Consider the following 65,298-nt stretch of genomic DNA (forward strand, 5'->3'; position numbering starts at 1 on the left):
ATCATGTTCCTCGTTTTCTGGTGCGTTCCTCCCTCATCAGTAGAAGACCCTCATCAGTAGAAGACCCTCCGATCAGATCCGCTGCGCGTCGGGTCTGCCTATAATATTACATTAATTATAATATCACATTAATTATAATACCACATTCATTATAATATCACATTCATTATAATATTACATTAATTATAATATCACATTCATTATAATATCACAATCATTATAATATTACATTCATTATAATAATCACATTAATTATAATATTACATTCATTATAATATCACATTCATAATAATATTCATGATATATTAGATTAGCAGTTGATTGGATAATTCTTACCTGTTAATCCATTCCAAGGCCCAGGTGCAATACCCCGTCAGCCCACCAGAGGGCTCCATTCCCCCCCCAACACCGGGAGCTATCGGACTGAAAGGGTTTACTTTTATGCATACATACTGTATAATTTACTGTATCATAGGACATACTGTATCATTTACTGTATCATAGGACATACTGTATGGACATACTGTATCATAGGACATGCATACTGTATCAAAGACATACTGTATCATGTAGATTAGTCATGCACTACGCACTTTGTTTTTTAACCCATTCTGACCGGGCACCCATTTTGGTGTTAGCATCATGTTATGCTTTAGCTATTGAAAAATAGCAGATCTACAAGCTCATATCGCGCCACCGAGTGGCGCGATACGAGCTTGTAGGTCTGCTATTTTTGAAAAATCGAAGAGCGACTGACATTTTTTAGAATCTGATCTCAGGTCAGAATGGGTTCATCAGACCAGTGTGTGTCCGGCGGAAACCTCGTATGAATCTGATCTCAGGTCAGAATGGGTTAACTGCAAAGACGATGAGTCTGCCTGTCCTGCACAAGAAATAATTCAAAACACAAAACACAAAAAAATATGCCAATATAAAAAAAACACGAGGAAACTGAAGCATATTCTTTACAAAAGTTTATTGGCTTTTAAAACCACTTTTAAAAATCTCACCAGTGAGTACTTTCCATTGAAAAAAGAAATAAACGTGTTTGTTTGTTTTTCTTTCGTTTTTTTTTCTTTCTCGTTTTTCTTTTTTTTTGCGATATTAACAAGCTGTAACTGTAACTCTAACTATAGCTGTAACTGTACAAAGCAGGAGAATTCACCAGCAGAACAATGACCACAACCTGGTAGAAACCTGGCAACACAGACCACAACCTGGGAGAAACCTGGCAACACAGACCACAACCTGGTAGAAACCTGGCAACACAGACCACAACCTGGTAGAAACCTGGCAACACAGACCACAACCTGGTAGAAACCTGGCAACACAGACCACAACCTGGTAGAAACCTGGCAACACAGACCACAACCTGGTGGAAACCTGGCAACACAGACCACAACCTGGTAGAAACCTGGCAACACAGACCACAACCTGGTAGAAACCTGGCAACACAGACCACAACCTGGTCGAAACCTGGCAACACAGACCACAACCTGGTAGAAACCTGGCAACACAGACCACAACCTGGTAGAAACCTGGCAACACAGACCACAACCTGGTAGAAACCTGGCAACACAGACCACAACCTGGTAGAAACCTGGCAACACAGACCACAACCTGGTAGAAACCTGGCAACACAGACCACAACCTGGTAGAAACCTGGCAACACAGACCACAACCTGGTAGAAACCTGGCAACACAGACCACAACCTGGTAGAAACCTGGCAACACAGACCACAACCTGGTAGAAACCTGGCAACACAGACCACAACCTGGTAGAAACCTGGCAACACAGACCACAACCTGGTCGAAACCTGGCAACACAGACCACAACCTGGTAGAAACCTGGCAACACAGACCACAACCTGGTAGAAACCTGGCAACACAGACCACAACCTGGTAGAAACCTGGCAACACAGACCACAACCTGGTAGAAACCTGGCAACACAGACCACAACCTGGTAGAAACCTGGCAACACAGACCACAACCTGGTAGAAACCTGGCAACACAGACCACAACCTGGTCGAAACCTGGCAACACAGACCACAACCTGGTCGAAACCTGGCAACACAGACCACAACCTGGTAGAAACCTGGCAACACAGACCACAACCTGGTAGAAACCTGGCAACACAGACCACAACCTGGTGGAAACCTGGCAACACAGACCACAACCTGGTAGAAACCTGGCAACACAGACCACAACCTGGTAGAAACCTGGCAACACAGACCACAACCTGGTAGAAACCTGGCAACACAGACCACAACCTGGTAGAAACCTGGCAACACAGACCACAACCTGGTAGAAACCTGGCAACACAGACCACAACCTGGTCGAAACCTGGCAACACAGACCACAACCTGGTAGAAACCTGGCAACACAGACCACAACCTGGTAGAAACCTGGCAACACAGACCACAACCTGGTAGAAACCTGGCAACACAGACCACAACCTGGTAGAAACCTGGCAACACAGACCACAACCTGGTGGAAACCTGGCAACACAGACCACAACCTGGTAGAAACCTGGCAACACAGACCACAACCTGGTGGAAACCTGGCAACACAGACCACAACCTGGTAGAAACCTGGCAACACAGACCACAACCTGGTAGAAACCTGGCAACACAGACCACAACCTGGTGGAAACCTGGCAACACAGACCACAACCTGGTAGAAATGGACACAAAGAAAAGAGAGGAACACAGCTGTGGTCAGTCAGGACAGAACACTGTGCTGTGGTCAGTCCACACCACACAGAACACTGTGCTGTGGTCAGTCAGGACAGAACACTGTGCTGTGGTCAGTCAGGACAGAACACTGTGCTGTGGTCAGTCCACACCACACAGAACACTGTGCTGTGGTCAGTCAGGACAGAACACTGTGCTGTGGTCCAGACCACACAGAACACTGTGCTGTGGTCACTGGTCAGTCCACACCACACAGAGTCATCTAGCTCTGCTCTGGTCAATACAGAACCACCGGTCCATCGCGTTAGACTTCTCCTCAACGCTCTGTTACTCTGAAGGAGAAGTCCTTCTAACGCTATGGACCAGAGCTATAGTAACATAGTGTTAACCAAATGGACCAGAGCTATAGTAACATAGTGTTAACCAAATGGACCAGAGCTATAGTAACATAGTGTTAACCAAATGGACCAGAGCTACTTATCACGTCATTTCCTTCATTCAAATTCAAACATCAGTGCCTTAAAACAATAATAACAATAAAAAAAAACAATTACATCTGAAAATGTCAACTTTCACAAACAGATTTTTTTTTCTCCAGCTAAATAAGCATTATGTAAATTAGTAAAATAAAAATAAAAAAGTAAGGAACAGTCATCGGAACAATATTAACTTAAACAGTAAACAGACAACAACCATTCATAATGGAACTCGCCCTGTGTGTGTGTGTGTGTGTGGGGGGGGGGATGTCCCAGGGGGTCCCCGGATGTCCCCAGACCCCCCAGATGTCCCCAGACCCCCAGGGGTTCCCCGGGACCTCCGGATGTCCCCAGGGGGTCCCCGGATGTCCCCAGACCCCCCGGATGTGGCCAGACCCCAAGGGGGTCCCCAGATGTCCCCAGACCCCCAGGGGTTCCCCGGGACCTCCGGATGTCCCAGGGGGTCCCCGGATGTCCCCAGACCCCCCGGATGTGGCCAGACCCCCAGGGGGTCCCCGGGACCTCCGGATGTCCCCAGGGGGTCCCCGGATGTCCCCAGACCCCCCAGATGTCCCCAGACCCCCAGGGGGTCCCCAGACCCAACCCCACGTTGAACCAGAAAACACCAACAGGGATTTTATATTTTCTTTTCTTTTCTTTATCCAACCAGTGGTTCCGTGACAACAGTGGTCAACGTGGACAAACAGAAGCCGTCCCACATGCGTGAATACAATCATTTATATCAACAGAATTAATTAATGAGCATGTTGGGTTTTTATGTTTTTCATATTCTCCTGTATGAGAATGAGTACAGAGTTTATCTCACTGAGATTAAAGCTACAACACAATTAATAAGAAGTCATTTTCTGACAATTCACTTTTTTTTCTTTTCTTTTGTTTTTTTACTCGTCGTAAAAAATATGTTTGTTTTTTTTGTTGCTTTTTTTTTTTTTTTTTGGGCGTCCGTCGTCGTTCATGTTTTTTGTCCATAAAGTTTGGGCGAAGCCGTTCGTGGTGTTTGTTGTCGGTAGAAATCTTAGTGCAATAAAACATGAAAACTCCACAAGTTTTTTTCCAGTGTGTGCTGTAAGTCAGAGAGGGTCTGATAGAACCCGGGTTACTGTCAAGGACCTCCAGAGAGAGGGTCTGATAGAACCCGGGTTACTGTCAAGGACCCCCTGCTGTAAGTCAGAGAGAGGGTCTGATAGAACCCGGGTTATTGTCAAGGACCCCCAAAATGCCACCCATTAGCCCTGCGGACCCCCATTGGAAAAGATACGCCAGGGACCCCCAATAAGAGAAGATCTTTATGGCTCTAGCAGTGATTCATTTCAAGGACCCCCAGTTTGACCTGAATGAGGCTACGGTTCCTTAAATGTAATGGACCCCCAATTTATATTGTAAAATCAATGTTAATTCAACTCTGAGAGGGTTCCATTTGTACACTCTCAGAGTTACAGACCCAAAAGGGTCCACTTGGTTCCTATTATAACTACCATTTGGCTGGGGACCCCCTGGAACTCCCTCAAGGACCTCTGGGGGTCCCCGGACCCCCTGGAACTCCCTCAAGGACCTCTGGGGGTCCCCGGGCCTCACTTTGGGAACCCCTGTGCCGTCACTCAGAGTCGCTCCTAAACCGCCGTGGTTCTCAAACGGTGTGATTTCAGCGACCCGTTCGATGCCAAATCCGTCCCGTATCTTATATCGAACACTGAGCGAGTTTAGTACTTCTGACCCCGTGAGGGTCCATTCCTGACCTCTGACCCCGTGAGGGTCCATTCCTGACCCACCGACAGGAAACCACCGACAGGAAACCATGCTAATTGTTTCTCGCTCAAAAGCACAACGTCCCTTCATCATCATCATCATCATCATCATCAAAAAGAAACAGATTACCTCAGCAAGCGAGAGCACAAACGGACAACATTACTTATCTTTTCTTAGGAAACATGGAGAGCCAGTAATGTTTTTTAAAACACACAACATATACAGTATTCTGTTTAAACGTCTTTTCTTTTAAATGACACACACTTAGCTAGATTTATGGCCATAATATTATAGTGTCAGGATACATGACCTTTCTATGGATCTATTCCTATTTACACGTTTTCTTTTGAAACATGACTTAATACAACATTGACAATAGCCAAAAAACTCAAGCAAGCATCCTACTGTACACCACATGCTAGCCTAGCTGCTAGCAGGGTATTCACCACATGCTAGCCTAGCTGCTAGCAGGGTATTCAACACATGCTAGCCTAGCTGCTAGCAGGGTATTCAACACATGCTAGCCTAGCTGCTAGCAGGGTATTCAACACATGCTAGCCTAGCTGCTAGCCTAGCAGTGGTGAAATCAACAAATGGTAGCCTAGCTGGCTAGCAGTAAATTCAACGCATGATAGCCTAGCTGCTAGCCTAGCAGTGAATTCAACACATGGTAGCCTAGCTGGCTAGCAGTGAATTCAACACATGGTAGCCTAGCTGGCTAGCAGTGAATTCAACTCATGGTAGCCTAGCTGGCTAGCAGTGAATTCAACACATGGTAGGTAGCCTAGCTGCTAGCAGTGCATTCAACACATGGTAGCCTAGCTGGCTAGCAGTGAATTCAACACATGGTAGCCTAGCTGGCTAGCAGTGAATTCAACACATGGTAGCCTAGCTGGCTAGCAGTGGATTCAACTCATGGTAGCCTAACTGGCTAGCAGTGAATTCAACACATGGTAGCCTAACTGGCTAGCAGTGAATTCAACACATGGTAGGTAGCCTAGCTGCTAGCAGTGCATTCAACACATGGTAGCCTAGCTGGCTAGCAGTGAATTCAACACATGGTAGCCTAGCTGGCTAGCAGTGGTGTATTCAACATGCTTTTCAAAAGGTCCAATCTTTGCCTAGAAAACAGTACTATAGGACAGCGTCGACCCTTTCACTAATTTACATACACTGTACAGAAGAGATCTTGGTTTTCCTCAAATGGAATAAAACTCTCTAGGTTTAACTTCTCCCTCGGTGGTTAGAATGGATATAATCTCTTAATGTTTCAACAGATCATCTTTAGCATGGAAAGACTCCAGAAATAGAATATAGAACAGAGTTGTTCTACAGAAAATGAACAGAAGGCTTCAGGCTAGAGGACTGCAGTGTCTCCATAGCATGCATGTCCTTCCAATCCAACCAGAGAATCATAGAATATCAAAGTATTATTATTATTATTATCCTCAATCTACAAACTGATAAAACGTTCAGGTATACAGTGCCGACCCGTTGCCTACAACAATCCATCTAGAACACTGCAGAAAATAAACTAAATAAAAAAAACACGATAAGAAATAGTAGAGAAAGAAAGAACAGCTGCCTTTGATAGGGTCAAGCTCTACTATTATACACAGTCTGTCTAAAGACGGCAGAAAGCCAAAGACTTTGGGGGGTTTAAGGCAGGCGGATGTTGGTTCCTTAACACTGCGACCGCTGTCTTTATGTTGAACAGTACAAGTAGTATTTTTAGGCTTTTAAAAAAGAAGAAGAAGAAAAAAAACTGAAACAACACTGTCGGACTGACGGGGTGTGATGATTATGTAGAATGATTACGTCATGAATTCAGCACCTGGTATAGCCTCAGCCGCCACCCTTTAATGTTCCAATATGGCAGGGAAATGTAGTCCAAATCTATGCATATGTAGTCCAACTATATGTAAATGTAGTCCAAATACATCTATGTATATGAAGTCCAAATCTATGTATATGTAGTCCAACTCTATGTAAATGAAGTCCAACTCTATGTAAATGTAGTCCAAATCTATGTAAATGTAGTCCAAATCTATGTATATGTAGTCCAACTCTATGTATATGTAGTCCAAATATATGTATATGTAGTCCAACTCTATGTGACTGTAGTCCAACTCTATGTAAATGTAGTCCAAATATATGTATATGTAGTCCAACTGTGTAAATGTAGTCCACATCTATGTATATGTAGTCCAAATATATGTATATGTAGTCCAACTCTATGTAAATGTAGTCCAACTCTATGTATTTGTAGTCCAAATATATGTATATGTAGTCCAAATATATGTATATGTAGTCCAACTCTATGTAAATGTAGTCCAACTATATGTAAATGTAGTCCAAATATAGGTATATGTAGTCCAACTCTATGTAAATGTAGTCCAAGTCTATGCAAATTTAGTCCAAATCTATGTATATGTAGTCAAACTCTATGTAAATGTAGTCCGACGCTATGTATATGTAGTCCAACTCTATGCAAATGTAGTCCAACTCTATGAACATGCTATTGTTTTCAATAATAGCAACGTCAGATCTCCAAGCTCACAAGGCATCACATGGTGACATGGTGAGAGTTTGCAGATTGGCTGAAGTTGCGAGACACTGCCGTACGATGAAGCATTAAATGAGTTAATTTAGTCCATTATAAAAATCCATTTGATTTTCTTCCAGTGGATTTGTTGATATACGCAAAACTGCTTGACGGTTAACCCATTCTGACCTGAGATCAGATTCTAAAAATGTCTATTACATCCTGACAGTTTCATTATTAACCCATTCTGACCTGAGATCAGATTCTAAAAGTGTCTTCGATTTTTCAAAAATAGCAGACCTACAAGCTCGTATCGCGCCACCGAGTGGCGCGATACGAGCTTGTAGATCTGCTATTTTTCAATAGCTAAAGCATAACATGATGCCAACACCAAAATGGGTGCCCGGTCAGAATGGGTTAATTGGAGATGTAATTGATAGAATAACTCCTATAATATTATCAATTATAATAAATGATGCCTAATCCTTCCATCCAATCCAGAAACACAGAAATATTACTTTGTTGTTCAAATATAATTATGGAAGATAAATCTCTCTTTTCTTCTCTCGGGTTGTTATTTAGATAATATTAGATAGATTTAGATGCTGTCAAATACTGTTCTCACTCCAGACGAGGTGAAAAGAGAAATGAACTAGTTGAGTTTGTAAAAATGATGAACAATAATAATAATAAAAATAAATGTTTAAAAAATATTTTAAATAAAAGTCAGTAGAATTTCTGGTTTTACGCCTGGAACTTCAAACAGTCCAGAACCAAGGAAGTACGCACACACACGCGCACATGTGCACGCGCACACACACACACACACACACACACACACACACACACACACACACACACACACAAGAAAACAAACAAACAAACAGAAACAAAAACCATGAAGAGAGAGTGGAAAATAAAATAAAAAAGAACGTCAAGTTATCTTTAACATGGTAGATATTTAAAAAAAACAGATGCCTCAATGGAGCGACCTCATTGGCTGCTGCAGTTCAATGGAGCGACCCCATTGGCCGCTGCAGTTCAACGGAGCGACCCCATTGGCCGGCTGCAGTTCAACGGAGCGACCCCATTGGCCGGCTGCAGTTCAACGGAGCGACCCCATTGGCCGGCTGCAGTTCAACGGAGCCATGCGTCTCCGACAAGTCAAAGCAGAAGGCACGCTGTGTCGCTGCCACTCAAGTGACTACTGGCCAATCACAGCGCGTCTTTTTCCGGGGACTCATCAATTCAATCCGAGGGAGCTTTATTGGCAGGAAACATTCACATTGCCTCTGATTGGCCTATACCGAACGTCCCCTTCCATTCTGATTGGCCTACCGAACGGCCCCTTCCGTTACCAACACGGAAGGTTGCTTGCTTCCCGCTGCTCTTCGCAAGGAATCTCGGGAAAGCTTGTCTCCATGTTGCCTTCAAGAGATACAGCCGAAGGAGAAGTCTACCTCTGTGTGTCTGTGGAGATACAGACGCCACAGAGCCTCTGTGTGTCTGTGGAGATACAGACGCCACAGAGCCTCTGTGTGTCTGTGGAGATACAGACGCCACAGAGCCTCTGTGTGTCTGTGGAGATACAGACGCCACAGAGCCTCTGTGTGTCTGTGGAGATACAGACGCCCCAGAGCCTCTGTGTGTCTGTGGAGATACAGACGCCCCAGAGCCGAAGGAGGAGTCTACCTCTCTGTGTCTGTGTTTTCTCCCAGCATCTCCAGTGGTGGTGGGCTGGTCATTCTCATCGCCCCAGACGGAGGTCTCCGTCCTATTAAATAATTACGCCCGACGGAACATTACTTGTTTCAAAACAGAGCACACCGCTCCACAGCCTGGGCGCGTCTGTTGGGCAAACATTCGATGTCATTTCCGGCTAGTGCGTCATCCAAAGTGGTCCAGCTTCATTTTAATGGATAGGATTAAAAATCTTAAAACGTGAATAACTCTTAATCTAAATCAATGATTCTAAATCTAACCAAAGATCGTGTTTTTGACGGCCCATCGCGGTCCCGTCGCTTGTCGCGTAATCATACCTCCGGTTGGTTGTCGATTCTCTCGGGGTGGTCTTTTGGCTACATGCTATGCTAACTAGCACAAACCAAGATGGAGTCTGTGTCACCTTGAAATGGGCTCTGAAGCTGCAAATCGCTGGGCATACTGATTTAATGGTTCCACATGACGCGATAGGAGTGTTAATTAACCCAGCATCTCCACGGTGGTGATTGGCCCGTCTGTAATTAACCCAGCATCTCCACGGTGGTGGGCTGGTCTTTGCTCTCCAGCCAATCGAAGCCGGAGGACCCGGTGTCGCTGCAGATCTGCTGGAACAGCGGGTCGTTCTTCAGCTCCTCCAGCGTGGCGTCCTCCTCGCAGTAGGTCTCCTGCGTCGCCGCCGGGTCGAACAGCAGGTTGGCGTCCAGCGTGTTGAGGTCCGTGATGCTGTTGGACAGGTCGGAGGTCAGCCTGAAGTCCGAGGCCACGGCGGCGTGGAGCTCCGAGGCCACCTGGCCCACCAGCTGGGAGGAGGGGTTCAGCCCGTCCTCTCCCAGGAGGTCCTTCACCGTGTTGTTGAAGTCCTCCGCCGCCTCCTCCTCCGCCGTGCTCTGGAGGAGGAGCTCCTGCTGCCGCTCCGCTTGGCCGTCCCCCCCGGACGAGAAGGTCCCCTGGAGCACAGAGGGGGGCGGGGCTTAAGCAACGTACCAAGTTTGGGGCCTAATAAAGCGTGCTGGGAACTGGAGTTGTGGCTGTTCATAGCCCAGCCAATAGGAACACACACTTTTAGACCGACATGTTTGTGCCAGCGTGGATGATTACATTTATTTCTGGAACGCCTCTTGTCTTGATTGTTTAAACATGATGTCATGGGCCGCTATGCTCCATAACAGGCTTGATAAGCCCAAAGCTTATTGATACCTGGTACTGGATAAGCCCAAAGCTTATTGATACTGCGTACTCAATAAGCCCAAAGCTTATTGATACTGCGTACTGGATAAGCCCAAAGCTTATTGATACTGCGTACTGGATAAGCCCAAAGCTTATTGATACTGCGTACTGGATAAGCCCAAAGCTTATTGATACTGCGTACTGGATAAGCCCAAAGCTTATTGATACTGCGTACTCAATAAGCCCAAAGCTTATCGATACCTGGTACTGGATAAGCCCAAAGCTTATTGATACTGCGTACTCAATAAGCCCAAAGCTTATCGATACCTGGTACTGGATAAGCCCAAAGCTTATTGATACTGCGTACTCAATAACAATTTACAATTTACAATTTAGGCATTTAGCAGACGCTCTTAATCCAGAGCGACTTACATTTAAGCAAGAACAAAAGCATGGGAATACATCACAAAAAAGCATTTATCATGAAACATGCGTGGGCCATGATGGAGTCTGAAAAGGTGGGTTTTCAGGCTACGGCGGAAGATTGGGAGTGATGCTGCAGTTCTGACTGCAATGGGAAGTGCATTCCACAGTTTTGGAGCCAGAAGGGAGAAGAGTTTGGGACGTGTGGAGCGCCCAAAGCTTATCGATACCTGGTACTGGATAAGCCCAAAGCTTATTGATACCGGGTACTGGATAAGCCCAAAGCTTATTGATACCGGGTACTGGATAAGCCCAAAGCTTATTGATATCGGGTACTGGATAAGCCCAAAGCTTATTGATTTGATACCGGGTACTGGATAAGCCCAAAGCTTATTGATACCGGGTACTGGATAAGCCCGAAGCTTATTGATACCGGGTATTGGATAAGCCCAAAGCTTATTGATACCGGGTACTGGATAAGCCCAAAGCTTATTGATACCGGGTACTCGATAGGCCCAAATCTTATTGATACCGGGTACTGGATAAGCCCAAAGCTTATTGATACCGGGTACTGGATAAGCCCAAAGCTTATTGATACCGGGTACTGGATAAGCCCGAAGCTTATTGATACCGGGTACTGGATAAGCCCAAAGCTTATTGATATCGGGTACTGGATAAGCCCAAAGCTTATTGATACCGGGTACTCGATAGGCCCAAATCTTATTGATACCGGGTACTCGATAAGCCCAAAGCTTATCGATAACGGGTACTCACCCAAAGCTTATTGATACCGGGTACTGGATAAGCCCAAAGCTTATTGATACCGGGTACTGGATAAGCCCAAAGCTTATCAATACCGGGTACTCGATAGGCCCAAAGCTTATCGATATCGGGTACTCGATAAGCCCAAAGCTTATCGATGTCGGGTACTCGATAAGCCCAAAGCTTATCGATGTCGGGTACTCGATAAGCCCAAAGCTTATCGATACCGGGTACTCGATAAGCTTGTTAACGGATTTCTTCGGGTATCGGTATATGTGCTCAATAAATGTAGTTAATAGTTGAGTTGAGTTCAGGTTCCTCCTCCAGGTGTGTTCTGTAGAAACACCTGCTCCAGGTGTGTTCTGTAGAAACACCTGCTCCAGGTGTGTTCTGTAGAAACACCTGCTCCAGGTGTGTTCTGTAGAAACACCTGCTCCAGGTGTGTTCTGTAGAAACACCGGTGGTAAGGTAGAAGCTCACCTGCTCTGTGCTGGCGTCGCTGCCCAGGTATCCATGCTGTTGGAGCTCATAGGTGTTCACAGGACTGGAGGTCTGCATCTGGCCCTGATGGGGGGTCCCTGGGGCCTGGTGGGGGGTCCCTGGGGCCTGCTGGGGGGTCCCCGGGCCCTTCGGGGGGGTCCCCGGGGTGTGTCCGCTGGTCTCCAGGATGTGCGTGAGGTTCATGCGTGCGGTGTAGTTGGAGGGCAGGTTGTTGACGCCCAGGCCGCGCACCGCCCCGTCCCCTTCCCCCCCCTCCATCTTGCTCAGCAGAACGTTGGTGATCTTGGTGGTGTTGTGGATCTGCTGCCCCCCCGCCGCCCCTCCCCCCGGGGGGAGGAGGGGCATCTCGCTCTGCATCATCACGTTGAGAGGCACCGATTGGCTGCGCTGGGCCATGCTGCTGCTGCTCAAAGCAGGGCCCGCCCCCTGCCCCATGGCTCCTCCTCCTCCTCCTCCTCCTCCTCCCGACAGGATGCTGAGCACCTCGGACGACAGCGTGGCGGGCGAGTTGAAGGGCGACGCCCCCCTGTGGAGGTGGAGGTAGTTTATAAAAGGTCAAGTTCACTTTGTTACAGCAGATAATACAAGCTCTTGAAGACAGACTTACACAGTGGGTGAAAAAAAACACACCCCTTAAGACTAAACCACACCCATTCCAGAGGTACCTTTCACATGAAAGGCTTTGATAGGTACCTCTAGGTTTTAGCCTGGTACGGACGAAGGGGACACCACTGTACAAACAGTAGAACATACATAAACAACAACAACAGACATAGGTATGTATATATTATCACAAGGTACAGATTGTTACATTAAATATGAAGTGCAACTAGAGCTAAAGTACATCTACCTCCTCCTGCTTCCCTTGTTGATGGATCGGATGGAGGTAGGTATGTGCAGTGGGTCTGGTGTCTGGGGGGGTCTTTACCTCATTACGGTGCAGTGGGTCTGGTGTCTGGGGGGTCTTTACCTCATTACGGTGCAGTGGGTCTGGTGTCTGGGGGGTCTTTACCTCATTACGGTGCAGTGGGTCTGGTGTCTGGGGGGTCTTTACCTCATTACGGTGCAGTGGGTCTGGTGTCTGGGGGGTCTTTACCTCATTACGGTGCAGTGGGTCTGGTGTCTGGGGGGTCTTTACCTCATTACGGTGCAGTGGGTCTGGTGTCTGGGGGGTCTTTACCTCATTACGGTGCAGTGGGTCTGGTGTCTGGGGGGTCTTTACCTCATTACGGTGCAGTGGGTCTGGTGTCTGGGGGGTCTTTACCTCATTACGGTGCAGTGGGTCTGGTGTCTGGGGGGTCTTTACCTCATTACGGTGCAGTGGGTCTGGTGTCTGGGGGGTCTTTACCTCATTACGGTGCAGTGGGTCTGGTGTCTGGGGGGTCTTTACCTCATTACGGTGCAGTGGGTCTGGTGTCTGGGGGGTCTTTACCTCATTACGGTGCAGTGGGTCTGGTGTCTGGGGGGGTCTTTACCTCATTACGGTGCAGTGGGTCTGGTGTCTGGGGGGTCTTTACCTCATTACGGTGCAGTGGGTCTGGTGTCTGGGGGGTCTTTACCTCATTACGGTGCAGTGGGTCTGGTGTCTGGGGGGTCTTTACCTCATTACGGTGCAGTGGTTCTGGTGTCTGGGGGGTCTTTACCTCATTACGGTGCAGTGGGTCTGGTGTCTGGGGGGGTCTTTACCTCATTACGGTGCAGTGGGTCTGGTGTCTGGGGGGTCTTTACCTCATTACGGTGCAGTGGGTCTGGTGTCTGGGGGGTCTTTACCTCATTACGGTGCAGTGGGTCTGGTGTCTGGGGGGTCTTTACCTCATTACGGTGCAGTGGGTCTGGTGTCTGGGGGGGTCTTTACCTCATTACGGTGCAGTGGGTCTGGTGTCTGGGGGGTCTTTACCTCATTACTGTGCAGTGGGTCTGGTGTCTGGGGGGTCTTTACCTCATTACGGTGCAGTGGTTCTGGTGTCTGGGGGGGTCTTTACCTCATTACGGTGCAGTGGGTCTGGTGTCTGGGGGGTCTTTACCTCATTAGGGTGCAGTGGGTCTGGTGTCTGGGGGGTCTTTACCTCATTACGGTGCAGTGGGTCTGGTGTCTGGGGGGGTCTTTACCTCATTACGGTGCAGTGGGTCTGGTGTCTGGGGGGTCTTTACCTCATTACGGTGCAGTGGGTCTGGTGTCTGGGGGGTCTTTACCTCATTACGGTGCAGTGGGTCTGGTGTCTGGGGGGTCTTTACCTCATTACGGTGCAGTGGGTCTGGTGTCTGGGGGGTCTTTACCTCATTACGGTGCAGTGGGTCTGGTGTCTGGGGGGTCTTTACCTCATTACGGTGCAGTGGGTCTGGTGTCTGGGGGGTCTTTACCTCATTACGGTGCAGTGGGTCTGGTGTCTGGGGGGTCTTTACCTCATTACGGTGCAGTGGGTCTGGTGTCTGGGGGGTCTTTACCTCATTACGGTGCAGTGGGTCTGGTGTCTGGGGGGGTCTTTACCTCATTACGGTGCAGTGGGTCTGGTGTCTGGGGGGTCTTTACCTCATTACGGTGCAGTGGGTCTGGTGTCTGGGGGGTCTTTACCTCATTACGGTGCAGTGGGTCTGGTGTCTGGGGGGTCTTTACCTCATTACGGTGCAGTGGGTCTGGTGTCTGGGGGGGTCTTTACCTCATTACGGTGCAGTGGGTCTGGGGGCTGGAGGTCCTCTGGCGCGCCACGGCAGGGCTCACGCTGCGACATCGGAAGGTGACCGAGGAGGGGGAGGGGCCAGAGGGGGAGGGGCCGGCCTTGTTGTCCAGCGGCGCCGGCACGGCGAAGCTCTCCTGTTTGGTGGGCGTGCCCTGTTGCTGTTGTTGGTTCACCGGAGAGATGGGCGTCAGGAGGCCGAAGTGAACGTCCTGTCTGGACTGACCCTGAGAACCACATCACAGGTTACATCAGTAACCCTGAGAACCACATCACAGGTTACATCAGTAACCCTGAGAACCACATCACAGGTTACATCAGTAACCCTGAGAACCACATCACAGGTTACATCAGTAACCCTGAGAACCACATCACAGGTTACATCAGTAACCCTGAGAACCACATCACAGGTTACATCAGTAACGCTGAGAACCACATCACAGGTTACATCAGTAACCCTGAGAACCACATCACAGGTTACATCAGTACCCCTGAGAACCACATCACAGGTTACATTAGTAAGAAAGGAAAGGTACTATGTTTACCCAGGGTAACTGGACTAAGGAAAGGAAAGGTACTATGTTTACCCAGGGTAACTGGACTAAGGAAAGGAAAGGTACTATGTTTACCCAGGGTAACTGGACTAAGGAAAGGAAAGGTACTATGTTTACCCAGGGTAACTGGACTAAGGAAAGGAAAGGTACTATGTTTACCCAGGGTAACTGGACTAAGGAAAGGAAAGGTACTATGTTTACCCAGGGTAACTGGACTAAGCTCAATAACTTGTTTACAGCCAGGCCCTGCTCATAGAACATTTCATGGTAGGGGTTCAATGCCTTGTCCAAGGGCACTTCAGCTGTGGTAATTTTAACGTGCCGGTCCGGGGATACGAACTAGCGACCTTCCGATATCAAGACCGCTCCGCAAACCGTTCGGCCACCGCTGCCTCAAAGACAACAGGTCTTAATTAGAAAGACGCGATATTGCAGCTTCGGCAGTAAAAGTGTCCGTGGGACGGGAAGGTTAAAGGTCGTTAAATCTCAGTGGGTTAATCTCCGTCCGGCGCTGAGCAGAACTATTTGATAGGACGTACCTGTCCGGGGATGGGAAGGTTAACGTTCAAAGGTCGTACCTGTCCGGGGATGGCGAAGGCGTGCGGCTTGCGGAACTGGTCGTCCACCAGGTCCTGGTAGCTGGGCAGGATGCCCATGCTGTGATTGGACAGCACCGGAGCCCCGCCTCCCAGCGGAGCCCCGCCTCCCCCGCTGCTGTTGTAGCGGTTTGTTATCCACTCCATCTTGGCCTGAAGCGTTGATACAATGTTACCGTTTATACACAATGTTACCGTTTATACACAATGTTACCGTTTATACACAATGATACCGTTTATACACAATGATACCGTTTATACACAATGATACTGTTTATACACAATGATACTGTTTATACACAATGATACCGTTTAAACACAATGATACCGTTTATACACAATGTTACCGTTTATACACAATGATACTGTTTATACACAATGATACCGTTTATACACAATGATACCGTTTATACACAATGATACTGTTTATACACAATGATACCGTTTATACACAATGATACCGTTTATACACAATGATACTGTTTATACACAATGATTCTGTTTATACACAATGATACCGTTTATACACAATGATACTGTTTATACACAATGATACTGTTTATACACAATGATACTGTTTATACACAATGATACTGTTTATACACAATGATACTGTTTATACACAATGATACCGTTTATACACAATGATACCGTTTATACACAATGATTCTGTTTATACACAATGATTCTGTTTATACACAATGATACCGTTTATACACAATGATACCGTTTATACACAATGATACTGTTTATACACAATGATACTGTTTATACACAATGATTCTGTTTATACACAATGATTCTGTTTATACACAATGATACTGTTTATACACAATGATACTGTTTATACACAATGATACTGTTTATACACAATGATACTGTTTATACACAATGATACTGTTTATACACAATGATACTGTTTATACACAATGATACTGTTTATACACAATGTTACCGTTTATACACAATGATACCGTTTATACACAATGATACTGTTTATACACAATGATACTGTTTATACACAATGATACTGTTTATACACAATGATACTGTTTATACACAATGATACCGTTTATACACAATGTTACCGTTTATACACAATGATACCGTTTATACACAATGATACCGTTTATACACAATGATTCTGTTTATACACAATGATACTGTTTATACACAATGATTCTGTTTATACACAATGATACCGTTTATACACAATGATTCTGTTTATACACAATGATTCTGTTTATACACAATGATACCGTTTATACACAATGATACTGTTTATACACAATGATACCGTTTATACACAATGATACCGTTTATACACAATGATACTGTTTATACACAATGATACCGTTTATACACAATGATACTGTTTATACACAATGATACCGTTTATACACAATGTTACCGTTTATACACAATGTTACCGTTTATACACAATGATACCGTTTATACACAATGATACTGTTTATACACAATGATACTGTTTATACACAATGATACTGTTTATACACAATGATACTGTTTATACACAATGATTCTGTTTATACACAATGATACCGTTTATACACAATGATACCGTTTATACACAATGTTACCGTTTATACACAATGATACCGTTTATACACAATGATACTGTTTATACACAATGATACTGTTTATACACAATGATTCTGTTTATACACAATGATACCGTTTATACACAATGATACTGTTTATACACAATGATTCTGTTTATACACAATGTTACCGTTTATACACAATGATACCGTTTATACACAATGATACCGTTTATACACAATGATACTGTTTATACACAATGATACCGTTTATACACAATGATACCGTTTATACACAATGATACTGTTTATACACAATGATACCGTTTATACACAATGATACCGTTTATACACAATGATACTGTTTATACACAATGATACTGTTTATACACAATGATACCGTTTATACACAATGTTACCGTTTATACACAATGTTACCGTTTATACACAATGATACCGTTTATACACAATGATACTGTTTATACACAATGATACCGTTTATACACAATGATACTGTTTATACACAATGTTACCGTTTATACACAATGTTACCGTTTATACACAATGATACCGTTTATACACAATGATACTGTTTATACACAATGATTCTGTTTATACACAATGATACCGTTTATACACAATGATACTGTTTATACACAATGATTCTGTTTATACACAATGTTACCGTTTATACACAATGATACCGTTTATACACAATGATACCGTTTATACACAATGATACCGTTTATACACAATGATTCTGTTTATACACAATGATACTGTTTATACACAATGATACTGTTTATACACAATGATTCTGTTTATACACAATGTTACCGTTTATACACAATGATACCGTTTATACACAATGATACCGTTTATACACAATGATACTGTTTATACACAATGATTCTGTTTATACACAATGATACTGTTTATACACAATGATTCTGTTTATACACAATGATTCTGTTTATACACAATGATACTGTTTATACACAATGATTCTGTTTATACACAATGATACTGTTTATACACAATGATTCCGTTTATACACAATGATTCTGTTTATACACAATGATTCTGTTTATACACAATGATTCTGTTTATACACAATGATACTGTTTATACACAATGATTCTGTTTATACACAATGATTCCGTTTATACACAATGATTCTGTTTATACACAATGATTCTGTTTATACACAATGATACTGTTTATACACAATGATACCGTTTATACACAATGATTCTGTTTATACACAATGATTCTGTTTATACACAATGATTCTGTTTATACACAATGATTCTGTTTATACACAATGATACTGTTTATACACAATGATTCTGTTTATACACAATGATTCTGTTTATACACAATGATTCTGTTTATACACAATGATTCTGTTTATACACAATGATTCTGTTTATACACAATGATTCTGTTTATACACAATGATACTGTTTATACACAATGATTCTGTTTATACACAATGATACTGTTTATACACAATGATTCTGTTTATACACAATGATTCTGTTTATACACAATGATTCTGTTTATACACAATGATACCGTTTATACACAATGTTACCGTTTATACACAATGATTCTGTTTATACACAATGATTCTGTTTATACACAATGATTCTGTTTATACACAATGATACTGTTTATACACAATGATACTGTTTATACACAATGATACCGTTTATACACAATGTTACTGTTTATACACAATGATACTGTTTATACACAATGATTCTGTTTATACACAATGATACTGTTTATACACAATGATTCTGTTTATACACAATGATACTGTTTATACACAATGATACTGTTTATACACAATGATACTGTTTATACACAATGATTCTGTTTATACACAATGATACCGTTTATACACAATGATACTGTTTATACACAATGATACTGTTTATACACAATGATACTGTTTATACACAATGTTACTGTTTATACACAATGATACTGTTTATACACAATGATACCGTTTATACACAATGTTACCGTTTATACACAATGTTACCGTTTATACACAATGATACCGTTTATACACAATGATACTGTTTATACACAATGATACCGTTTATACACAATGATTCTGTTTATACGTTTATACACAATGATTCTGTTTATACACAATGATTCCGTTTATACACAATGATTCTGTTTATACACAATGATTCTGTTTATACACAATGTTACCGTTTATACACAATGTTACCGTTTATACACAATGATACTGTTTATACACAATGATTCTGTTTATACGTTTATACACAATGATTCTGTTTATACACAATGATTCCGTTTATACACAATGATTCTGTTTATACACAATGATACTGTTTATACACAATGATTCTGTTTATACGTTTATACACAATGATTCTGTTTATACACAATGATTCCGTTTATACACAATGATTCTGTTTATACACAATGATTCCGTTTATACACAATGATTCTGTTTATACACAATGATACCGTTTATACACAATGATTCTGTTTATACACAATGATTCCGTTTATACACAATGATTCTGTTTAAACACAATGATACTGTTTATACACAATGATACTGTTTATACACAATGTTACCGTTTATACACAATGTTACCGTTTATACACAATGTTACCGTTTATACACAATGTTACCGTTTATACACAATGATACTGTTTATACACAATGATTCTGTTTATACGTTTATACACAATGATTCTGTTTATACACAATGATACTGTTTATACACAATGATTCCGTTTATACACAATGATACTGTTTATACACAATGATACCGTTTATACACAATGATTCTGTTTATACACAATGATTCTGTTTATACACAATGATACTGTTTATACACAATGATACTGTTTATACACAATGATTCTGTTTATACACAATGATTCTGTTTATACACAATGATTCCGTTTATACACAATGATACTGTTTATACACAATGATTCTGTTTATACACAATGATACTGTTTATACACAATGATACTGTTTATACACAATGATACTGTTTATACACAATGATTCTGTTTATACACAATGATACTGTTTATACACAATGATTCTGTTTATACACAATGATTCCGTTTATACACAATGATTCTGTTTATACACAATGATTCTGTTTATACACAATGATTCTGTTTATACACAATGATTCTGTTTATACACAATGATACTGTTTATACACAATGATTCTGTTTATACACAATGATTCCGTTTATACACAATGATTCTGTTTATACACAATGATTCTGTTTATACACAATGATTCTGTTTATACACAATGATTCTGTTTATACACAATGATACTGTTTATACACAATGATTCTGTTTATACACAATGATTCTGTTTATACACAATGATACTGTTTATACACAATGATTCTGTTTATACACAATGATACTGTTTATACACAATGATTCCGTTTATACACAATGATTCTGTTTATACACAATGATTCTGTTTATACACAATGATTCTGTTTATACACAATGATACTGTTTATACACAATGATTCTGTTTATACACAATGATTCCGTTTATACACAATGATTCTGTTTATACACAATGATTCTGTTTATACACAATGATACTGTTTATACACAATGATACCGTTTATACACAATGATTCTGTTTATACACAATGATTCTGTTTATACACAATGATTCTGTTTATACACAATGATTCTGTTTATACACAATGATACTGTTTATACACAATGATTCTGTTTATACACAATGATTCTGTTTATACACAATGATTCTGTTTATACACAATGATTCTGTTTATACACAATGATTCTGTTTATACACAATGATTCTGTTTATACACAATGATACTGTTTATACACAATGATTCTGTTTATACACAATGATACTGTTTATACACAATGATTCTGTTTATACACAATGATTCTGTTTATACACAATGATTCTGTTTATACACAATGATACCGTTTATACACAATGTTACCGTTTATACACAATGATTCTGTTTATACACAATGATTCTGTTTATACACAATGATTCTGTTTATACACAATGATACTGTTTATACACAATGATACTGTTTATACACAATGATACCGTTTATACACAATGTTACTGTTTATACACAATGATACTGTTTATACACAATGATTCTGTTTATACACAATGATACTGTTTATACACAATGATTCTGTTTATACACAATGATACCGTTTATACACAATGATACTGTTTATACACAATGATACTGTTTATACACAATGATACTGTTTATACACAATGATTCTGTTTATACACAATGTTACTGTTTATACACAATGATTCTGTTTATACACAATGTTACTGTTTATACACAATGATACCGTTTATACACAATGTTACCGTTTATACACAATGTTACCGTTTATACACAATGATACTGTTTATACACAATGATTCTGTTTATACGTTTATACACAATGATTCTGTTTATACACAATGATTCCGTTTATACACAATGATTCTGTTTATACACAATGATTCTGTTTATACACAATGTTACCGTTTATACACAATGTTACCGTTTATACACAATGTTACCGTTTATACACAATGTTACCGTTTATACACAATGTTACCGTTTATACACAATGATTCTGTTTATACGTTTATACACAATGATTCTGTTTATACACAATGATTCTGTTTATACGTTTATACACAATGATTCTGTTTATACACAATGATTCTGTTTATACGTTTATACACAATGATTCTGTTTATACACAATGATTCCGTTTATACACAATGATTCTGTTTATACACAATGATACTGTTTATACACAATGATTCTGTTTATACGTTTATACACAATGATTCTGTTTATACACAATGATTCTGTTTATACACAATGATTCTGTTTATACACAATGATTCCGTTTATACACAATGATTCTGTTTATACACAATGATTCCGTTTATACACAATGATTCTGTTTATACACAATGATACCGTTTATACACAATGATTCTGTTTATACACAATGATTCCGTTTATACACAATGATTCTGTTTAAACACAATGATACTGTTTATACACAATGATACTGTTTATACACAATGTTACCGTTTATACACAATGTTACCGTTTATACACAATGTTACCGTTTATACACAATGTTACCGTTTATACACAATGATACTGTTTATACACAATGATACTGTTTATACACAATGATACCGTTTATACACAATGATTCTGTTTATACACAATGATTCCGTTTATACACAATGATTCTGTTTATACACAATGATACCGTTTATACACAATGATTCTGTTTATACACAATGATACTGTTTATACACAATGATACCGTTTATACACAATGATTCTGTTTATACACAATGATACCGTTTATACACAATGATTCTGTTTATACACAATGATACTGTTTATACACAATGATTCCGTTTATACACAATGATACTGTTTATACACAATGATACCGTTTATACACAATGATTCTGTTTATACACAATGATTCTGTTTATACACAATGATACTGTTTATACACAATGATTCTGTTTATACACAATGATTCTGTTTATACACAATGATTCTGTTTATACACAATGATTCTGTTTATACACAATGATACTGTTTATACACAATGATTCTGTTTATACACAATGATTCTGTTTATACACAATGATTCTGTTTATACACAATGATTCTGTTTATACACAATGATTCTGTTTATACACAATGATTCCGTTTATACACAATGATTCTGTTTATACACAATGATTCCGTTTATACACAATGATTCTGTTTATACACAATGATACCGTTTATACACAATGATTCTGTTTATACACAATGATTCCGTTTATACACAATGATTCTGTTTAAACACAATGATACTGTTTATACACAATGATACTGTTTATACACAATGTTACCGTTTATACACAATGTTACCGTTTATACACAATGTTACCGTTTATACACAATGATTCCGTTTATACACAATGATTCTGTTTATACACAATGATACCGTTTATACACAATGATTCTGTTTATACACAATGATACTGTTTATACACAATGATACCGTTTATACACAATGATTCTGTTTATACACAATGATACCGTTTATACACAATGATTCTGTTTATACACAATGATACTGTTTATACACAATGATTCCGTTTATACACAATGATACTGTTTATACACAATGATACCGTTTATACACAATGATTCTGTTTATACACAATGATTCTGTTTATACACAATGATACTGTTTATACACAATGATTCTGTTTATACACAATGATTCTGTTTATACACAATTATTCTGTTTATACACAATGATTCTGTTTATACACAATGATTCTGTTTATACACAATGATTCTGTTTATACACAATGATTCTGTTTATACACAATGATACTGTTTATACACAATGATACTGTTTATACACAATGATTCTGTTTATACACAATGATTCTGTTTATACACAATGATTCCGTTTATACACAATGATACTGTTTATACACAATGATTCTGTTTATACACAATGATACTGTTTATACACAATGATACTGTTTATACACAATGATTCTGTTTATACACAATGATTCTGTTTATACACAATGATTCTGTTTATACACAATGATACTGTTTATACACAATGATTCTGTTTATACACAATGATACTGTTTATACACAATGATTCTGTTTATACACAATGATTCTGTTTATACACAATGATTCTGTTTATACACAATGATTCCGTTTATACACAATGATACTGTTTATACACAATGATTCTGTTTATACACAATGATTCTGTTTATACACAATGATTCTGTTTATACACAATGATTCTGTTTATACACAATGATACCGTTTATACACAATGATACCGTTTATACACAATGATTCTGTTTATACACAATGATACTGTTTATACACAATGATACCGTTTATACACAATGATACCGTTTATACACAATGATTCTGTTTATACACAATGATTCTGTTTATACACAATGATACCGTTTATACACAATGATTCTGTTTATACACAATGATTCTGTTTATACACAATGTTACCGTTTATACACAATGATACCGTTTATACACAATGTTACCGTTTATACACAATGATACCGTTTATACACAATGATTCTGTTTATACACAATGATTCTGTTTATACACAATGATACTGTTTATACACAATGATTCTGTTTATACACAATGTTACCGTTTATACACAATGTTACCGTTTATACACAATGATACCGTTTATACACAATGATACCGTTTATACACAATGATACCGTTTATACACAATGTTACCGTTTATACACAATGTTACCGTTTATACACAATGATTCTGTTTATACACAATGATACCGTTTATACACAATGATTCTGTTTATACACAATGATTCTGTTTATACACAATGATACCGTTTATACACAATGATTCTGTTTATACACAATGATTCTGTTTATACACAATGATACCGTTTATACACAATGATTCTGTTTATACACAATGATTCTGTTTATACACAATGTTACCGTTTATACACAATGTTACCGTTTATACACAATGATTCTGTTTATACACAATGTTACCGTTTATACACAATGATTCTGTTTATACACAATGATTCTGTTTATACACAATGATTCTGTTTATACACAATGATTCTGTTTATACACAATGATTCTGTTTATACACAATGATACCGTTTATACACAATGATTCTGTTTATACACAATGATTCTGTTTATACACAATGATTCTGTTTATACACAATGATACCGTTTATACACAATGATTCTGTTTATACACAATGATTCTGTTTATACACAATGATTCTGTTTATAGTACAACATGTAAAAACAAAACATGGGTCTCTGCATGCTAACGTAGGAATGCTAATGTGCTAACGTAGGAATGCTAACGTACCTTATCGATCTCTGCATGGTAACATATAGTAAATGATAAGGTGCTAACGTACGTATGGGCCTCTGCATGGTAACATAAACATGCTAACGTGCTAACGTACCTTATCGGGGTGCGTGGCCATGGGCCTCTGCATGGTAACATATACATGCTAACGTGCTAACGTACCTTATCGGGGTGCGTGGCCATGGGCCTCTGCATGGTAACATATACATGCTAACGTGCTAACGTGCTAACGTACCTTATCGGGGTGCGTGGCCATGGGCCTCTGCATGGTAACATATACATGCTAACGTGCTAACGTACCTTATCGGGGTGCGTGGCCATGGGCCTCTGCATGGTAACATAAACATGCTAACGTGCTAACGTACCTTATCGGGGTGCGTGGCCATGGGCCTCTGCATGGTAACATATACATGCTAACGTGCTAACGTACCTTATCGGGGTGCGTGGCCATGGGCCTCTGCATGGTAACATATACATGCTAACATGCTAACGTGCTAACGTGCTAACGTACCTTATCGGGGTGCGTGGCCATGGGCCTCTGCATGGGCTTCACGGGGCTGCTGGACACCACGCTGGCGTCGTGGTATCCCGCCATGCTGGAGTTGATGGGCGTGAAGGCGAAGGGGTTGCGACACTCCACCGGGCTGGGGGGCACGCTGCCCCCGCAGCTCGACAGGGGCGTGCCCATGGGCGTGTGGCGGTCCACGGGCGTCAGGGGGGCGAACCCGCCGTGGCCCGGCCCCAGCCCCGTCATCTCCGAGGTGGGGGTCGGGGTCGGGGTGGGGGTGGGAGTGGGGGTGGGGGTCTGCACCGGGGTGGTGCTGCTGTGGGCCGATGGGTAGAAGGACGACGGGCCCCCCCCGACCCCCTGGTGGTGGTGGTGGGCGCCCAGCATGGAGACGCCCGATTGGCCGCCCGCCGTGCCACCCCCCCCTGCACCCCCGAGAGACATGCTGTCCACACAGCTGCTGAACAGAGGCTGCAGACCCTGGTGGAGAACAGAGGGATTACACCTGATGTCTACAGAGTAAGACCAGGGGGTTCTCAACCCGTGCAAACTGAATGGCTGGACAAATGGAAATTAAACTTTCCTTAAAGGACCTATAACATAAAATTCAACTTTTTCAATTTCTTTTGTGTTTTTAGGGCTCCCATGTGTGTTTTCTATCCCCACAAATAACCAATTTTGAACAATCAGGCTTTTTTTTTTTTTATTGGTGTTTTAATGGAAATTGCTCTCAGAAACAGGTCGACTGATTTTGGTCTCATCGTGATGTCATCAATGTCACCCTACTTTGTATAATTCCTCCTTTTCTTCAGTCTTCAGTTGCAAATTTACATTTCCACTTTGTTTACAATGTCCACCATTGTTGATTTCCCAAGCTGGCATGGAATGGAAACAAGCCTGGTTTTATCTAGCATGAGTATTATAATGACTCAAATATTAAATAATCTGCATATCAGCAACCCCACCACATCAGGACATTGTGGTACTGCAGCTAAAACTGCTTTCAAAGTCCAGAAAGAAATGCCAAGGCCTGGTTATATCAGAGTGGTGATTGAGGCTCAAACAATTAGAAATAACTTTGAGGGACATAGACAATATGATTATTAAATATTAAAAGCAGTTTTAAAATGCATGTTATTTGCGCTTTAACTCGCCCAGGGTTATTTAATCCATTCAATCAGAGCGCCTGGCGATTTATAGTAGCGGAGCACTTTTACCGACGGACCGGATGTTATCCCAAATGTGGATGTTGTAGCCAAAACACTGGAACAACATATTTTCAGATGAGGGGGGGGGGGGGGGGGGGGGGGGGCTCGGAGGCCAATTACAGATAATGTTTGGGGTCCTTGACATGAAATATTGAGTGATATAGGCCTAGGAAACATAAGTATTTCAGAGAACTGTCAGGATTTAGAAGACATTTTTTTAGAATCTGATCTCAGGTCAGAATGGAAAACTGTCAGGATGTAGAAGACATTTTTAGAATCTGATCTCAGGTCAGAATGGAAAACTGTCAGGATGTAGAAGACATTTTTAGAATCTGATCTCAGGTCAGAATGGAAAACTGTCAGGATGTAGAAGACATTTTTTAGAATCTGATCTCAGGTCAGAATGGAAAACTGTCAGGATGTAGAAGACATTTTTAGAATCTGATCTCAGGTCAGAAAGAATGGTTTTAAAAACGCTTGCCTTGAGCTTCATCTGCTCCTCCATCTGCACCAGCTCCTCCACGATGCTGTCCTGGGTCATATCGTCATCGTTGAAGGGGAAGTAGTCCATGCTGGGCTGAGAGCCGGCCGAGAAGTCCACCATGTCCTGGTGGCTGAGGCCCAGCTGGACCGACCCCGAGGCAGAGTCCTGGTGGCTGAGGCCCAGCTGGACCGACCCCGATGAGGCAGAGTCCTGGTGGCTGAGGCCGAGCTGGACCGATCCCCCCGAGGCAGAGTCTGAGTCCTGGTGAGCCAGACCCAGCTGGACCGACCCCGATGAGGCAGAGTCTGCTGAGGCCACGGCCTGCTTCTGTTCTGCTGGACTCTGCTGGCTGAACGCCTGGCTCTGCTCCCATATTGTGCTCTTTATGACGGAAACAACAGACCCATAGATCTATTAGATCTGACCCACAGTGTGCTCTTTATGACAGAAACAACACATCCATATATCTATTAGATCTGACCCACAGTGTGCTCTTTATGACGGAAACAACAGATCCATAGATCTATTAGATCTGACCCACAGTGTGCTCTTTATGACGGAAACAACAGATCCATAGATCTTTAAGACAGATATTGTTTTTTTTTTATATATATTTTTTTTATCCTATGATTTTGTAACCCATTTTTCACCCCTGTGTCAATCATCTAATGTGATCCTGGGCTCTACACACCCTCCACCAACCTAGTCCCCATATATGGGGGACAAGGGGAGACCAACCTAGTCCCCATATATGGGGGACAAGGGGAGACCAACCTAGTCCCCATATATGGGGGACAAGGGGAGACCAACCTAGTCCCCATATATGGGGGACAAGGGGAGAGCAACCTAGTCCCCATATATGGGGGACAAGGGGAGACCAACCTAGTCCCCATATATGGGGGACAAGGGGAGACCAACCTAGTCCCCATATATGGGGGACAAGGGGAGAGCCTAAGACAGGTATTGTTTAAATATTATGGACTCAAAGGGCAGCTACGGATGGCTGCAATTCCAAACTGGCCCTCGTAAAATCTGAATGAATCTGATCTCAGGTCAGAATGGGTTAATGAATATTTCAATCAATCAATCAAAAGACTAGTATGAAAATTCCCTCCCCTGATCCGCTGGCATACCTTCAGGTCGGCCATGACGGAGGCCTCGTGTGCTCCTGAGTTGGGTGGTAAGGTGGCGCGAGGGGCCCCGCTGAGGAGGGGGGCCCCGCTGAGGAGGGGGGCCCCGCTGAGGAGGGGGGCCCCCCCGCTGACGGGGGGTGCGCTCAGCGGGGCCCCCCTCAGAGAGGGAACACTCAGGGGGGCTCCACTCATCTGCTGTTGCAGCCCGCCGCCGCCGCCGCCGCTGCTGCTGCTGCTGCCGGCGGCCGCTGCAGTGCCGGGGGGGTCCGCGGCGCCGACAGCGGGGGGTCCGACTCCCCGCCGCTCCTCGGGGGAGGAGGAGGAGGCGGCTTTGACCTCGGCGTGGTGCGTGAGCGGCGAGTCGGACAGCGCCAGGATGTGCGTGGTGGGGGGGAAGGCCAGGTGTTTCACCGTCACCTTGCAGGGAGCGCTGTCCGGACGCTGGCCGCCGCCGCCGGGGGTCCCCGGGCGGGGGGACCTCTTCGCCATCGTCGTCATGGCGGCGAGCGAGGCCCCTCCCCCTCCCCCCAGCCCTCCCAGAGGCTGCTGGGAGATGAAGACGCGCTTCACGGGGATGACGTGAGGCTCCGCCGCCGAGCCCGTGCTGCCGCCGCGCTTCCTGGGGCTCCGCGCGTCCGAACAGAGGTCTCTGCTGGGCGTGGCCGAGGAGGAGGAGGGCGTGGCCCGGCCGTTGTTGCCGTGGTGATTGTCGACCGTCAGGTACAACGTGCCGCCGTCGTGACAGTTACCGTTACCGCCGTCCAGCGCGGAGGAGGCGGAGTCACCTTTCACCTTCCCCCCCACGGGGAACTTCACCAGGAAGGTGGGCTCGCTGGCCGCCCGGAACTTTGTCACCCTGTCAATCATCATCATAATAATGATGATTAAATATCATGAAAGGGATTGTGACATTTAAAACACATTTTTGTAGATTTTTTGGCTTTTTTGGCTTTTCTTGACATCAATTTCACCAAAAAAAAACGAAGTTTGAACATTCAGTGTATTGTCTGCTGTCTGGACTTTTGTGAATAATTATGCAAAAATGTCTCATCTGGTTGGACGGCAGTAATATACGTAGATCTCCGCTAAACCTCCGCCCCCTCCCCTCTGCTCCCTGCATACCCTCTCTTCTCCGCCCCTCTCCTCTCCTCCCCCTAGTGCCTCTCCTCCCTACTTCCTCATTGTGACTGCGACTTTGTTTCTTTGTAATACTTACTAATAATGGCTTCTAGAGAAAAATCTATCTGCTCTGTTGTTGGCTGTGTCAATCAACACAAGTCCTTACACTGGATACCAACTGGCCTAGATGACTCTTTTATTTTTGACGGTGACGTTCCTACCACGTTGTCAAAGAAGCGCATCTTGGGTTGACAGGAAAGGGGGAATTACCGTCATCTACAGGCTAAAATAATGTGTTTTTCCATGGCTTCTCAGGATGCAGATTAGACATACACAAAAACTCCTGGCAAGAAATACTGGAGTGGAGTTGAGTGTTCAAACTTTTTAGACACGTTTGAAGGACCATGGCCAAGACTTTTAATGTTGTTAAAATTATGTTATAAATAATGTCATAATACCTTTAAGACATGTTTAACACTGTTGTTGTGCGATCCTAGTGAAGATGAATATTATGCGACTACTTAAAGGGACATTTCATCTGCTATTTTCGCTATTTCTGAAATCGTTTTGATTTTGATTCATAACATTTAATTCATACAGACGAATGGAAAAGATTATGACGATTGTACAGAATATAATCCACCAATAAGATGATCTGAAATCAGGTGAGTCTCAGCTGTCTGCTTTGGCCCCTCCCCCCTTCTCGTTAGTCTCACCTGTCCTCTTTGGCCCCTCCCCCTTCTAGTTAGTCTCACCTGTCCTCTTTGGCCCCCTCCCCCTTCTCATTAGTCTCACCTGTCCTCTTTGGCCCCTCCCCCCTTCTCATTAGTCTCACCTGTCCTCTTTGGGCCCCTCCCCCCTTCTCGTTAGTCTCACCTGTCCACTTTGGCCCCTCCCCCCTTCTCGTTAGTCTCACCTGTCCACTTTGGCCCCTCCCCCCTTCTCGTTAGTCTCACCTGTCCTCTTTGGCCCCTCCCCCTTCTAGTTAGTCTCACCTGTCCTCTTTGGCCCCTCCCCCTTCTCATTAATCTCACCTGTCCTCTTTGGCCCCTCCCCCATCTCGTTAGTCTCACCTGTCCTCTTTGGCCCCTCCCCCCTTCTCGTTAGTCTCACCTGTCCTCTTTGGCCCCTCCCCCCTTCACGTTAGTCTCACCTGTCCTCTTTGGCCCCTCCCCCCTTCACGTTAGTCTCACCTGTCCTCTTTGGCCCCTCCCCCCTTCTCGTTAGTCTCACCTGTCCTCTTTGGCCCCCTCCCCCTTCTAGTTAGTCTCACCTGTCCTCTTTGGCCCCTCCCCCCTTCTCGTTAGTCTCACCTGTCCTCTTTGGCCCTCCCCCTTCTCGTTAGTCTCACCTGTCCTCTTTGGCCCCTCCCCCTTCTCGTTAGTCTCACCTGTCATCTTTGGCCCCTCCCCCTTCTCGTTAGTCTCACCTGTCCTCTTTGGCCCTCTCGTTAGCGTCGCCGGCGTCGTGCTGGTGGTGGGCGTGGCTCCTAGGGGGCGTGGCCTCGTCCGAGCTGGAGGCGTGCCTCAGCTGCGAGGCTCCGCCCCCAGAGGGCGCCAAAGAGATGGCGGTCATCTTCACCACGTTGACCGACGTCTTGATGGGGCTGTCAATCAAATCAAATCACAGTTAATGGGGCTGTCAATCAATCAAATCAGCAGTTGATGGGTCTGTCAATCAAATCAAATCAACAGTTGATGGGGCTGTCAATCAAATCAAATCAACAGTTGATGCGTCTGTCAATCAAATCAAATCAACAGTTAATGGGGCTGTCAATCAAATCAACAGTTGATGCGTCTGTCAATCAAATCAAATCAACAGTTAATGGGGCTGTCAATCAAATCTAATCAACAGTTAATGGGGCTGTCAATCAAATCAAATCAACAGTTGATGGGGCTGTCAATCAAATCAAATCACAGTTGATGGGGCTGTCAATCAAATCAAATCAACAGTTGATGGGGCTGTCAATCAAATCAAATCAACAGTTAATGGGGCTGTCAATCAAATCAACAGTTGATTGGGTCTGTCAATCAATCAAATCACAGTTAATGGGTCTGTCAATCAATCAAATCAACAGTTAATGGGGCTGTCAATCAAATCAAATCAACAGTTAATGGGGCTGTCAATCAAATCAACAGTTAATGGGGCTGTCAATCAAATCACAGTTAATGGGGCTGTCAATCAAATCAAATCAACAGTTGATGGGTCTGTCAATCAAATCAAATCACAGTTAATGGGGCTGTCAATCAAATCAAATCAACAGTTGATGGGGCTGGGGGGGGGTGTACCTGTTGGTGATCAGCAGGGGTGGGGAGGGGGGGGGGGGGGTGTACCTGTTGGTGATCAGCAGGGTGGGGGGGGGGGGGGGTGTACCTGTTGGTGATCAGCAGGGTGGGGAGGGGGGGGGGGGTGTGTACCTGTTGGTGATCAGCAGGGTGGGGGGGGGGGGGTGTACCTGTTGGTGATCAGCAGGGTGGTGGGGGGGGGTGTACCTGTTGGTGATCAGCAGGGTGGGGAGGGGGGGGGGGTGTACCTGTTGGTGATCAGCAGGGTGGGGAGGGGGGGGGGGTGTACCTGTTGGTGATCAGCAGGGTGGGGGGGGGGGGGTGTACCTGTTGGTGATCAGCAGGGTGGGGGGGGGGGTGTACCTGTTGGTGATCAGCAGGGTGGGGGGGGGGGGTGTACCTGTTGGTGATCAGCAGGGTGGGGGGGGGGGTGTACCTGTTGGTGATCAGCAGGGTGGGGGGGGGGGGTGTACCTGTTGGTGATCAGCAGGGTGGGGGGGGGGGGTGTACCTGTTGGTGATCAGCAGGGTGGGGGGGGGGGGGTGTACCTGTTGGTGATCAGCAGGGTGGGGGGGGGGGGGTGTACCTGTTGGTGATCAGCAGGGTGGGGGGGGGGGGTGTACCTGTTGGTGATCAGCAGGGTGGGGAGGGGGGGGGGGGTGTACCTGTTGGTGATCAGCAGGGTGGGGGGGGGGGGTGTACCTGTTGGTGATCAGCAGGGTGGGGGGGGGGGGTGTACCTGTTGGTGATCAGCAGGTGGGGGGGGGGGGGGGGGGGTGTACTGTTGGTGATCAGCAGGGTGAGGGGTGGGGGTGTACCTGTTGGTGATCAGCAGGGTGGGGGGGGGAGCGCAGGGTGATGGCTCCGGTGGCAGAGGGCTTGGGCAGGATCTGGCGTAGCGGTGTCGGGCCAGCGGTCGCCCACCGGGCTGGCGCTGATGTTCTGCGGCGCTTTGGAGCCGGACGGCTTCAGCGCCGTCTGGGTCGTCACCACCTGGAACACCTTCCCCTCGGCCGGGCCGGGGGAGGTCATCAGCTGCCTGCTCCTCTGCACCTATCAGAGGACAGGATTTAGATATTATATATGATAATAATAATAGCTCAGATTTATATAGTGCTTTTCTAAATACCCAAAGCGCTTTACATAGGAACACTAGGAACGGACTTTATTAAGAAAAAAAAACAAAGAAAAACATAACAGATACAACTAGAAAAAGTGCCCTTCTGGGCACAGGTGTCCACCAGGATTCTTCCTCAGCCTAGTGGGAATATGCGTGCACAGTTTCATCGCAATCGGACGCTGCATTGAGGATTTGTGGCGATTTGTACAAAGCGGGCTACTCCTGAAAACTGTAGGAGCCAATCGTGGCCAATCAGGATGGAATATGAGAAATCAAACAAACCTGCCTTGATCACATGACTATGGAGATCATGTGTACCGATTTGCGTGAAATTTGGATAAAATCTGAAGGAGTAATAATAGAAAATGTGTTTTACATATGTCGGCCTCCTGGTGGCGCTATAAAGAGCAGATGTGAAAAATTCCAGGCAAAGGTTTTTCCTTGGCCTCTAGGGAGTTGGCATACAAAGTTATCCACAGATCCGTGCAGTTAGAGGTAAAAACACTTTTCGGCCAGTTATAGCGCCACCTTGAGGCTGAGTTGAAATTGTTGTGGGTGCACAATTTCACGGAAATCACGCGATGTGTTCATGATTTGCAGCATTTTGTTTGAAACTGAGCACTCCTGTGAACTTTGGAAGCCAATCTTAACCAATCAGGATGGAGTGTGAGAAATCTGAAAGACTGGTTTCGTTGGATGGCTCTAGAGAGACTGTGTACCAATTTGCGTGATGTTTGGACAAAATCTGTAGGTGTACTGTGCAAAAACCTGTTTTGCACAAAGCGGCCTCCTGGTGGCGCTATAACAGGCCGTTCTGGAAAGTTTGGGGCAGAGGTTCATCGTTGGCATCCAGGGAGTGTGTGTGCAAAATGTGGCATCGACCGGGTTAACGGTGGCCGAGATTAGCTGCTCACGGACACACGGACGGACGGACGGACGGACGGACGGACACACGGACGGACGGAGTGCAAAACATACTCTCCCCACATGCCTTCGGCCTGGTGGAGACAACAACAGCACAGGGTTAAAAAGATAAAAGGATAAACAAGGCCTCGGCTGGGGAAAGCTATCCTGAAGAGGTGGGTTTAGAGTGAGGTTTTGAAGGAGAGGAGAGAGGGAGCAGCTCTGAGATGGTTGGGGAGTTGGGGAGAAACATAGAAGGCCCTGTCTGTCCCCCCAGGTGTCCCCCCAGGTTGGGGGCAGAGACATAGAAGGCCCTGTCTGTCCCCCCAGGTGTCCCCCCAGGTTGGGGGCAGAGACATAGAAGGCCATGTCTGTCCCCCCAGGTGTCCCCCCCAGGTGTCCCCCCAGGTTGGGGGCAGAGACATAGAAGGCCCTGTCTGTCCCCCCAGGTGTCCCCCCAGGTTGGGGGCAGAGACATAGAAGGCCCTGTCTGTCCCCCCAGGTGTCCCCCCCAGGTGTCCCCCCAGGTTGGGGGCAGAGACATAGAAGGCCCTGTCTGTCCCCCCAGGTGTCCCCCCAGGTTGGGGGCAGAGACATAGAAGGCCCTGTCTGTCCCCCCAGGTGTCCCCCCCAGGTGTCCCCCCAGGTGTCCCCCCAAGGTGTCCCCCCAGGTGTCCCCCCCGGTGCGGTACTTGGCCTTGCGGACCTTCAGGAGGTTGATATCGTTGCTGTCAGGAGGAAACCTCATAACTCCATTTGTGAGGTCTTTGATTTTGTGTTCATAAATCGATGCTACTGAACACCCTTTACGTCTGTGTGTCGTTATGAACATATTGAACCAATGGGAAGTATCAAAAAGCGCTCCTGAAAGAACCTCTGGACTCCATTTGATCCTCAAACTGTCGGTAGATACACGTGGTGTCGTCATCCCCCAGGGGCCACGGGGCCACGGGGCGTCCACGGACCCTTTTTTGAGAAGCACTGGCATGCATTCTAAAGCATTTATGCTCAGTTAGCTTTTATAAATGTCATTTTAAATGTGAAAAGACTGTTGCTCACCTGTCTATATACTTCAAACCACTGTGATGCTGCATAACCTACGTTTACTGGGGACCCCCTGGAAATCCCCCAAGGGCCCCAGGGGCCACGGGGCGTCGACGGACCCTTTTTTGAGAAGCACTGGCATGCATTCTAAAGCATTTATGGCCAGTTAGCTCTCAGAGAGAGTGGCCAATGGAATTGCACGAAAAACACGGTCATCTTGACCCTTAGCCGTCAAGAGTAGCAGCGAGTTTAGTTCAGACATGCTAGTGTTAACTCATTCATCGCCACCAGGGGGCACCAAAACGCTCAGACATGCTAGTGTTAAGACGTTTCCTCCCGACAGAAGAGATATATAATACCATGGCTGGGGGTCAGAGGTCAGACGTACCGTTATGGGGCTGGGGGTCATGGGGTCAGACGTAGCGTTATGGGGCTGGGGGTCAGAGGTCAGACGTACCGTTATGGGGTCATGGGGTCAGACGTAGCGTTATGGGGCTGGGGGTCAGAGGTCAGACGTACCGTTATGGGGCTGGGCACGGCCGCCACCACGATGCCGATGGTGGTGGTTGGCTGCGGCGACATCAGCTGGGCGGTGGGGGCGGGGCTGGGGGCGTGGGGCGTGCCCGCCTCGGGGGGGCGTGGCTGGGGGTGTGGCTTGGCGTGGGGGTCGCAGGTCGTCGTCGGCGGGGGGGGCGACCCCACCAGGACCTTCTGCTCCTGCTGCTTCTTCTGGATCTTCCTCTGGAGCTGCTGTTTGGCGTCCGACGAGGAGGAGGAGGAGGAGGAGGAGGGGGAGGGGGCATGGAGGGTCTTCATCTGAGGCTGGAAGGAGCTGGAGTCTGACGTGGTGGGAACGAAGGCCGAGGCCGGGGTGGGGGTCTTCAGACCTAAAGGTTTGGAGGAACTAGTTAATACACATAATTCGGCTGATCTGAGCACTCGGGAGGGTAAACGGTAAATGGTGCATTTAGCGCTTTTATCCAAGGCGCTTTACATAGATTGTGCATTACATTCACCCATTCACACACACATTCACACACCTTTACATAGATTGTGCTTTACATTCACCCATTCACACACACATTCACACACCTTTACATAGATGGTGCATTACATTCACCCATTCACACACACATTCACACACCTTTACATAGATTGTGCATTACATTCACCCATTCACACACACATTCACACACCTTCACATAGATTGTGCATTACATTCACCCATTCACACACACATTCACACACCTTTACATAGATTGTGCATTACATTCACCCATTCACACACACATTCACACACCTTTACATAGATTGTGCTTTACATTCACCCATTCACACACACATTCACACACCTTTACATAGATGGTGCATTACATTCACCCATTCACACACACATTCACACACCTTTACATAGATTGTGCATTACATTCACCCATTCACACACACATTCACACACCTTCACATAGATTGTGCATTACATTCACCCATTCACACACACATTCACACACCTTTACATAGATTGTGCATTACATTCACCCATTCACACACACATTCACACACCTTTACATAGATTGTGCATTACATTCACCCATTCACACACACATTCACACACCTTTACATAGATTGTGCATTACATTCACCCATTCACACACACATTCACACACCTTTACATAGATTGTGCATTACATTCACCCATTCACACACACATTCACACACCTTTACATAGATTGTGCATTACATTCACCCATTCACACACCTTTACATAGATTGTGCATTACATTCACCCATTCACACACACATTCACACACCTTTACATAGATTGTGCATTACATTCACCCATTCACACACACATTCACACACCTTTACATAGATTGTGCATTACATTCACCCATTCACACACACATTCACACACCTTTACATAGATTGTGCATTACATTCACCCATTCACACACACATGCACACACCTTTACATAGATTGTGCATTACATTCACCCATTCACACACACATGCACACACCTTTACATAGATTGTGCATTACATTCACCCATTCACACACACATTCACACACCATTACATAGATTGTGCATTACATTCACCCATTCACACACACATTCACACACCTTTACATAGATTGTGCATTACATTCACCCATTCACACACACACATTCATACACCGATTGCGGCGGAAGCCATGCAAGGCACCAACCAGCACATCGGGAGCAATTTGGGGTTCAGTGTCTTTGCCCAAGGACACTTCGACATGTAGACAGGAGGAGGAGCCGGGATTCGAACCGCCGACCCATGGATCATTGGACGACCTGCTCTACCTCTTGAGCCACAGTCGCCCCTAAGGGTTTTGTAAGGTGAGATCAGATCTACAAGCTCATAGCGCGGCACAGAGTGCTGCACTATGAGCTTGTAGATCTGCTATTTATTTTAAATAAAAATCGTGAAAATTATGTGGTGCCAATCTTTTAATATATATTCTTTCAGAGCAAACGATTTTAACTCAAATCTTTGCTTCTGGGGGGTCCCTGGAACAACACACTTTTAACCCATTCTGAACGGGAACCCTTTTTGGTGTCAGCATCATGTTATGCTTTAGCTATTGAAAAATAGCAGATCTACAAGCTCATATCGCGCCACCGAGTGGCGCGATACGAGCTTGTAGGTCTGCTATTTTTGAAAAATCGAAGAACAACTGACATTTTTAGAATCTGATCTCAGGTCAGAATGGGTTAATCAGACCCAGTGTGTGTCCGGCGGAAACCTCGTATGAATCTGATCTCAGGTCAGAATGGGTTAATGTAAGGATGGTGCAACACTGACCCCCGGTGGGCGTGCCCGTCATGACGGTGAGCGCCGCCATGCTCTTGGTGCCGATGTAGTGCGAGTTGAGCAGGAAGCGCGCCAGGTCCTCCACGTGGTCGAACTGCCTGCTGAGGACCTTCTGGGCCCATTCACACACCAGGCCGCACGCCGCCGAGCGCATGGAGTCCTCTGCGCTGGGAGACTGACCCGACGGCTCCATCAGGTCACACTGTGGACACACACACACACACATGAGTTAAACATCATTCACACACCAGGCGACGGCTCCATCAGGTCACACTGTGGACACACACACACACACATGAGTTAAACACCATTCACACACCAGGCGACGCCTCCATCAGGTCACACTGTGAACACACACACACACACACACACACACACACACACACACACACACACACACACACACACACACACACACACACACAGGGACTCACCCCGTCTCCAGATTTCTGCAGGTCGAGGTTGGGCAGCGACGGCATGTGAACGAACGCCTTCTTCCTCAAACCGCTGTAGCAGTACGTGGTCACCGATTGGTTAAGATTTAATAACTAAAACATTATGTAACATAATAACCATTCAAGCCTCAAGCGGAGCCTGTGGCTCCACCAAGGGCAAGGTGGAGCCTGAGGCACCACCAAGGGCAAGGTGGAGCCTGAGGCACCACCAAGGGCAAGGTGGAGCCTGAGGAACCACCAAGGGCAAGGTGGAGCCTGAGGAACCACCAAGGGCAAGGTGGAGCCTGAGGCAGCACCCAGGGCAAGGTGGAGCCTGAGGCACCACCAAGGGCAAGGCGGAGCCTGAGGAACCACCAAGGGCAAGGTGGAGCCTGAGGCACCACCAAGGGCAAGGCGGAGCCTGAGGAACCACCAAGGGCAAGGTGGAGCCTGAGGAACCACCAAGGGCAAGGTGGAGCCTGAGGCACCACCAAGGGCAAGGTGGAGCCTGAGGCACCACCAAGGGCAAGGTGGAGCCTGAGGCACCACCAAGGGCAAGGTGGAGCCTGAGGCACCACCAAGGGCAAGGTGGAGCCTGTGGCACCACCAAGGGCAAGGTGGAGCCTGTGGAACCACCAAGGGCAAGGTGGAGCCTGGGACACCACCAAGGGCAAGGTGGAGCCTGTGGATACGTCCCAGGTGATGACCTCAGGATACATCACTGAGGATACGTCCCAGGTGATGACCTCAGGATACATCACTGAGGATACGTCCCAGGTGATGACCTCAGGATACATCACTGAGGATACGTCCCAGGTGATGACCTCAGGATACATCACTGAGGATACGTCCCAGGTGATGACCTCAGGATACATCACTGAGGATACGTCCCAGGTGATGACCTCAGGATACATCACTGAGGATACGTCCCAGGTGATGACCTCATGATACATCACTGAGGATACGTCCCAGGTGCATCCATGTATGTATTTTGTTTTAGACTTCCCTCTCATGCCATGATGTCATTATAAACATATAAATACTTATAAATAAAGTATATTTAGACTTCCCTCTCATGCCCAGTCATTATAAACATATAAATAAACATAAGTAAAGGATATTTAGACTTCCCTCTCATGCCCAGTCATTATAAACATATAAATAAACATAAGTAAAGGATATTTAGACTTCCCTCTCATGCCCAGTCATTATAAACATATAAATAAACATAAGTAAAGGATATTTAGACTTCCCTCTCATGCCCAGTCATTATAAACATATAAATAAACATAAGTAAAGGATATTTAGACTTCCTTCTCATGCACAGTCATTATAAACATATGAATAAACATAAATAAATTATATTTAGACTTCCCTCTCATGCCCAGTCATTATAAACATATAAATAAACATAAATAAAGGATATTTAGACTTCCCTCTCATGCCCAGTCATTATAAACATATGAATAAACATAAGTAAAGGATATTTAGACTTCCCTCTCATGCCCAGTCATTATAAACATATGAATAAAGTAAATAAACATAAGTAAAGGATATTTAGACTTCCCTCTCATGCCCAGTCATTATAAATAAACATAAGTAAAGTATATTTAGACTTCCCTCTCATGCCCAGTCATTATAAACATATAAATAAACATAAGTAAAGGATATTTAGACTTCCCTCTCATGCCCAGTCATTATAAACATATAAATAAACATAAATAAAGGATATTTAGACTTCCCTCTCATGCCCAGTCATTATAAACATATAAATAAACATAAGTAAAGGATATTTAGACTTCCCTCTCATGCCCAGTCATTATAAACATATAAATAAACATAAGTAAAGGATATTTAGACTTCCCTCTCATGCCCAGTCATTATAAACATATGAATAAAGTAAATAAACATAAGTAAAGGATATTTAGACTTCCCTCTCATGCCCAGTCATTATAAACATATAAATAAAGTAAATAAACATAAGTAAAGGATATTTAGACTTCCCTCTCATGCCCAGTCATTATAAACATATAAATAAACATAAGTAAAGGATATTTAGACTTCCCTCTCATGCCCAGTCATTATAAACATATAAATAAACATAAGTAAAGGATATTTAGACTTCCCTCTCATGCCCAGTCATTATAAACATATAAATAAACATAAGTAAAGGATATTTAGACTTCCCTCTCATGCCCAGCCTCCGGGCCTTCATGTTGGGGAAAACGTTCTTCATAATCTTCCCAAAGTCAGCAGCGCTCAGAGGATTGTAGCCCAGATTGTCACAGTAGCTCCTGTTAGTGGAAACAACATTATTATTATTACTATTATTATTATTGTTGTCTCCACCAGGCCGAAGGCATGGGGAGAGAGTATGTTTACTCCGTCCGTCTGTCTGTCCGTCCGTCCGTCCGTGTGTCTGTGTCTGTGTCCGTGTGTGTGTGTGTGTGTGTGTGTGTGCACACACTCCCTGGATGCCAACGATGCACCCACATCTTCCAGATAGGCCTGTTATAGTGCCACCAGGAGGCCGACCTTTGAAAAACATTTTATTTTTATATTACTCCTCCAGATTCTGTCCAAGAATCGTTACACACTATCTCTATAGTCATGTATTCATGACGGATCTGTCCGATGTTTCCTATTCCATCCTGATTGGCTAACATTGGCTTTCAAAGTTTGCAGGGTTGGACCGTTTTGAACAAAAAGCCTCAAATCATGAACGCATCGCAGACCTCCTGCCTGGGTAGAGAGGTCTCGGGATGTATTTAAAGACCTCCTGCTTGGGTAGAGAGGTCTAGGGGTGTATTTAAAGACCTCCTGCATGTGGTAGAGAGGTCTCAGGGTGTATTTAAAGACCTCCTGCTTGGGTAGAGAGGTCTCGGGGTGTATTTAAAGACCTCCTGTTTGGGTAGAGAGGTCTCGGGGTGTATTTAAAGACCTCCTGCTTGGGTAGAGAGGTTTCAGGGTGTATTTAAAGACCTCCTGCTTGGGTAGAGAGGTCTCGGGGTGTATTTAAAGACCTCCTGCTTGGGTAGAGAGGTCTCGGGGTGTAATTAAAGACCTCCTGCTTGGGTAGAGGTCTCGGGGTGTATTTAAAGACCTCCTGCTTGGGTAGAGATGTCTCGGGGTGTAATTAAAGACCTCCTGCTTGGTAGAGAGGTCTCGGGGTGTATTTAAAGACCTCCTGCTTGGGTAGAGAGGTCTCGGGTGTATTTAAAGACCTCCTGCTTGGGTAGAGAGGTCTCAGGGTGTATTTAAAGACCTCCTGCTTGGGTAGAGAGGTCTCAGGGTGTATTTAAAGACCTCCTGCTTGGGTAGAGAGGTCTCGGGGTGTATTTAAAGACCTCCTGTTTGGGTAGAGAGGTCTCAGGGTGTATTTAAAGACCTCCTGCTTGGGTAGAGAGGTCTCGGGGTCTATGTAAACCTACTTGTACTCATCATAGACCTCCTGCTTGGGTAGAGAGGTCTCAGGGTGTATTTAAAGACCTCCTGCTTGGGTAGAGAGGTCTCAGGGTGTAATTAAAGACCTCCTGCTTGGGTAGAGAGGTCTCGGGGTGTATTTAAATACCTCCTGCTTGGGTAGAGAGGTCTCGGGGTGTATTTAAATACCTCCTGTTTGGGTAGAGAGGTCTCGGGGTGTATTTAAAGACCTCCTGCTTGGGTAGAGAGGTCTCGGAGTGTATTTAAAGACCTCCTGCTTGGGTAGAGAGGTCTCGGGGTGTATTTAAAGACCTCCTGCTTGGGTAGAGAGGTCTCGGGGTGTATTTAAAGACCTCCTGCTTGGGTAGAGAGGTCTCGGGGTGTATTTAAAGACCTCCTGCTTGGGTAGAGAGGTCTCGGGGTGTATTTAAAGACCTCCTGCTTAGGTAGAGAGGTCTCGGGGTGTAATTAAAGACCTCCTGCTTGGGTAGAGGTCTCGGGGTGTATTTAAAGACCTCCTGCTTGGGTAGAGATGTCTCGGGGTGTAATTAAAGACCTCCTGCTTGGTAGAGAGGTCTCGGGGTGTATTTAAAGACCTCCTGCTTGGGTAGAGAGGTCTCGGGTGTATTTAAAGACCTCCTGCTTGGGTAGAGAGGTCTCAGGGTGTATTTAAAGACCTCCTGCTTGGGTAGAGAGGTCTCGGGGTGTATTTAAAGACCTCCTGTTTGGGTAGAGAGGTCTCAGGGTGTATTTAAAGACCTCCTGCTTGGGTAGAGAGGTCTCGGGGTCTATGTAAACCTACTTGTACTCATCATAGACCTCCTGCTTGGGTAGAGAGGTCTCAGGGTGTATTTAAAGACCTCCTGCTTGGGTAGAGAGGTCTCAGGGTGTAATTAAAGACCTCCTGCTTGGGTAGAGAGGTCTCGGGGTGTATTTAAAGACCTCCTGCTTGGGTAGAGAGGTCTCGGGGTGTATTTAAATACCTCCTGCTTGGGTAGAGAGGTCTCGGGGTGTATTTAAATACCTCCTGTTTGGGTAGAGAGGTCTCGGGGTGTATTTAAAGACCTCCTGCTTGGGTAGAGAGGTCTCGGAGTGTATTTAAAGACCTCCTGCTTGGGTAGAGAGGTCTCGGGGTGTATTTAAAGACCTCCTGCTTGGGTAGAGAGGTCTCGGGGTGTATTTAAAGACCTCCTGCTTGGGTAGAGAGGTCTCGGGGTGTATTTAAAGACCTCCTGCTTGGGTAGAGAGGTCTCGGGGTGTATTTAAAGACCTCCTGCTTGGGTAGAGAGGTCTCGGGGTGTATGTAAACCTACTTGTACTCATCATAGACCTCCTGCTTGGGCAGAGAGGTTTCGGGGTGCTCCTCCAGGTGGTTCCGGATCCAGTTGAAAGCGTACATCTGCTGAGTCCGACTGGACGACATGGAGGTCTGGTCACTACGGCAACACAGCACACACACACAGCTGCGTCAGTACCAACAATGACAATAACAATGACATATAATAATAATAATAATAATAATAATAATAATAATAATAATAATAATAATAATAATAATACCATAGTCCAGGTGTAGTGGAACCTCTCTGAGTCTCAGCCCTGACGGGAGGGAGACAATTAACCCATTTAGACAACAACAAAAGGACAATTTATTGTCAACTACTTCCATGAGAGGAGAGAGGTGGTGGAGTTAGTTGCTTTAGCTGACAGTTTGAGGGTCCAACGGAGTTAAGAGGTTTTGTCCAAAGCACTTTTTACTACTTTAATTACTACCATCGGTTCAATATATTCGAAACAACACACAAACGTAAAGTGTGTTCAATAGCACTGATTTATGGAACAACACACAGACGTAAAGGGTGTTCAATAGCACTGATTTATGGAACAACACACAGACGTAAAGGGTGTTCAATAGCACTGATTTATGGAACAACACACAGACGTAAAGGGTGTTCAACAGCACTGATTTATGAAACAACACACAGACGTAAAGTGTGTTCAATAGCACTGATTTATGTGCTCAGTGACATGTTGTAGTTTTAGTAAAAACAGAGAGATGTGTTTGGGTGAGCGGTGAGTCTCTTACCACCGCGGCTCAGTGACATGTTGTAGTTTTAGTAAAAACAGAGAGAGATGTGTTTGGGTGAGCGGTGAGTCTCTTACCACCGCGGCTCAGTGACGTCATGTTGTAGTTTTAGTAAAAACAGAGAGGTGTGTTTGGGTGAGCGGTGAGTCTCTTACCACCGCGGCTCAGTGACGTCATGTTGTAGTTTTAGTAAAACAGAGAGGTGTGTTTGGGTGAGCGGTGAGTCTCTTACCACCGCGGCTCAGTGACGTCATGTTGTAGTTTTAGTAAAAACAGAGAGATGTGTTTGGGTGAGCGGTGAGTCTCTTACCACCGCGGCTCAGTGACGTCATGTTGTAGTTTTAGTAAAAACAGAGAGATGTGTTTGGGTGAGCGGTGAGTCTCTTACCACCGCGGCTCAGTGACGTCATGTTGTAGTTTTAGTAAAAACAGAGAGATGTGTTTGGGTGAGCGGTGAGTCTCTTACCACCGCGGCTCAGTGACGTCATGTTGTAGTTTTAGTAAAAACAGAGAGATGTGTTTGGGTGAGCGGTGAGTCTCTTACCACCGCGGCTCAGTGACGTCATGTTGTAGTTTTAGTAAAAACAGAGAGATGTGTTTGGGTGAGCGGTGAGTCTCTTACCACCGCGGCTCAGTGACGTCATGTTGTAGTTTTAGTAAAAACAGAGAGATGTGTTTGGGTGAGCGGTGAGTCTCTTACCACCGCGGCTCAGTGACGTCATGTTGTAGTTTTAGTAAAAACAGAGAGATGTGTTTGGGTGAGCAGTGAGTCTCTTACCACCGCGGCTCAGTGACGTCATGTTGTAGTTTTAGTAAAAACAGAGAGAGATGTGTTTGGGTGAGCGGTGAGTCTCTTACCACCGTGGCTCAGTGACGTCATGTTGTAGTTTTAGTAAAAACAGAGAGATGTGTTTGGGTGAGCAGTGAGTCTCTTACCACCGCGGCTCAGTGACGTCATGTTGTAGTTTTAGTAAAAACAGAGAGAGATGTGTTTGGGTGAGCAGTGAGTCTCTTACCACCGCGGCTCAGTGACGTCATGTTGTAGTTTTAGTAAAAACAGAGAGATGTGTTTGGGTGAGAGGTGAGTCTCTTACCACCGCGGCTCAGTGACGTCATGTTGTAGTTTTAGTAAAAACAGAGAGGTGTGTTTGGGTGAGCAGTGAGTCTCTTACCACCGCGGCTCAGTGACGTCATGTTGTAGTTTTAGTAAAAACAGAGAGATGTGTTTGGGTGAGCGGTGAGTCTCTTACCACCGCGGCTCAGTGACGTCATATTGTAGTTTTAGTAAAAACAGAGAGATGTGTTTGGGTGAGCGGTGAGTCTCTTACCACCGCGGCTCAGTGACGTCATGTTGTAGTTTTAGTAAAAACAGAGAGATGTGTTTGGGTGAGCAGTGAGTCTCTTACCACCGCGGCTCAGTGACGTCATGTTGTAGTTTTAGTAAAAACAGAGAGAGATGTGTTTGGGTGAGCAGTGAGTCTCTTACCACCGCGGCTCAGTGACGTCATGTTGTAGTTTTAGTAAAAACAGAGAGATGTGTTTGGGTGAGCGGTGAGTCTCTTACCACCGCGGCTCAGTGACGTCATGTTGTAGTTTTAGTAAAAACAGAGAGGTGTGTTTGGGTGAGCAGTGAGTCTCTTACCACCGCGGCTCAGTGACGTCATGTTGTAGTTTTAGTAAAAACAGAGAGGTGTGTTTGGGTGAGCGGTGAGTCTCTTACCACCGCGGCTCAGTGACGTCATGTTGTAGTTTTAGTAAAAACTGGACTATGAACAGGTCTTAAAGGTCCGTCCAGACCTCTAGTTGAACCAGAAGCTAATATAAATTAGAAACATTACCTCTAGTTTAATATCAATTATAAACATTACCTCTTGTCGTTGCCTGATGGACCTGAAGGCAACTTAAGGTAGAGGTAGAGTTTTTCGATGTCTGTAAACTTCTCAACATCTTGCTGTAAAGACAAAACATTGTGTTATTATATATTATATATATATACTGTTATATATGAAATAAGCTGTAAAGAGAAAACATTGTGTTTCATCAGTATCACATCTTGCTTTAAAGACAATGTGTTATTATATTATATATATATATATACTGTTATATATTAAATAAGCTGTAAAGAGAAAACATTTGTTAAATCAGTATAAGCGCATAGAGAACATGATGGTAATTAATTACACTAGTAATTAATCGCTCATCATGTCAGTATCGGCTTTTGTGATGATGGTTTCTATATCTCTCAAAAGGTATGTTTAATTTAAAATATGTTTATGTTGTGTCAACATTATAATAATTATTATTTTTAATACATACTAGTGTAGATCATATCGGCTATCGGCCATAACAGCAATTAATTATATGAGATATTCCTGTCGGCCAGACCTTTCATATCGAAACCGCCCTCCGTCTGTCTGTCTGTCTGTCTGTCTGTCTGTCTGTCTGTCTGTCTGTCTGTCTGTCTGTCTGTCTGTCTCTCAGCTGTCCTTCTGTCTGTCTCTCAGCTGTCTGTCTCTCAATAATAATTGATTACTTACCAATATGTTTTCCACTTTTGATTGTACAGATTTACTGAAACAAAACAAAAAACAGACGGAAAAGTTAAATCATCCAGAAGACAAGGAAACAACAACTAGAAACTGTCGCAGCAGAGGCTGGTGGTGTGTGTGTGTGTGTGTGTGTGTGTGTGTGTGTGTGTGTGTGTGTGTGTGTGTGTGTGTGACATCTCACAGTGGATGTCCTCCAACCACCTCAAGCTGAACCCAGACAAGACTGAGCTTCTCTTCTTCCCAGCTAAGTCCTGCCCTATGTTATGTATAGACTGAGCTTCTCTTCTTCCCAGCTAAGTCCTGCCCTATGCGGGAGCTAACTATCTCCGTAGACATCGCCCTGGTAACGTCTGTCCCGACAGCCAGGAACCTCTGTGTTGTCCTGGACAGTCAGCTCTCGTTCAAAGCTCACATCACAGCTGTCACTCCATCCTGTAGGTTCACACTCTAGTCTATAACATACGACGAATTAGACCGTTCCTCACCCAGGAATCAGCCCAGCTCCTAATCCAGACAACAGTCTTGTCAAAACTTGACTATTGTAACTCCTTCCTTACTGGCCTACCAGCATGTGCACTTAAGCCTCTCCAGCTGATCCAAAATGCCGCAGCTCGCTTGGTCTTCAACCAAAATTCTCACACGACTCCCGCCTGCTCCGCTCCCACCACTGGCTCCCGGTCGCTGCCCGCACAGAATACAAAACTCTGGCTCCCCCATATCTTGCAAGTATGATTGAACCCTACAAACCCTCCCGTGCACTCAGATCAGCCAACGCAGGGAAACTGGAAGTACCCTCACTAAAAACGCCGGGACAACAACGCTCCACACGTCCCAAACTCTTCTCCCTTCTGGCTCCAAAACTGTGGAATGCACTTCCCATTGCAGTCAGAACTGCAGCATCACTCCCAATCTTCCGCCGCAGTCTGAAAACCCACCTTTTCAGACTCCATCATGGCCCATAGCACTTACCCTATCCCCTTAGATAGCATTTCCGTAGACTTAGATAGCATTTGATACAGACTTATAGCATGTTATGTAGACAGCACTATAATTGCATTGTATGTAGTCATAGCACGCCATAGTACATATGTATAGCATAGTAGTATATATGTATAGTTTATATGTATAGTTTCATTATATAGATATTCCACTGTTACTTTCTTAGCGTACGCATGTTTCATGATAAATGTGATGTATTCCCATTCTCTTGCTTAATGTAAGTCGCTCTGGATTAAGAGCGTCTGCTAAATGCCTAAATTGTAAATTGTAAATTGAGGAACCCTAAGTTGACACTAATAAGGGCCTTTCTCGGCCCCTATTTAACAAGATATGCCAGGGACCCCCATAAGAGAAGATGTGTACAGCTCTAGCAGTGATTCAGGGACCCCCATAAGAGGAGATGTTTACGGCTCTAGCAGTGATTCAGGGACCCCCATAAGAGAAGACGTTTACGGCTCTAGCAGTGATTCAGGGACCCCCATAAGAGAAGACGTTTATGTCTCTAGCAGTGATTCAGGGACCCCCATAAGAGAAGATATTTACGGCTCTAGCAGTGATTCAGGGACCCCCATAAGAGAAGACGTTTACGGCTCTAGCAGTGATTCAGGGACCCCCATAAGAGAAGATGTTTATGTCTCTACAGTGATTCAGGGACCCCCATAAGAGAAGATGTTTACAGCTCTAGCAGTGATTCAGGGACCCCCATAAGAGAAGATGTTTATGTCTCTAGCAGTGATTCAGGGACCCCCATAAGAGAAGATGTTTACGTCTCTAGCAGTGATTCAGGGACCCCCATAAGAGAAGATGTTTACGGCTCTAGCAGTGATTCTCAACCCGTTTAATTTCAAGGACCCCCAGTTTGACATGCATTAGTCTACCATTCCCGCTCGGGGCGCTGTGGGTGCTGGCGGCGTGTTTCCTCCTCCGCGTCATCAGTGCCCATACCCGAAGGCGGGGTTGGCGAAAGGGCCTTTCTGTGTGGAGTTTGCATGTTCTCCCCGTGTCCCCTAGGGTAGGTACCCTCACAAAAAACATGCAGTAATCCTGGTCTCTAAACTGCCTCCCCCTGGCCAGCCGGGGCGCCTGATGGAGGGGAAAGGAACTGGTCTCTATACTGCCTCCCCCTGGCCAGCCGGGGCGCCTGATGGAGGGGAAAGGAACTGGTCTCTATACTGCCTCCCCCTGGCCAGCCGGGGCGCCTGATGGAGGGGAAAGGAACTGGTCTCTATACTGCCTCCCCCTGGCCAGCCGGGGCGCCTGATGGAGGGGAAAGGAACTGGTCTCTATACTGCCTCCCCCTGGCCAGCCGGGGCGCCTGATGGAGGGGAAAGGAACTGGTTGGAATAACGTGTTCCTTCCACGCGCTACGTCCAACCAGGGAAACTCCCCCCTGTCAGGTGTAAAGGAGCAACTTGGACACTCAAGCATGAAGGAAGCATGAGTTAAGTCTGTTGCTCTCCCCAGGTTGGCAGAGGGTGTGTAGAGCCCAGAATCACATTAGATGATTGACACAGGGGTGAAAATGGGTTACAAAATCGTGGGATAAAAAATATATAAAAAAAAAAATTCCAGCTTTTCACCGGAGGAGAAAACCTTATATATCTTTAAGTGGTGCAACCACTTCTGCATCCAGCGATGTCCGCCTGTATCCTGTATCCTGTATCATGAGCACGAGTGGTGTGCGCATGCATGAAATTGGAACGAGAGAAGTATGTGACATGGCTGCCACCTGCTGGACGCAAACGATACAGAGAATGCCATGGAAGAGGGAAACAAAATCATAAACACACACACACACACACACACACACACACACACACACACACACACACACACACACACACACACACACACACACACACACACACACACACACACACACACACACACACACACTTCCAGACGAGAGGCCCCCTTCCCTGCGATACAAATTGGAACGATACAGAGAACCATTAGACGGGAGTTGCACCACTCGGTTCACACTGGTGTGATTTTTTTCAAAATGAGTTAATAGCACAGGTAGACTCTTCACATACTACATCATGTCTGTAATAAGTGTTATGATGTACTAAGACATCAGAGACACATACTGTCTGTCCACTGTACCAAGACATCAGAGACACATACTGTCCACTGTACCAAGACATCAGAGACACATACTGTCCACTGTACCAAGACATCAGAGACACATACTGTCCACTGTACTAAGACATCAGAGACACATACTGTCCACTGTACCAAGACATCAGAGACACATACTGTCCACTGTACTAAGACATCAGAGACACATACTGTCCACTGTACCAAGACATCAGAGACACATACTGTCCACTGTACTAAGACATCAGAGACACATACTGTCCACTGTACCAAGACATCAGAGACACATACTGTCCACTGTACCAAGACATCAGAGACACATACTGTCTGTCCACTGTACCAAGACATCAGAGACACATACTGTCCACTGTACCAAGACATCAGAGACACATACTGTCTGTCCACTGTACCAAGACATCAGAGACACATACTGTCCACTGTACCAAGACATCAGAGACACATACTGTCTGTCCACTGTACCAAGACATCAGAGACACATACTGTCCACTGTACCAAGACATCAGAGACACATACTGTCCACTGTACCAAGACATCAGAGACACATACTGTCTGTCCACTGTACCAAGACATCAGAGACACATACTGTCCACTGTACCAAGACATCAGAGACACATACTGTCTGTCCACTGTACCAAGACATCAGAGACACATACTGTCCACTGTACCAAGACATCAGAGACACATACTGCCTGTCCACTGTACCAAGACATCAGAGACACATACTGTCCACTGTACCAAGACATCAGAGACACATACTGTCCACTGTACCAATATATCAGAGACACATACTGTCTGTCCACTGTACCAAGACATCAGAGACACATACTGTCCACTGTACCAAGACATCAGAGACACATACTGTCCACTGTACCAATATATCAGAGACACATACTGTCTGTCCACTGTACCAAGACATCAGAGACACATACTGTCTGTCCACTGTACCAAGACATCAGAGACACATACTGTCTGTCCACTGTACCAAGACATCAGAGACACATACTGTCTGTCCACTGTACCAAGACATCAGAGACACATACTGTCTGTCCACTGTACCAAGTCGTCAGAGACACATACTGTCTGTTCACTGTACCAAGACATCAGAGACACATACAGTCTGTCCACTGTACCAAGACATCAGAGACACATACTGTCTGTCCACTGTACCAAGACATCAGAGACACATACTGTCCACTGTACCAAGACATCAGAGACGCATACTGTCTGTCCACTGTACCAAGACATCAGAGACACATACTGTCTGTCCACTGTACCAAGACATCAGAGACACATACTGTCTGTCCACTGTACCAAGACATCAGAGACACATACTGTCTGTCCACTGTATGTACCAAGACATCAGAGACACATACTGTCTGTCCACTGTACCAAGACATCATAGACACATACTGTCCACTGTACCAAGACATCAGAGACACATACTGTCCACTGTACCAAGACATCAGAGACACATACTGTCCACTGTACCAAGACATCAGAGACACATACTGTCTGTCCACTGTACCAAGACATCAGAGACACATACTGTCTGTCCACTGTACCAAGACATCAGAGACACATACTCTCCACTGTACCAAGACATCAGACACATAATGTCCACTGTACCAAGACATCATAGACACATACTGTCCACTGTACCAATATATCAGAGACACATACTGTCCACTGTACCAAGACATCATAGACACATACTGTCAACTGTACCAAGACATCATAGACACATACTGTCCACTGTACCAAGACATCAGAGACACATACTGTCTGTTCACTGTACCAAGACATCAGAGACACATAATGTCTGTCCACTGTACCAAGACATCAGAGACACACACTGTCCACTGTACCAAGACATCAGAGACACATACTGTCTGTCCACTGTACCAAAACATCAGAGACACATACTGTCTGTCCACTGCACCAAGACATCAGAGACACATACTGTCTGTCCACTGTACCAATATATCAGAGACACATACTGTCCACTGTACCAAGACATCAGAGACACATACTGTCTGTCCACTGTACGAATATATCAGAGACACATACTGTCTGTCCACTGTACCAAGACATCAGAGACACATACTGTCTGTCCACTGTACCAAGACATCAGAGACACATACTGCCTGTCCACTGTACCAATACATCAGAGACACATAAAGTCCACTGTACCAAGACATCAGAGACACATACTGTCTGTTCACTGTACCAAGACATCAGAGACACAGACTGTGTGTCCACTGTACCAAGACATCAGAGACACATACTGTCTGTCCACTGTACCAAGACATCAGATACACATACTGTCTGTCCACTGTACCAAGACATCAGAGACACATACTGTCTGTCCACTGCACCAAGACATCAGAGACACATAATGTCTGTCCACTGTACCAAGACATCAGAGACACATACTGTCTGTCCACTGTACCAAGACATCAGAGACACATACTGTCTGTTCACTGTACCAAGACATCATAGACACATACTGTCCACTGTACCAAGACATCAGAGACACATACTGTCCACTGTACCAAGACATCAGAGACACATACTGTCCACTGTACCAAGAAATCAGAGACACATACTGTCTGTCCACTGTACCAAGACATCAGAGACGCATACTGTCTGTCCACTGTACCAAGACATCAGAGACACATACTGTCTGTCCACTGTACCAAGACATCAGAGACACATACTGTCTGTACACTGTACCAAGACATCATAGACACATACTGTCCACTGTACCAAGACATCAGAGACACATACTGTCCACTGTACCAAGACATCAGAGACACATACTGTCCACTGTACCAAGAAATCAGAGACACATACTGTCTGTCCACTGTACCAAGACATCAGAGACGCATACTGTCTGTCCACTGTACCAAGACATCAGAGACACATACTGTCTGTCCATTGTACCAAGACATCAGAGACGCATACTGTCTGTCCACTGTACCAAGACATCAGAGACACATACTGTCTGCCCATTGTACCAAGACATCAGAGACACATACTGTCCACTGTACCAAGACATCAGAGACACATACTGTCTGTCCACTGTACCAAGACATCAGAGACACATACTCTCCACTGTACCAAGACATCAGAGACACATAATGTCCACTGTACCAAGACATCAGAGACACATACTGTCTGTCCACTGTACCAAGTCATCAGAGACACATACTGTCTGTTCACTGTACCAAGACATCAGAGACACATACTGTCTGTCCACTGTACCAAGACATCATAGACACATACTGTCCACTGTACCAAGACATCAGAGACACATACTGTCTGTCCACTGTACCAAGACATCAGAGACACATACTGTCTGTCCACTGCACCAAGACATCAGAGACACATACTGTTGTCCACTGTACCAATATATCAGAGACACATACTGTCTGTCCACTGTACCAAGACATCAGAGACACATACTGTCCACTGTACCAAGACATCAGAGACACATACTGTCCACTGTACCAAGACATCAGAGACACATACTGTCTGTCCACTGTACCAAGACATCAGAGACACATACTGTCTGTCCACTGTACGAATATATCAGAGACACATACTGTCTGTCCACTGTACCAAGACATCAGAGACACATACTGTCCACTGTACCAAGTCATCAGAGACAAATACTGCCTGTCCACTGTACCAATACATCAGAGACACATACTGTCTGTCCACTGTACCAAGACATCAGAGACACATACTGTCCACTGTACCAAGACATCAGAGACACATACTGCCTGTCCACTGTACCAATACATCAGAGACACATACTGTCTGTCCACTGTACCAAGACATCAGAGACACATACTGTCTGTCCACTGTACCAAGACATCAGACACATACTGTCTGTCCACTGCACCAAGACATCAGAGACACATACTGTCTGTCCACTGTACCAATACATCAGAGACACATACTGTCTGTCCACTGTACCAAGACATCAGAGACACATACTGTCTGTCCACTGTACCAAGACATCAGAGACACATACTGTCTGTCCACTGTACCAAGACATCAGAGACACACACTGTCCACTGTACCAAGACATCAGAGACACATACTATCCACTGTACCAAGACATCAGAGACACATAATGTCCACTGTACCAAGACATCAGAGACACATACTGTCTGTCCACTGTACCAAGTCATCAGAGATACATACTGTCTGTTCACTGTACCAAGACATCAGAGACACATACAGTCTGTCCACTGTACCAAGACATCATAGACACATACTGTCCACTGTACCAAGACATCAGAGACACATACTGTCTGTCCACTGTACCAAGACATCAGAGACACATACTGTCTGTCCACTGCACCAAGACATCAGAGACACATATTGTCTGTCCACTGTACCAATATATCAGAGACACATACTGTCCACTGTACCAATATATCAGAGACACATACTGTCTGTCCACTGTACCAAGACATCAGAGACACATACTGTCCACTTTACCAAGACATCAGAGACACATACTGCCTGTCCACTGTACCAAGACATCAGAGACACATACTGTCCACTGTACCAAGACATCAGAGACACATACTGTCTGTCCACTGTACCAAGACATCAGAGACACATACTGTCTGCCCACTGTACCAATATATCAGAGACACATACTGTCTGTCCACTGTGCCAAGACATCAGAGACACATACTGTCCACTGTACCAAGACATCAGAGACACATACTGCCTGTCCACTGTACCAATACATCAGAGACACATACTGTCCACTGTACCAAGACATCAGAGACACATACTGTCTGTTCACTTTACCAAGACATCAGAGACACATAATGTCTGTCCACTGCACCAAGATATCAGAGACACATACTGTCTGTCCACTGTACCAATATATCAGAGACACATACTGTCCACTGCACCAATATATCGGAGACACATACTGTCTGTCCACTGTCCTAAGACATCAGAGACACATACTGTCCACTGTACCAAGACATCAGAGACACATACTGCCTGTCCACTGTACCAATACATCGGAGACACATACTGTCTGTCCACTGTACCAAGACATCAGAGACACATACTGTCTGTCCACTGTACCAATATATCAGAGACACATACTGTCTGTCCACTGTACCAAGACATCAGAGACACATACTGTCCACTGTACCAAGACATCAGAGACACATACTGCCTGTCCACTGTACCAATAAATCAGAGACACATACTGTCTGTCCACTGTACCAAGACATCATAGACATACTGTCCACTGTACCAAGACATCAGAGACACATACTGTCCACTGTACCAAGACATCAGAGACACATACAGTCTGTCCACTGTACCAAGACATCAGAGACACATACTGTCTGTCCACTGTACCAAGACATCAGAGACACATACTGTCCACTGTACCAAGACATCAGAGACACATACTGTCTGTCCACTGCACCAAGACATCAGAGACACATACTGTCTGTCCACTGTACCAAGACATCAGAGACACATACTGTCTGTCCACTGTACCAAGACATCAGAGACACATACTGTCTGTCCACTGTACCAAGACATCAGAGACACATACTGTCCACTGTACCAAGACATCAGAGACACATACTGTCTGTCCACTGCACCAAGACATCAGAGACACATACTGTCTGTCCACTGCACCAAGACATCAGAGACACATACTGTCTGTCCACTGTACCAATACATCAGAGACACATACTGTCTGTCCACTGTACCAAGACATCAGAGACACATACTGTCTGTCCACTGTACCAAGACATCAGAGACACATACTGTCTGTCCACTGTACCAAGACATCAGAGACACATACTGTCCAATGTACCAAGACATCAGATACACATACTATCCACTGTACCAAGACATCAGAGACACATAATGTCCACTGTACCAAGACATCAGAGACACATACTGTCTGTCCACTGTACCAAGTCATCAGAGATACATACTGTCTGTTCACTGTACCAAGACATCAGAGACACATACAGTCTGTCCACTGTACCAAGACATCATAGACACATACTGTCCACTGTACCAAGACATCAGAGACACATACTGTCTGTCCACTGTACCAAGACATCAGAGACACATACTGTCTGTCCACTGCACCAAGACATCAGAGACACATATTGTCTGTCCACTGTACCAATATATCAGAGACACATACTGTCCACTGTACCAATATATCAGAGACACATACTGTCTGTCCACTGTACCAAGACATCAGAGACACATACTGTCCACTTTACCAAGACATCAGAGACACATACTGCCTGTCCACTGTACCAAGACATCAGAGACACATACTGTCTGTCCACTGTACCAAGACATCAGAGACACATACTGTCTGCCCACTGTACCAATATATCAGAGACACATACTGTCTGTCCACTGTGCCAAGACATCAGAGACACATACTGTCCACTGTACCAAGACATCAGAGACACATACTGCCTGTCCACTGTACCAATACATCAGAGACACATACTGTCCACTGTACCAAGACATCAGAGACACATACTGTCTGTTCACTTTACCAAGACATCAGAGACACATAATGTCTGTCCACTGCACCAAGATATCAGAGACACATACTGTCTGTCCACTGTACCAATATATCAGAGACACATACTGTCCACTGCACCAATATATCGGAGACACATACTGTCTGTCCACTGTCCTAAGACATCAGAGACACATACTGTCCACTGTACCAAGACATCAGAGACACATACTGCCTGTCCACTGTACCAATACATCAGAGACACATACTGTCTGTCCACTGTACCAAGACATCAGAGACACATACTGTCTGTCCACTGTACCAATATATCAGAGACACATACTGTCTGTCCACTGTACCAAGACATCAGAGACACATACTGTCCACTGTACCAAGACATCAGAGACACATACTGCCTGTCCACTGTACCAATAAATCAGAGACACATACTGTCTGTCCACTGTACCAAGACATCATAGACATACTGTCCACTGTACCAAGACATCAGAGACACATACTGTCCACTGTACCAAGACATCAGAGACACATACAGTCTGTCCACTGTACCAAGACATCAGAGACACATACTGTCTGTCCACTGTACCAAGACATCAGAGACACATACTGTCCACTGTACCAAGACATCAGAGACACATACTGTCTGTCCACTGTACCAAGTCATCAGAGACACATACTGTCTGTTCACTGTACCAAGACATCAGAGACACATACTGTCTGTCCACTGTACCAAGACATCAGAGACACATACTGTCCACTGTACCAAGACATCAGAGACACATACTGTCTGTCCACTGCACCAAGACATCAGAGACACATACTGTCTGTCCACTGTACCAAGACATCAGAGACACATACTGTCTGTCCACTGTACCAAGACATCAGAGACACATACTGTCTGTCCACTGTACCAAGACATCAGAGACACATACTGTCCACTGTACCAAGACATCAGAGACACATACTGTCTGTCCACTGTACCAAGACATCAGAGGCACATACTGTCCACTGTACCAAGACATCAGAGACACATACTGTCTGTCCACTGTACCAAGACATCAGAGACACATACTGTCCACTGTACCAAGACATCAGAGACACATACTGTCTGTCCACTGTACCAAGACATCAGAGGCACATACTGTCCACTGTACCAAGACATCAGAGACACATACTGTCCACTGTACCAAGACACCAGAGACACATACTGTCCACTGTATCAAGACACCAGAGACACATACTGTCCACTGTACCAAGACACCAGAGACACATACTGTCTGTCCACTGTACCAAGACATCAGAGACACAGACTGTCTGTCCACTGTACCAAGACATCAGAGACACATACTGTCCACTGTACCAAGACATCAGAGACACATACTGTCTGTCCACTGTACCAAGACATCAGAGACACATACTGTCTGTCCACTGTACCAAGACATCAGAGACACATACTGTCTGTCCACTGTACCAAGACATCAGAGACACATACTGTCTGTCCACTGTACCAAGACATCAGAGACACATACTGTCTGTCCACTGTACCAAGACATCAGAGACACATACTGTCCACTGTACCAAGACATCAGAGACACATACTGTCTGTCCACTGTACCAAGACATCAGAGACACATACTGTCTGTCCACTGTACCAAGACATCAGAGACACATACTGTCCACTGTACCAAGACATCAGAGACACATACTGTCTGTCCACTGTACCAAGACATCAGAGGCACATACTGTCCACTGTACCAAGACATCAGAGACACATACTGTCCACTGTACCAAGACACCAGAGACACATACTGTCCACTGTATCAAGACACCAGAGACACATACTGTCCACTGTACCAAGACACCAGAGGCACATACTGTCTGTCCACTGTACCAAGACATCAGAGACACAGACTGTCTGTCCACTGTACCAAGACATCAGAGACACAGGCTGTCTGTCCACTGTACCAAGACATCAGAGACACATACTGTCCACTGTACCAAGACATCAGAGACACATACTGTCCACTGTACCGAGACATCAGAGACACAGACTGTCTGTCCACTGTACCAAGTCATCAGAGACACATACTGTCCACTGTACCAAGTCATCAGAGACACAGACTGTCTGTCCACTGTACCAAGTCATCAGAGACACATACTGTCCACTGTACCAAGTCATCAGAGACACAGACTGTCTGTCCACTGTACCAAGTCATCAGAGACACATACTGTCCACTGTACCAAGACATCAGAGACACATACTGTCTGTCCACTGTACCAAGTCATCAGAGACACAGACTGTCTGTCCACTGTACCAAGACATCAGAGACACATACTGTCTGTCCAGTCCACTGTACCAAGATATCAGAGACACAGACTGCCCACTGTACCAAGACATCAGAGACACATACTGTCTGTCCACTGTACCAAGACACCAGAGACACATACTGTCTGTCCACTGTACCAAGACATCAGAGACACATACTGCCCACTGTACCGAGACATCAGAGACACATACTGTCCACTGTACCAAGTCATCAGAGACACAGACTGTCTGTCCACTGTACCAAGTCATCAGAGACACAGACTGTCTGTCCACTGTACCAAGACATCAGAGACACAGACTGCCCCGCTCACATGGACAGTAAATGAGTCTACATAGATGCTACATAGATGCTAGCCTAGTATACACTACAGTGAGATGCTACATAGATGCTACATAGATGCTAGGCTAGTATACACTACAGTGAGATGCTACATAGATGCTACATAGATGCTAGGCTAGTATACACTACAGTGAGATGCTACATAGATGCTACATAGATGCTAGCCTAGTATACACCACAGTGAGATGCTACATAGATGCTAGGCTAGTATACAACAGTATACAGTGAAGAGACAGCATGATGATAGTCAACAGTTATAACCCTCTCTCTCTCATTGTGACAGACATGTAAGCCTTATGCACCTAGTGTGCATCAACACACACACACACACACACACACACACACACACACACACACACACACACACACACACACACACACACACACACACACACACACACACACACACACACACACACCTTGATTAACCTACATGACCAGCTACAAACTAAATCAATCAATCAATCAATCATTCATAACTATAAGCTACAGTCATAGTGTGAGTGACAGCTGTCAATCACCACTTCACCAGGGATATACAGCCCTCGTTCTGTTTGATGTCAATGGTACTGTAACACACACACACACACACACACACACACACACACACACACACACACACACACACACACACACACACACGCACACTGTGACACACACCTTAACGATAGAAGACACACACACACACACACACACACACACACACACACACACACACACACACACACACACACACACACACACACACACACACACACACACACACACACACACACACACCTTAACGATAGAAGACACACACACACACACACACACACACACACACACACACACACCTTAACGTCCTGAACAACGGATCAATAACAACACTATGTGTCGATCACGCTGTTTTTTATTTATTTATTGGCAAAGCTCACGTGACCTAGCGTTGTTTAGGGGCGTGTGTGTGTGTGTGTGTGTGTGTGTGTGTGTGTGTGTGTGTGTGTGTGTGTGTGTGTGTGTGTGTGTGTTGGCTTTGTGCAGCAACACAAATAAACAGCAGCTTCCATGCTAACGTTCACACGCACACACACACACACACACACACACACACACACACACACACACACACACACACACACACACACACACACACACACACACAGTGTATTTACCAGATGGAGTTCTTTATCTTGCCGTGCAGCGCGCTGGCCTCCGGGCCCTGCAGGCCGGGCAGCGGGGCGGACCCCCCCGCTCCTCCTCCTCCTCCGCTGGGGGGTCCGCCGCCCTGCGCGGGGGGCCCCCCGCCCGGCCCCGGACCCCCGGGGCCCCCGGGCGGGGGTCCCTGCGCGCCGCCGTGCTGTTGTTGTGGTTGCTGAGCCGCCGCAGCCATCACTGTTCCACTAGGCCTGCGCCATGTTGGGGCTGCACTGACTCTATGCTCCCCCTGGCGGCGGCACGGCGCACTGCACCCACACTGACTCTATGCTCCCCCTGGCGGCGGCACGGCGCACTGCACCCACACTGACTCTATGCTCCCCCTGGCGGCGGCACGGCGCACTGCACCCACACTGACTCTATGCTCCCCCTGGCGGCGGCACGGCGCACTGCACCCACACTGACTCTATGCTCCCCCTGGCGGCGGCCCCGTGCACTGCACTCACAATTCAATTCAATTCAATTCAAAGGAGCTTTATTGGCATGAGGAAACGTTTACATTGCCAAAGCAGAAAGCACAATACAACTAGTATTTGAGCTACGTTAAAAGTTATTTAACAGATGTAAAAATATAGATCTGATGTGGTTAAGTGATGCAGAGCGACTGAGATGGATTTATAGATCTATTAAAATATAGATCTGATGTGGTTAAGTGATGCAGAGCGACTGAGATGGATTTATAGATCTATTAAAATATAGATCTGATGTGGTTAAGTGATGCAGAGCGACTGAGATGGATTTTCGAACAAAATATATTTGCATTTAGAATATATAGAGAAAGCTTGGGACAGACGGACAAAGAAAACTTATATGTGACGTATTTTATTTTATTTTTATGATAATGCTTATTTCTGTTTTTGTTTTGATCAAATATACTTTGTGTAACTTCTGTGTGGGAAGTGAACGTGTGATATTGTTTATTCATGTTGTTGGTGTCTTATAATCCCGTAAGGGATGGGTCTTAACGACAAGACACACAAATAAAAATTCATTCATTCATTCATACAACAATACAATCAAAACAAAAATGATGTACATTTGAGAGTCAGAATCTTGTACCAAGATCACTCGATGCAGGTATAGTGCAGGAATATACACAATGATTAGTCTTTAGGGTGGTTGTGTTCCATTTGATATCCTTCTCCTGTCACAGCAACTCACAAATCTTGCTGCTGTGTTTGCACATTGTTTTTTTTGTTTTTTTTTAAGGCTTACGCCTTTATTGATTTTTTTAAGGGATAGAAAGTAGGCTGACAGGAAACGGGAGAGAGATGGGGGGATGACATGCGGTAAAGGCCGTGTCGGGTCCGGGAGTCGAACCCGCGGCACACCGCGACTGGATCACCAGTCCGGTGCCCAGACCGTTACGCTACGGCCTGGGCGGCACATTGTTGTACTTCGCCCAGCAGATATGGGAGTTTGTTGTTGTCATTAGTCATGTTTTCAAAATCTCCGTGTGTGGTTGTGATCTGTGGGAAGTATGTGTCTCTGATGTCTTGGTACAGTGGACAGATGGTTAGGAAGTGTAGCTCGGTTTCCACTTCGTTTAGTGTGCAGTGGTTTGCATAGTCTGTCTTCTCTCGGGATACAGGTCTGCCTATGACGGCCTTTCTTGATCGCGAGACTGTACTCACTGAGTCTGTACCTAGTTAAGATTTGTCTTTGTTTTGGGTCGGTCACGGTGCTCAGGTATTCTGCCACTGTGTATTCTCTGTTTAGGGCCAGATAGCATTCTAGTTTACTCTGCTTTTGTGTTGCTTCTTTCCAATGTGTCAGATAGTTTTCCTTTTGCTGTTTTATAATTTGGTTTAGTCCAATGTCAGACTCTGGTTTGACTGTAATGCTGGATTCCTACAAACAGTTATATTAGCTGACAGTGATTCCTACAAACAGTTATATTAGCTGACAGTGATTCCTACAAACAGTTATATTAGCTGACAGTGATTCCTACAAACAGTTATATTAGCTGACAGTGATTCCTACAAACAGTTATATTATCTGACAGTGATTCCTACAAACAGTTATATTATCTGACAGTGATTCCTACAAACAGTTATATTAGCTGACAGTGATTCCTTCAAACAGTTATATTATCTGACAGTGATTCCTACAAACAGTTATATTATCTGACAGTGATTCCTACAAACAGTTATATTAGCTGACAGTGATTCCTACAAACAGTTATATTATCTGACAGTGATTCCTACAAACAGTTATATTATCTGACATTGATTCCCACAAACAGTTATATTAGCTGACAGTGATTCCTACAAACAGTTATATTAGCTGACAGTGATTCCTACAAACAGTTATATTAGATGACAGTGATTCCTACAAACAGTTATATTATCTGACAGTGATTCCTACAAACAGTTATATTAGCTGACAGTGATTCCTACAAACTCAACCTACGAATCTGCCATTAATTTTCCCCATAGATATTTACACACATATTATTATTATATATGATAAATTATTGTAAGCGTAGAATCAAGACATCCAGAATGCTGGTGAGTCCTGACCAGAAAACCTCTGATTCTGGGGAGAGAAAATGGAAAACACTAAACAAATGGTTTAAATGTAGTATATCATATTCTATATAGACTCAACATAATTAACATTAATATTTTTGTAAATTTGGGGAAAAATGAGTTTTCAGAAAGCCACGCCCACTGCTATGCTCTATAATTTAGAGCATATTATGATTAATGCTGAATATTACTGCTTACATGGTGGTGTTATTGCACCGCAGAGCCACAAGAGGGCAGTAGGTGCATTCGCGATGGGTCACCTCAGCTAATAATTGGTTTATGAAGTGGTGATGGTGCGTCACCTCAGCTAATCATTGGTTTATGGAGTGGTGATGATGGGTCACCTCAGCTAATCATTGGTTTATGAAGTGGTGATGGTGCGTCACCTCAGCTAATCATTGGTTTATGGAGTGGTGATGATGGGTCACCTCAGCTAATCATTGGTTTATGAAGTGGTGATGGTGCGTCACCTCAGCTAATCATTGGTTTATGAAGTGGTGATGGTGCGTCACCTCAGCTAATCATTGGTTTATGAAGTGGTGATGGTGGGTCACCGCAGCTAATCATTGGTTTATGAAGTGGTGATGGTGCGTCACCTCAGCTAATCATTGGTTTATGAAGTGGTGATGGTGGGTCACCTCAGCTAATCATTGGTTTATGAAGTGGTGATGGTGGGTCACCTCAGCTAATCATTGGTTTATGAAGTGGTGATGGTGCGTCACCTCAGCTAATCATTGGTTTATGAAGTGGTGATGGTGGGTCACCTCAGCTAATCATTGGTTTATGAAGTGGTGATGGTGGGTCACCTCAGCTAATAATTGGTTTATGAAGTGGTGATGGTGCGTCACCTCAGCTAATCATTGGTTTATGAAGTGGTGATGATGGGTCACCTCAGCTAATCATTGGTTTATGAAGTGGTGATGATGGGTCACCTCAGCTAATCATTGGTTTATGAAGTGGTGATGGTGGGTCACCTCAGCTAATCATTGGTTTATGAAGTGGTGATGATGGGTCACCTCAGCTAATCATTGGTTTAATTAAAGACCCTTTAATTAAACCTCAAAAAGGAAAATAAAATGAAAAATACCATTTCTGCATCAAAGACAACAAACAGTTGTTTTTTGGCAGCAGTTTTAGTCATAGTCTCTTCAATAGTTTTCATTTAGTTTTAGTCACATTTTAGTCACTGGAATGTTTTATTGTTTAATCTAGTTTTTGTGGACTACGTATCATAAGATTTTTGTCGACTAAAATGTATTTTGGTGGGCCTTGATGGCGTCGTAATGACTGTTTTTACACTTAAAATAGCAGATCTGCTATTTTCAGCATGACTTATACTGGATCTCTTGTCCACTAGTCCCTTCCTAACATTTTAGTCCAGTTTTTATTTGTTGACGAAATTGTCAGTATATTTAGTCTTTGTTTTAGTCCTTACTTTCCATTTAGTTCCATTTAGCTCGTCCTAAGATGGATTTTTAGATGGATTTGATTTGGATTTCTGAATAAAGTTTGATCAGTTGGAAGGAGGTAGGTTAAGGTTATTAAGTAGTTTGATCAGTTGGAAGCAGGTAGGTTAAGGTTATTAAGTAGTTTGATCAGTTGGAAGCAGGTAGGAGGTTATTTAGTAGTTTGATCAGGTTGAAGGAGGTAGGTTAGGGTTAAATCATGAAAAAACCACATGCTATAGTTCATGGTTTGGGAAGACATAAATTACCTTGACCAGTATAAATTACCTTGACCAGTATAAATGACCTTGGCCAGTATAAATGACATTGACCATTATAGATGACCTTAAAAAAATCATATACATACTATAGTTCATGGTTTCGGAAGACAGACTATAGTCTGTCGTTTTTCATGATTTTGGAGTAATTAAAAAAATGAAAATCATAAAAAAATGACATGCTATAGTATGTGTCGCCGCAGTAAGCTGAATTATAAAAAGTTTGAATGGAGTTTCTAGATTTTTTGACAAATCTGCCATTGATCCCCATAATACATTTCTCAAATTTGAACGCTCTATATTTCTAAAACTATCATGAAGTGTGGGTCATGACCGAAAGAATAAGGTCACGAATACAAGCGGCTGAAATGAGTTTTCTTCGACGGGTGGCTGGCATCTCCCTTAGAGATAGGGTGAGAAGTTCAGTCACACGAGAGAGACTCGGAGTAGAACCGCTGCTCCTTCGCCTGCAAAGGAGCCAGCTGAGGTGGTTCGGGCATCTGGTTAGGATGCCACTCGGGCGCCTCCCTAGGGAGGTCCTCGACGCATGTCCCACTGGGAGGAGACCCCGGGGCAGACCAAGGCGCAGTTGGAGGAAATACATCGACTCTCTGGCCTTGGAACGTCTCGGAATCCCCCAGGAGGAAGTCACTAATGTTGCTCGGGAGAGGGAAGTCTGGAGCTCTCTGGTGGAGCTGTTGCCCCCGCGACCCGACTACAGATAAGCGGTTGAAGATGGATGGATGGATGATGGATGGAATTTTCAGGCAAACATGTCCACCGTGAGATGAACCTCAATAGGTCATCATGAATCATAAGCTAAGACCGTAGCATGAGCAGTACATATACACTACAAAACATGCTATCTACGTTACATACGCTGAGCCTTTCCAAACGCCTGT

General features: G+C 44.6%; 1 protein-coding gene across 1 annotated transcript; it reads right to left on the reverse strand.

The window, feature by feature from the left end:
- Positions 1-9,560: 9,560 nt before the first annotated feature.
- LOC310857300 (DNA-binding protein RFX7-like) lies at positions 9,561-60,331 on the reverse strand. The gene is given in 21 exon segments (XM_083762913.1): positions 9,561-10,151; positions 12,037-12,583; positions 14,715-14,959; positions 15,865-16,035; positions 25,969-26,445; positions 27,655-28,038; positions 28,791-29,646; positions 31,339-31,515; positions 33,013-33,038; positions 33,040-33,089; positions 33,092-33,106; positions 33,109-33,247; positions 35,781-36,148; positions 38,091-38,301; positions 38,534-38,618; positions 40,711-40,827; positions 43,270-43,392; positions 43,517-43,555; positions 45,911-45,993; positions 46,580-46,613; positions 60,100-60,331. Coding segments are annotated over 21 exon segments (4,791 nt in total). The 5' UTR covers positions 60,318-60,331; the 3' UTR covers positions 9,561-9,725.
- Positions 60,332-65,298: the final 4,967 nt, after the last annotated feature.

Source organism: Protomyctophum parallelum (assembly GCF_964188405.1).
Source record: "Protomyctophum parallelum genome assembly, chromosome: 4".
NCBI classification, from domain to species: Eukaryota; Metazoa; Chordata; class Actinopteri; order Myctophiformes; family Myctophidae; genus Protomyctophum; species Protomyctophum parallelum.